General features: G+C 33.7%; 10 protein-coding genes and 3 pseudogenes across 19 annotated transcripts; 3 read left to right on the top strand and 10 right to left on the bottom strand.

Annotated features, from left to right (window-relative positions):
* LOC104747544 (protein RRP6-like 1) lies at positions 1,018–5,520 on the bottom strand. 6 transcript variants are annotated; one of them, XM_010469195.2, is made up of 14 exons: positions 5,175–5,519; positions 4,838–5,065; positions 4,553–4,711; positions 4,153–4,311; positions 3,985–4,068; positions 3,651–3,730; positions 3,510–3,560; positions 3,319–3,427; positions 2,836–2,918; positions 2,588–2,633; positions 2,408–2,495; positions 2,152–2,321; positions 1,560–1,682; positions 1,018–1,490 (listed from the first exon to the last, which is right to left on the bottom strand). In XM_010469195.2, exons 2-14 carry the CDS (start codon positions 5,024–5,026, stop codon positions 1,179–1,181), a joined length of 1,653 nt encoding a protein of 550 aa, XP_010467497.1. In that variant the 5' UTR covers positions 5,027–5,065; positions 5,175–5,519; the 3' UTR covers positions 1,018–1,178. The 6 variants fall into 6 exon arrangements, with proteins under 6 accessions (XP_010467497.1, XP_010467499.1, XP_010467496.1 ...); XM_010469197.2 differs by having other exon boundaries at positions 5,184–5,519; XM_010469194.2 differs by having other exon boundaries at positions 5,241–5,519.
* On the bottom strand, positions 5,753–7,032 carry LOC104747543 (putative F-box/LRR-repeat protein At5g54820). Its single transcript, XM_010469191.2, has 3 exons — positions 6,469–7,032; positions 6,144–6,317; positions 5,753–6,052 (listed from the first exon to the last, which is right to left on the bottom strand). Exons 1-3 carry the CDS (start codon positions 6,979–6,981, stop codon positions 5,753–5,755), a joined length of 987 nt encoding a protein of 328 aa, XP_010467493.2. The 5' UTR covers positions 6,982–7,032.
* LOC104748791 lies at positions 12,128–13,449 on the bottom strand (annotated as a pseudogene).
* Positions 16,794–17,611, top strand: LOC104747542. Its single transcript, XM_010469190.2, has one exon. The coding sequence runs from the start codon at positions 16,961–16,963 to the stop codon at positions 17,381–17,383; it is 423 nt and encodes a 140-aa protein (XP_010467492.1). The 5' UTR covers positions 16,794–16,960; the 3' UTR covers positions 17,384–17,611.
* Positions 30,563–32,084, bottom strand: LOC104747540 (outer envelope protein 61-like). Of its 3 annotated transcripts, none has more exons than XR_002035360.1 (4): positions 31,656–32,082; positions 31,379–31,529; positions 30,739–31,146; positions 30,563–30,620 (listed from the first exon to the last, which is right to left on the bottom strand). XR_002035360.1 is itself a non-coding variant. In XM_010469188.2 (3 exons), exons 1-3 carry the CDS (start codon positions 31,749–31,751, stop codon positions 31,088–31,090), a joined length of 306 nt encoding a protein of 101 aa, XP_010467490.1. In that variant the 5' UTR covers positions 31,752–32,082; the 3' UTR covers positions 30,569–31,087. The 3 variants fall into 3 exon arrangements, 1 of the variants encoding a protein (XP_010467490.1); XR_002035361.1 differs by having other exon boundaries at positions 30,569–31,146; positions 31,656–31,845; positions 31,978–32,084; XM_010469188.2 differs by having other exon boundaries at positions 30,569–31,146.
* On the bottom strand, positions 35,984–39,308 carry LOC104747539 (calcium-dependent protein kinase 6-like). The gene is made up of 8 exons (XM_010469187.1): positions 38,930–39,308; positions 37,822–38,630; positions 37,543–37,686; positions 37,290–37,442; positions 37,093–37,208; positions 36,844–37,011; positions 36,537–36,761; positions 35,984–36,454 (listed from the first exon to the last, which is right to left on the bottom strand). Exons 2-8 carry the CDS (start codon positions 38,564–38,566, stop codon positions 36,344–36,346), a joined length of 1,662 nt encoding a protein of 553 aa, XP_010467489.1. The 5' UTR covers positions 38,567–38,630; positions 38,930–39,308; the 3' UTR covers positions 35,984–36,343.
* On the bottom strand, positions 43,216–45,238 carry LOC104747538 (phosphoglycerate mutase-like protein). Its single transcript, XM_010469186.2, has 9 exons — positions 44,990–45,238; positions 44,789–44,896; positions 44,594–44,673; positions 44,284–44,446; positions 44,127–44,201; positions 43,953–44,041; positions 43,752–43,871; positions 43,601–43,645; positions 43,216–43,509 (listed from the first exon to the last, which is right to left on the bottom strand). Exons 1-9 carry the CDS (start codon positions 45,047–45,049, stop codon positions 43,431–43,433), a joined length of 819 nt encoding a protein of 272 aa, XP_010467488.1. The 5' UTR covers positions 45,050–45,238; the 3' UTR covers positions 43,216–43,430.
* Positions 45,800–48,366, bottom strand: LOC104747536 (mitochondrial phosphate carrier protein 1, mitochondrial-like). The gene is made up of 6 exons (XM_010469184.2): positions 47,539–48,366; positions 47,002–47,351; positions 46,876–46,919; positions 46,432–46,646; positions 46,202–46,326; positions 45,800–46,102 (listed from the first exon to the last, which is right to left on the bottom strand). The coding sequence occupies exons 1-6, from the start codon at positions 47,677–47,679 to the stop codon at positions 46,048–46,050; spliced, it is 930 nt and encodes a 309-aa protein (XP_010467486.1). The 5' UTR covers positions 47,680–48,366; the 3' UTR covers positions 45,800–46,047.
* LOC104747537 (homoserine kinase) lies at positions 48,463–49,842 on the bottom strand. The gene has a single exon (XM_010469185.2). It carries the CDS (start codon positions 49,708–49,710, stop codon positions 48,598–48,600), a length of 1,113 nt encoding a protein of 370 aa, XP_010467487.1. The 5' UTR covers positions 49,711–49,842; the 3' UTR covers positions 48,463–48,597.
* On the bottom strand, positions 50,014–53,840 carry LOC104747535 (glutamate receptor 3.1-like). Of its 2 annotated transcripts, XM_010469183.2 has the most exons (6): positions 53,643–53,840; positions 53,007–53,284; positions 51,279–52,908; positions 51,170–51,201; positions 50,693–51,087; positions 50,014–50,601 (listed from the first exon to the last, which is right to left on the bottom strand). In XM_010469183.2, the coding sequence occupies exons 2-6, from the start codon at positions 53,278–53,280 to the stop codon at positions 50,149–50,151; spliced, it is 2,784 nt and encodes a 927-aa protein (XP_010467485.1). In that variant the 5' UTR covers positions 53,281–53,284; positions 53,643–53,840; the 3' UTR covers positions 50,014–50,148. The 2 variants fall into 2 exon arrangements, with proteins under 2 accessions (XP_010467485.1, XP_010467484.1); XM_010469182.2 differs by having other exon boundaries at positions 53,007–53,840.
* On the bottom strand, positions 55,246–58,857 carry LOC104747534 (nucleolar complex protein 4 homolog B-like). 2 transcript variants are annotated; one of them, XM_019236488.1, is made up of 15 exons: positions 58,410–58,857; positions 58,237–58,329; positions 58,082–58,155; positions 57,895–57,956; positions 57,746–57,797; positions 57,510–57,610; positions 57,349–57,419; positions 57,139–57,240; positions 56,993–57,051; positions 56,731–56,905; positions 56,475–56,645; positions 56,189–56,330; positions 55,867–55,924; positions 55,668–55,773; positions 55,246–55,526 (listed from the first exon to the last, which is right to left on the bottom strand). In XM_019236488.1, exons 1-15 carry the CDS (start codon positions 58,767–58,769, stop codon positions 55,404–55,406), a joined length of 1,749 nt encoding a protein of 582 aa, XP_019092033.1. In that variant the 5' UTR covers positions 58,770–58,857; the 3' UTR covers positions 55,246–55,403. The 2 variants fall into 2 exon arrangements, with proteins under 2 accessions (XP_019092033.1, XP_010467482.1); XM_010469180.1 differs by having other exon boundaries at positions 57,349–57,410.
* On the top strand, positions 65,518–65,909 carry LOC104748790 (annotated as a pseudogene).
* Positions 66,565–68,045, top strand: LOC104747533 (annotated as a pseudogene).

The following is a 69,346-nucleotide window of genomic DNA, read 5'->3' as shown; positions in this document are numbered from 1 at the left end:
CAATTCCATTGAATAAGGTCATTAATTGATAATGATATACCTCCTTTCTTATATATGATTCTTTGAAAACATATTTCTACTCCATTTTAATTTACTTTCTGGCTATTGTTGATACAATATGTTCTTGTTGTTCATGTTTGGATTATGTAAGCATCTAGCTGAAAATTTTCGTTACGTAGTGGTTTATATTCATAATTGAATCCAAACCTTGCTTAATGCTTCTGGTGATATAAAAAATTACAATGGAACAACATAAAAGTTTTAATCTAGCATAGAAAACAGGAGAGGAAGAGGTCAATCAAATTGCGTCCAAGCTGTCAACGAAGACCAAGGTCTACACTTATTGAAACAATATAACTAAAACATTGATCATTCAGGAACAAGGAGAGAGTATTAAGCAAACCCACGCGTATGCCTGGGGGGCACTCATCTAGTAGAAGGTAATAGGTGAAAGAGAATCCGATAAGAAACAATGGTTTAGTTGGTTTAAAAAAAAGAAACAATTGTTGGGTTCCTAAAGTTTTAATTGAAGAGAATTAATTTTTATTTTATCACTTAATTTTTATTTCTTATTTCATTTTTGATTGGGCTTTTGGTAATTTAAACACAATATTGTGTCATTCTAGTTTTTCTTTAAAAGAGGGTGTCAATCGAGCAATATTTTTCCAAATTTGTGTCAATCTGGTCTATATTCACTTAATTGTAATACAAAAAGTCACCTATTCTAATACTGTTTTCGTGAAAACATGCTTAACTACATAGTTCAGATGGGATCTAGTGGTATCCACAAAAACTTAGCAAGTATAAACAATCAAAAAATATTTTCATAACTCTCCGAAAAATATTTGTTAACTCCGTTTACGTTGTGTAATGATGATGTTGTGTAATTTACCATAGTCTCTACTCTTGTTAGTTTCCCCGACGCCCTAAAAATGATGCCTGAATCCACAACTGGCATAACCTGCATAACATACTTTTGCGCCCAATACTTCTTTTTAGTTTATTAAACGCAGTGACAAGTACTATGTTTCGTTTTTGGGTTAATTCAAAATTCAGTTAACATGTAGAAATACATGTCTACTTGTTGTACATACAAGTCAAGATAGATTGTCTACGGTTGGACTAATACACAAAACAGCGACCAAAACATTGCACACTGTACCACAAAAGCTAAAGGGCTAAATGTTAAGAAAGCCCCGTTTTAGACTCATGAATCTCCTATGCTTCTCACTTCTCCTAATCATATCTTCATCTTCTCTACTTTTTGAGTCATTCTCTGACTCATCATCATCTTCTATAACTACAATTTCTGTACTACTTGTCTTTGGCACTTGAGTCATCGATAGTGATCCCTTAGAAGGCATTTCCAAAGCCCTATTCGAAGCATCCCCTCTTTCCCAGCCCTGTTCATCAGTATCATCATCATCATCCAGCACTATGACATTATCTGGCTTCGACTTGGACACTTTGACAACTTCCTTTGCCTGCAACTTGTTTGTCAGTAGATTAATACAATTTTCTACAAATCTCTTTAATTATAACACTATATAAAAACTCACTTTGTAATCACTGTCAAACTTCCTCTTTGACGGCAAAACTCCAACATCACTGCTTTGTTTCTTCAAATAAGCTGTGAATTCTGTGCCCGGTTTCTCAATCATAGGTTTGATAGTTTTCTCAAACTAAAAAAAAAAAGCCATAGAGTAAAAGATCACATTGAATAATTTACCAAGTGCATGCAATAAAACAGTCATGACTCATATGGCTATAAAGAAAAATCACCAAAACTACTAGACATCTGATTAGCAATAAGCCCTTGCAAATAACTCTCCTATAGTTATAGTTTTTTGCAAGTTCACATGCTATTGAAGGGTGCAACATTCCGAACCTAATAAACCTGGTTCTTTGTGACCTAATCAATTAAATCAAGCAAACATCATATATGATCACTGCTAATTGCTTTTCACCAAGCAAATACCCCCAACTAGAACCTTAAAACACATTCTTTTTTAACAAATATACTCGATGACTTCACTCGTTGCCAAAACCACTCCAGGATTAAAAGGCACTCACATTTTTTTCTTAGTCCTTCTGTAAACAGAAAGAGACCCAAAAAGAGTTACAATAACAATTCATAACATAATATCTTACTGTTCCAGGACGCCAATCTTTTAAAGATTGAACAACTGGCTCGAATGCCGCTGCATTTTGCATTGCTCGTCTGATGACACTGATCACAGCGTCAAAATTACGCTCGATGTAAGGATGCTTTGACTTCAACAACCGGCGCAACTGGCCAACATTAATTGGCATATCCTTGGCTATTATATAATAAAACGAATTAGACCAAGTTAGGAACCACCGACAAATATCCAAGGACCTGGAGATGAAATAGTAAAATATCTACCTATATCAATAAGTGTTTTGTTTGGCAATACATAACCGGTGCTCTCATCATCTGCACGTGCAATCTGATCTCGCCATTCACAAAGCCCCTGTAAGTCAGCAACTACTAAGTAACCTTCATATGATGATATGAAAGGCAGATGACGGGTGTCTTGGATTATTGCGCAAGTTGCGAACATACCGCAATAATGGCAAGTTGAACTGCATTGAGATTACCTGTCTGAACCCTAACAAATGCCAAAATGGAAACACAACAACATATTAAATTAAGTTAACAAACCATGCATAAGGATTTGAATCTAATAGGGTACTGCTCTTCCATATAAAAAGCAAGAAAGCAATTGACCAAACAAAAGAACAGGTACACCAGGCAATAAATAAAACTCAAGCAAATATTTTCTTTCATGAAGGGGGCAATAAGCAACAAACCCATGAACGTGAAGATATGAATCCCCAGTCAAAAGCTCTTTCTCATATAGTTGCATGCACACATCGTAACTGCGTTTGTAAACCTGTTAGTATGGGTACCTTCGTCAATATGATTATCCAAAATTTTGAAGAAGACCATGGACACAACAGAAAACGTTAGATTATAGATATAAACGAATTAATGCCTGATCTTCATGCGCCAACTAAGAAGCCATGGGATACACGACAAGGAGACACAGACCGAGAAAGAAGAATAAATTTATGTTTAATAAGCCATGCATATGATTTCTATTAATAAAGAGCTTAACGGTATGTTTAAAGTTATTGGGTGAAAGTAAAGGGAACAAGAGTCACGACTCTTATTTTGGGAGGAATCCTGTATTTTCATGTTTTTAATAAAGTTAGGTGTTTGTTTATAGTATCCTCTCTACTCTATCAGTCACCCTTGAATCAAAATCTAAGAAAAGAAACTTAGATTGTTACCTCTATTAGAGGAGAGTCAGATTGCTCGTTTTCCTTTGCCATTATGTGCAAATCTATTTGCATTACATCATAAATGTACAAAAGATAATGGGTATCTTCTCTAGCATATCTGCCATTATATGCAAATGTGTGAGCTCAACACAACCAATGCAAAACAATAATGAAAGAGACTAGACAGAGAATATACAAACCTTGTCATTACATCCGGAAGGGGTCGTATTCTCCAGTCTGCATTTTGGTATCTGCAGCCAAGTAGCAAAATAGAAATTGAACGAAGAGTGAGAGGATGACAATGCAAGAATAAAAGTTAACGAGATTGGATTGTTATGCACTCTTTGTTTGCAGCAACTCCACAATAATGCTTCAGAAGAAATTCGAGACTCTTTCTCTCCAGCTTTAGCACCCTTGAGGCCTGACATAAAACAAAAAGTGCTTCTTAAGATTTTACGGATACTTTAAACCATGAGAACCATCAAACTAAAACTATCATTTCATAGCCACAAGAATGTTATGAACATCAGTAAAGAAATACATGGACAGAAAAGTTAACTTTTTCACCATTTCTACCATGTCTAGCATACACAAAAACAAAGAAAGAAATATTAAGTTTCATTCTTCTTTACAAGACACACGGCTTTACGAAAACAGAATAACCAGAAATCAAACCTGTCCTGTGTCAAAAAGATTGCAGACATAAATGCCGAAGTCCCGTTGAAGCCAAATAATATCACGATCTGCTCCATGCATTACCTAGTTAAATTAAATGCTTTCATATTGCATTAATCACATTATCCGAATGGTGTAGAAAAGAATTATGCGAGTTGTAGAGAAAACCTTTTTCTTTTTAGGGTCTTTGAAGAGTTCCCTTAGATAAGGACCAATGTGATCCCAAAGCTTGAATGTATCAACAATATAATCCTCGGTTCTGGTGGAGATTTGCATCAAACATGTTAATCCTTGAAAAGATCTATACTGATTATGCTCCAGATCAACCTAAAAGGAATAAAAGACAATAAACTTAGTGAGAAAGATATACCAATTAATATGGAAAGAGACGACACCATAACTAACTCAGAACCTAAGTATTATTTGTCTACTCAATATATAGGGGACAGGAGAGCTTAGTAAAATCAGAAAATTCTCATTCTCATTACAGCCTCCACCAGCATATTGTCACATTCCAAGAACGCATTGCATATTAGACTGAAAAGGAAATCAAAGGAAGGAAAATTACAGCAAACTCTTCAACACTTTGCAATGTGGCAGCTAATTCCTTGAGATCTTTGACTTCTTCAACAATCTTAAAAGGAGTCTCTTCCAATGGGAGAGGCTTAACAGGTTTCTTCTCTATAAGATTATTATTATCCACAAAGTCCATCACCGAAAGTTTCTCCTGCAAAGTATTACAAACATATATGAAACGACCAGGAAGACGCAAACACAAATCACATTCAAAAATCATGAAACAAAACGAAGTATTAGCTTCAAGATACAAAGATCATGTTTCCAAAAGACTAACCAAAGGATGAATGAAGCGAAGACCGTCCTCACTCCTCTCCAAGAAAACATGGTCGAAAGGTTTATTAGCATTGTCCACCAAAATCTTATACTCCTCTTGAGGCTTGTTTATCGTTGCCACATGAAAAGAAACCTTGGCCTTCCCATGATGTCTCGAACTAGCAATTGCTTTCTCTAAATCTTCCTCCATCTTTCGATTCCTCTTGAACTCATCTATGGAGTCCACTAACTGTATAACAAACAAAACGGCAAAGTGTTGAAGAGAGTTAATTCGAAAGCTCAAACCCAAAGCTAAAAGAAGTTTTAGAATTCGAATGGCCCAGACGAAAAAAGACAACATTTTTCACCGCAAAATCGGAAACCCTATAGAACCCTAATCCTTAAAGGAGTTAATTTCACTTCACTGACTTCATGGTGGAAACAACAGAGCCCTTCTTAGATCATCATCATCAAAGGAGAAGAATCCTGTTAACTTTTTTACTAATCCTCAAAATGCAATCAATCGATTTGATTTGGGTATAAAAGCAAAGACCAATTCGGACCAAAAAGGGGAAAACAGCCGATTTCTTTCTTTCTTCTCTTTTTCTGGGTTACCACAATGTGAAGATGACTGAAGAGAGAGAGAGAGAGAGAGAGAGAATCTTAAAAGAGCGTAAACGATGAGTCATAAAGATTGTTTTAAAACCGAACAGAAACGAAGTACAAGCCAAGTCTCTAAACCAAAGTAAACTAGTATATTTCATTTCTTAGTTAACAAATGATTTTTCTAACCAAGCCAAATAAAAGAAAATGATAAACTTAAACAACTGAAGAAGTTGTACCAAATAAAACATTAAAATACAGACCATTAATACGAAATAAAACAAACAAAGTCAGAAAAGATCACTCAATGAGTAATACACTTTTCACGAGAAAATCAAGCATTGTATAGAGTAAGTTTTAAAGGACTGGAAGCTTTCTTGAGATTCTTCTTAAAAACCTCGACTGCAGCCATTATCCACGTCTTCTCTTCATGGTCCAATCCCTTTGCCTCGTAAAGCTCAACTCGTTCCAGCACACGCCCATTACGAAGCAGGTATTGAAGCAAATGTAGCTCGTTCGCGCGTCCACGAAAGTTCTTAAACTTCACAACCTTGAGCGTTTTTTCCAAACACTCGTAAGCTTCGCTAGTAAGCCAATGCGCTAACGGATCCATCACCGATGGCGACCGAACTACCTGCATAATGCGATTTAAGTTAAGCGTCTTACGGAATAGAGAGTTAGTGCGAGAGATTGTTTAAAGATTAAAACAAACAAAAATAACTTACCACGAAACGACTAGTAGTAACCAAATCAATAGTGAGAGATTCCAGTTCCGGACAACTATTGAGAAATATATTAATTCCCCTAAAGTCTTTTGGGTGCATATTTGTCCGCATCACCAAATGTCGAGTTTTCATCGGATCATGCAAAGCCATAGGATCGTCACAATCTTGGATCACCTTTTTCAAAGAAAAAAATATGTTACATTGACACACACACACACACACAAAAAATTAAAAAAAACGTCTGAATATATAGCGATGTAGTGAATGATCTAGTGATGTAGATATTATGAATCTTATTAGATAGATAATAGAAAAACAATTTTACCTGAAGGAAGAAAGAGCAAACGGTTAAAGATCTAACATATAAAAGATTGAAAAGGAGATAAGAAACATCTAGTTCGTTCTTTTGAGGATACTGGCGTCTTAATATACACTCCATTACAAATGATTTTATTAAGTCTTTCTGGGTATGATCTGAGAAATCAAGAACAAAGTTCTTGACTTGTCGGGAGGTGGCGAATTCGGTGAGAGACATTATGTCTCCCTCCAAACCTCTGGGCTGGGAGAGATGAATCTCAAAGTTTTCGATAACTTTGCCAGTAAACTTTGAGACCCAGTCAAGCATAACACCAACCAAGAAAGCGCTATCATGAGGAGTGGGTTTTGCAAATTCAGACTCTTTGAAGACAAGACTTGTTGTCTCACGACAAAGATTTCTCCATCTCTTTGAAAGAACACTCGTTCGTACCGATTCTTTGAATGGTAACAACGAGATTATCGTAACCAAAAGGGAATCATGAAGACTCGATAAGAAATCTGAGGTGTTTGTTGAAACCATTATGAAAGAATGGTGATATCTCAAAAGAAAAGAAAAAAAACAAAGTATAGAGAGAAGATGGTGTTTATGATTAAACCAGTCACCAGTGGCTTTAGCACCTCAGAAGGTTATCTATTTATAAGCTTTTTAAAGTCTTGATTTTTTTTCTTTCTGGTTTGTGATATTTTTTTCAATCATTAAATACTTTGACCAGTATTTAGCTTTTTTAGTTAACTATTTATCTTTGAGTTTTCAACTAAATTAATTGTGATTTGAGAATGCTTATTAATTTTTATTAAAATTAAATTGATTCTTACATGATAGGCGCACTTTTTCAAATTTTTGGTCAATAACGATATATGGTTTTTGAAATTACATTTTAAAATATAGTTTACAGTTAGTTGAACTTTATCTTTCTTTCTTTTTTTTTGACAACATTAGTTGAACTTTATCTTTTACATATTAGTTTGCAATCTTTCTAACATATTATTTTTAAGAAAACATAATTCTTGCTTGTAAGTGCTTTGTTAAAAAAAAAAATTAATATATCTAAATAAATCCATTTCATAATGAGATTTTGGTAAATGAAATTGTGAGATAATATATTTATTATATTATAAAAACTGTTAAAAATAGTAGATACTATGAAGTGAGTAATATTTTATTTTGCTTTTATAGTATTTTTCATTGAAAAATGCTTTTCTATTTAATTTAAAAAGCTGTACCTGGCAAATTTTGATTTGAAACAACACATATATTTTGATGTAAGGGAAAAGTAAATTTTTTCTATTGGTGTATGTAAGGGAAAAAATTAAAATAAAAGATATTTTCTCTTTTCTTTTGCACTAAAAAAAATATTTCTTTTTTTGATGTAAGGGGAAACATTGTAAGGGAAAAGTAAAAATTTTCTATTGGTGTATGTAAGGGAAAAAAATGAAAATAAAAGATATTTTCTCTTTTCTTATATACTAAAAGATATTTTCTTTTTTTTGGGTGATTTGTTACCTTTTGTAACCAGATTTGGTGAAATATAATTTATATTAATCAAAAACCTATTATGTCCTTACTTTTAAATTTTCCACAAATGAGAAACTTCTAATTGATAGAAAGGGTTCAATTGAGAAATTGAGTGATATTTTTGTTTTCACCATTTGATAGACTCCTAGATGTGAATCTATGTCTAATGACACTTTTGAGCCACAACTTCTTGATTCTTGTCCAGTTCCCTAAGTAGTCCATTAATTGCTTGAACTTTTTGGATCTTAATCTTGTTTAAGGACCCGTCGGGACGATCAATGCTTTCTCTAATGCTTCCTCCTGTACAAGCTGCTTCTCTGTTACAAACTCCTCAGTGACTTTGTCTGGTTCATATGGTTGGATTGGGCTGGCCATGATCTCATCAGCATTGTTTTTTTTCGGTAGATTTTTTTTGTCTCGAGATTTTAGTAGATATAAGAGCATCCTTTTTGTTCATATCCAAACATTTTTTCAATTAATTTCATTATTAAATCAATTAAAAGAGAGGTTAGTAGTGTCTATGGGAAGACAGTATAACAAAGAATATGAATGTCTTAAAATCTTAATTTATTGTTATTTTTTTAAAGACACCCACCCCCTCCATTATCTTACCAGCCAAGGTGGTCTAATAATAGGCCCTTGCAAGCTATTCTTTAAGCATTTAGTTTGTTTCTATGACACAACCCAACTGCAATATAATGTATATTTCGTGGGAGAAATATTCTAAACTCTAAAGTATAGTTTTATTTTATATATCGAATAAATATAAAATTATATTATATATTATTCAACCTTTAAAAATCTATTTTAAATCAAGTTTATCCCATGATAGAATGTCAATGTAATTTAGAAAAGTTTCGCGAAATTAAAATACAACTTTATGGTCTTGATGTAAGAAAAACAAAACTTTATATATATGCATGGTCTTGAAGCGAAACCAAAGTCGTAGACTAAAGTATGGTTTTAGTGAACGTTGCATGATATAATTTAGTCAAGTCTTACGTGACGTGGTGAATAAAAAAAAGCCATAATTATATAAGAAAATTGTACTTCTGAGTCAATATTTGTGAGTGGCTTCCCCATAAACTTAAGATCCATCCACACATAATAAGAAATTAAGAACAAACAAAGTCCTAACAAGTATAACAACCGGGAAAAATGTCAATTAAATCATGTGTAAACTTACACAAAAACGCCAATTAAATTCTGAACTTTCTTTAAGGCCATTTAAATCATCTAATTTTGTTGTCAAATCTAATTAAACATCACATTGTATTAAAAACGCCAAAATATACATCATGAAAAATTAGGTAACAGAGCAACTAACTTCCGTTTAACACCCGTTAACATCTGTTAGATTAACCTGTTAAAAAAAAAAAAAAAAGAACTCGAAATCCCCAAATTATTTCGATCTCTAATCCCTAATTTCACAAACCCAAAAAATCCCCAAATCACTTCACTCTCTAATCCCTAATTCTCTAAATAAAGACGAAACTTTATCGAAAAACCATGACAACCCCGTCCTCTGCTCTCACAACTTGATTGTCCAAAGTTGCAACTCATATTTCAAAATCGTGAAGAAGAGAATGTGAAGAGAAGGTGAAGAGAAGATGGTGCGAAATCAATTTTGGGTTTTAGGGATTTTTCCCAATTTGAATTTGGGGATTAGGTATTGTGTTTGAATAAGATTCAAGAACAAAACGACGATCATTTATTCTAACAGGTAAATCTAACAGATGTTAACGGGAGGTTAGTTGCTCTGTTACCCAATTTTTTGCAATGTGTATTTTGACGTTTTAAGTAAAATGTGATGTTTAATTAGATTTGGCACCGAAATTAGATGATTTAAATGGTCTTAGAGAAAGTTCAGGGTTTAATTGGCGTTTTTGTGTAAGTTCATGATTTAATTAACATTTTTTCCGTATAACAACCCTTAGCCAGAAGGATCAAACCGTCAGACTCTATCTCTTAGGTTCCTACTTTTGGTTGTATGATCATTAACCTGCTTTAAGTATGACAAAAATCTCATATGTATGTATGATGTTCCATTAATTAATGCTCTCTCTCTCTCTCTTTGAGAGAGGGTGTGTTTCTATTTGGTATAAATCATGATTGATATTTTTCCATCGTTTAGAAAGAAAACAAAAACACTTTTCTAAACAAATTCTTTGAATGACAACATAGAGATGGCCAAAACTAAAATGCAATCAGGTCAAACCGTTTGATTTTTGTTCAAAAAATACACTTATTTATAAGTAAAATATTTTTCAATAAAACGGATTTTTTTCCTACAGATGAATTAATAACTGGTCCATCGTATATCAGGTCGGAAAGATTCAGTTATGTTCGTTGGGAACCACTACGTAAATCTAAACATTCTACCTATAACTATTCAAACTCATATCTAAATATGATATCAAACTAACTCTTTTGCTATATCTATGACAGTATAATATCATTTAACGGATTCAAAAACTTTCAGAAATATTCCATGCATATTTTCTACAAAAATAAAGTTACATTTATGATCTGCGTTGATCATCCATCCTCCTTTCTTGTGTATTCTCTGTCCTTCTTTAAAAACTTGTAATATGTTTCCGAATATAAAGGAAAAAGCTCTCTTGATCATGAAAAACTTAAATGATTTGACAGAATCCAAACCTTGACTATGCCAATTCCAAAATAGATCATTAGAAGAAGCTACTAATACTTCTACTATACCACATGTAGCCTATACGATTCAAAGTGGTGAAAAGAATCGTACTAGAAGATCTCCTTCTTGGACTAGCCGCATACGTCATACCCATCTTCTCTTACATCATCATCCCTCAAAGCATAGTGAGTCTTTTTCACACGTTGATATAGTGAGTCTTTCTCAGCTTCCTGACAAGGTGTTATATAGAGACACGCCACACGTTGATATAGTGAGTCTTTCTCAGCTTCTCACACATTAAAAGAACTAACAATACGACGTTGATAATTCATAATTTTTAACGGTTTTCAAAGCCATTTTAACATCAAGTTTAAGTCTTTTAATACTTATAAGTAAGAAAAAGATATGCCTTTTAATTAAGTCTTATTAGGTATTGGAGCTGCTAGAATCACCAATCAAGGAAGGAGTTTTAGAAGACAAATGGATCAAACATGCGTCAAGATAAGAAAAGATTGAAGATGACGACCAATCGGTGCTTCAACGTTACCGAATGATGGAAAGGCGCCTCACACCGGTCAATACAATTGCAATATCTGTGGGGCTTTCGAAATTTTACATTTTTTTCTTCCTATGGCTCCGTGCCCTTCTTGTATAAATAAGAGCTCGACCCCATACGAAAAAAACAGAAAACAGAGCCTCTTCTGAGCGATTACGTATTTTTTGAGGTTGTTCTTCATTTTCTAGTTTTAGGTTTATTAGATTTTAAAAAACTTTGGGGGTCAAACTCATGACCCTTCTATCTACAATGATCACAAGTACCTAGCTAGGTCATCTGTGAGTAGATACATTCATACATATTGAGTTTTGGGTTCTCTAGGTCATATTGATTTTTAATATTATTATTGGATGAATTTTATGGTTTTGTATTTTACATTGATGTATAAACTTGATAAGTGTCACTATCAAGGTAATAAGCTTATATAGTAAAATATTTTACTACAAATGCTTACTTGCAAGTGAGGATAGATTCACAAGCTAATACATATCCGAATGGAAGAAAAAAAATCAACCCATTTAGGTACAATATCACATTTAAATCTATATAAAGCAAACAAAACCATAAATGGAATTGAATAAAATCATTAGGCAAAGAAACAAAAACTCAATTTAATTAATTAGAAAACTTAAAAAAATTAAACAAAAATGTATAAAATTTGAGGATTTAATATCATATCATAATTAGTGATTATCAAACAGAAACTTGGAGACTTGTAGTCTACAAGTCTCCAAACCAAGCAAAGTAGTTTTTCATTTCTTAGTTACCAACTATTCTTCTTACCAAGCCATATAAGAAAATGATAAACTTAAACAACTAAAGAAATTGATCCAAATAAAACATTGAAATACATAGCATTAACATGAAATAAAACAAAGTCGAAAAGATCACTCAATGAGTACACTTTTTCACTAGAAATTAAAATCAAGAAAATGCTTCAGTCAAGCACTGTTTAGAGTAATTCTTAAATGAGTCGAAGCTTTCTTCAGATTCTTCTGAACCTCCTTGACTCCAGCCATTATCCACGTCTTCTGATTATGGTCCAATCCCATTGCCTCATAAAGTTCAACTCGTTCCAGCACACGCCCAGTACGAATCAGGTATTGAAGCAAATGTAACTCGTTCGAGCTTCCACGAAAGTTCTTTACCTTCACAACTTTGAGCGTTTTTTCCAAACACTCGTAAGCTTCGCTAGTAAGCCAATGCGTTACCGGATCTATCACGAATGGCGACTGATCGGTCTGCATAATCCAGTTAAAGTTAAGCGTTTTATACCAAATAGCACAATAATGTGAGAGAGATTAAAGATTAAAACAAACAAAAATAACTTACCGCGATAGGACTAGTAGTAACCAAATCAAAAGTGAGAGATTCCAGTTCCGGACAGCTGTTGAGAAATATTTTAATTCCTCCGAAGTCATTTGGGTGCATATTTGTTCGCATCACCAAATGTCGAGTTTTCATCGGACCATGCAAAGCCATAGGATCGTCACAATCTTGGATCACCTTTTTCAAAGAAAAAAGTATGTTAAATCGACACACACAAAAAAAAAAAAAAAAAAAAAAAAAATGTTTGCATAGTGATGTATTGAACGATCTAGTGATGTAGATTTTGTGGAAATGAAATATAACAATAATATCGAATTAATGAATGATCTAAGAGATGTAGATATTATGAATATTAGATAGCTAATAGAGTACGTGAAAAACAATTTACCTGAAGGAAGAAAGATCAAACGGTTAAAGATCTAACATATAAAAGATTAAGAAAGAGATGAGAAACATCTAGTTCGTTCTTCTGAAGATACTGGCATCTGAATATACAAATTAAAAATGAGCTTATTAAGTCTGTCGGGGTACGATCTGAGAGATTAAGAACTATGTTCTTGACTTGTCGGGAGGTGGCGAATTCGAGGAGAGACATTATATCTCTCTCGAAACCCGTGGGCAGGAAGAGATGAATCTCAAAGTTTTCGATAACTTTGCCAGTAAACTTTGAGACCCACTCAAGCAAAACACCAACAAAGAAAACCCTTTCACGAACTGAGGGTTCGACGAACGCTCTATGAAAGTGAAACTCCGGAAGTGTAACAAATTCGGACTCTTTGAAGACAAGACTTGTCGTCTCAAGACAGAGATTTCTCCATCTCTTTGAAAGAACACTCGTTCGTACTGATTCTTTGAACGGTAACAACGAGATTATCGTAACCAAAAGGGAATCATGAAGACTCGATAAGAAATCTGAGGTGTTTGTTGAAACCATTATGAAAGTATGGTGATAAAGAGAGAAGATGGTGTTTATGAGTAAACCAGTGGCTTTAGCACCTTAGAAGATGGTGTTTATGATTAAACCAGTGGCTTTAGCACCTCAGAAGCTTATCTATTTATAAGCTTTTGAAAGTCTTGATTTTTTTTTTCTGCTTTGTGATTTTTTTTATTAAACCACTTTGACCTCTATTTAGCTTTTTTTTTTAATAACTATTTATCTTTGAGTTTCCAACTAATAATAATTGTGATTTGAGAATGCTTAATATTAATTTTTACTGAGCAAGAAACATCAAAAATGTTTTTTGTTTTTACTAAAAATTAAATTAATTCTTACATAATGGGCAAGCTTTTCCAAAATTTTGATCAATAATGTTAGATGCACGCTTTTTGAAAGTATGTTTAAAAAAAAAAAGATTTTTTACAATTAGTTGACTTTACCTCTTTCATAATAGAAATTTTTCTAACATGTTATTTCTAAGAGAAAAAAAAAATTTAATCTTAAAAGGTTTTTTAAATAATAATTAATATATCTTAATAAATCCATTTTTAAATGAAATTTTGGTAAATTAAATTGTGAGTTAATATATATTTTTCTATTATGACAAATATTGTTAAAAATAGTATACACTATGAAGTGAGTAATTTTTATTTTCTTTTGCTTTTTTAAATATTTTTCCTTGAAAGATACTTTTCTCTTTGATTTAAAAAGCTTTACCTAGTAAATTTTGATTTGAAATAACAATAGTGCAAAAAAGTTGTAATTTTCTATTGGTTTAATTGTTTTAAGGGGAAAAATGAAAAATAAAAGATATCTTCTTTATTTGGGTGATTTGTTACCTTTGTTAATCAGATTTGGTGAACTATACTTTATATTAATCAAAAAACCTATTATGCCCTTACTTTTAAATTTTCCACAAATGACAAACCCCTAATGAAGACCAGAGAGGCTTCAATTGAGAAAATGAACAATATTTTTGTTTTCTCAAAAGTTTAATGGATTAATAAGCTTAATCGTAGGCCCAATATTTGCAATCTATTCTTTAGCCATTTCTATTTAGCTCCAGTGAGATGATGCAACTAGTACAATATTATCGGGAAAAGGGTAAATTTTAACTTGTACTATTTGAAAAGTGTAAATTTCTACCCAGACAACTCAACCGTGTGTTTTCCAACCTAAACCCTCACTTAATTCAAATTTACTACCTAGACTTTGAATCATTACCCATATTCGTACATTGACTCAAACAACGTTAGTCAACTGTTAAGTATAGTTGAGTCATATGGCATATATAGACTTTTAGCTGCAGACACAACCAAATTATACGAGATAATTGAGAAATTCACACTTACCCCATCCCTTCCAAACGGATACGCATGAAACAATCTTCCCAGATTTTTAGCAGTTGTCGATGTCTTCATTACAACAGGTGTTCCACAATGGTGACATCTCTTAGGGAGGCCTCTTCTTCGTTTATCCATTTGAGTTTGTCGAAATCTCTATTTGAGGAGCAGAGATAAGAGCTCAGTAAATATAGAGGAAGAAGATGAATGTATGAAACCCTAAATCGAATTATCCCCCAAATAGATTAGAAGACATGCCACATCAGTAGCAAACTTGCCATCGCATCATATGACTCAATCGTATTTAACAGTTGACTAACGATGTTTGAGTCAATGTAGGAATATGGGTAAGGATTTGAAGTCTAGGTAATAAATTTGAATTAAGTGAGGGTTTAGGTTGAAAAAACACACGGTTCTGTTGTTTGGGTAGGAATTTACACTTTTGAAATAATACGGGTTGAAATTTACCATTTTCTCCAATGTTATCAGTAGGAGAAGTCTAAAATATGTTTTTATTTTACTTTTAGAATGAAAATAATATTATATTCAATCCAAAAACAGTTATTATAAACAGAATGTAAAATTATATTCAACCTAGAAACCTTTTTGACATCAAATACATCCCTTAAGGCCTTATTAGAATGTAATTTAGAAAAGTTTCCAGAAATGAAGAAACAACTTTAAGGTCTTGCATGCCAAAACCAAAGTCGTAGCCTAAAGTATGGTTTTAGTGAAGGATGCATGATAGATCCACACATTCTCAAATGTGAGGTTTGATTGTTTGAAGGCACACAATTCGATCCTTCCGTTTCAAAATATATGATGTTTTTAAGTAAAGCACGCAGATTAAGAAGTTTTTACTTTTAACAAGTTTAACCAATCAGAAACAATACTGCATAATATAAAATACTAAACTAATCTAAAGTAGCATAGAAACTTGAAAACATCATATATTATGAAACAAAAACTTCTCTAAAACATCTTACATTTTGAAACGGAAGGAATACAATTTAGTCGAATCTTATATGGTGAACTTTAAAAAGTCTTACATAAGAAATCATAACTATATAGACTTATAATAGGAAAGAGATATTGAGATAATGGATATCCAACTTAAAATCAATTTGTTATGAGTGCATTGGCTCATATGTTATATACAAGTGGGCGCACATGATTCTTTTGTCATGTTTCAATCTACCATATTGTGGCCAATGTATGATTTGATTGTTTCGAACAACCTGAGTTTGGATTCAATACATCATTGTGACTTTCTAGCTCAACATATTCCACATTTACAACACTTATTGCGCTTTCATAATTTACATCATTGTATATGTATATGTGTTAGTTAAGTATACGTTTGCATTGCGTTTGTTTCATAATTTTAATTTGGAATGTAGACGACAAACACAATGCATTCATATTGCTTGCCAAATCGTGATTACAAACGAATTCGAAATATTGTCATTAATATTGACGCTCCCCAAAACAAAACCATTTATGATATTTCGGCAGAGAAATTTTGCTCACCATCTTGCTTTCGTGTACGCCATCTAAAATGTATTTTAGTTACAAATTTTTCCGAAAATTCATGACCTTTAAATTATTTTTGGTCTTGCATATTTATTCTTTTTTTTTTCAAATCAATAATTTTATGTGTTATTGGTTCCATGATTTACAAATATTTATTAAAATCCTATGTTATTCATTTAATTATTTGTTTTTGGATTACAAAATTCACATTATGTGTTAAATAAATTTGAATGGATTTGAAAGTGTAAAATATAAGGATTCAATTCCAAAGATAAAACATGTTATTTCAAAATCAATGTGTTTTAATTTTTAGAATTAACAATTTCATATAGATTTAGAAATCACTTATTTTAACTATATATATATTTTTTAAATTACAACTCGATATAAATGATACACTATACCAACTTTGCGGCAAATCATATGAGAAAGAACTGGCATGTAATTATTGGCAAAGGAAAGGAATAAAAATGAATGAGGTCCACAACATACACGGGAATAAAACCAGTCAGTGTCAAAGCTTTGTTCACAATCTCTCTCTCATACCTTTCTCACTTTTTCTCTCTAAAGCAACCTGATCATCTCTTAACCTCCTGATCTTCATCTTCCTCTCTCTCTGATCTCTCTTGGCCATGAGCTCCTCAATTATGAAAACTCTTCAGATTCGTAAACCCACTTCTCTCCCTGTCTCTTCCACCACCACCAGAGATGAGCCAGGCCTTCTCCGTCGCCGTCTCTCTTCTCTTTCTCTAAATCTTTCACGTAACCAACCTTCCACCGTCTCTAAATCCAAGTCGGTGCCAAACATGGGAGAGCAAGGAGGGAGCTCCGTGAAAGAATGGTGGGAATGGAGTTTGTCATGGATTTTCTTAAAGAAGTTACCAATCTTTTTCACAGATCTTGAAGTTAACAAGAACGGAGCCAAACCATCATTGGGTAATCAACAAACAGGCAGCTTCACTCATGTCTTCTTCATGCTCCGTTCTGAGATTCGCCGCCTCCTCCGTCCTTCCTCTGACTCTCTTCCTCTCTCCTGCAAGCATGGACAGCGATGAGCGCTCTCTCTCTATCTCTTTCGTTGGTGGTTTAAGATTTTTGTGCCTACGCTTATTCTTATTACAAAAGTTGTAATTCTTAATTAAAATGTATAATTTGCTTGATGCTATTTGCTACATAATTCCTAGCTTTCGTCATTCTTAACTTTTCTGTCATATGTATGATTATTTCATTTTGTTTTAGAAGTTGTGTACTTATGTTTCATTTTATTAAGTTACAAACCATTCTTTCATTACTTATTAATTACGAGCCAAATTCTTAGATGGTGATGATAAAAGATCGAATGTTATTACAATACAAGTCAAATTAAACACTTGAAGAACACAATTAAAAGTCAAATATTATAGCTGAATAGAATTTTCCACTTTTGTTCTGTACCTCCTTTGTCTTTGCGTGCAACTAGGCAGAGAAATACTAGTGTAGCTTTTTTACTTGGTTACGTCTTCCAAAAAAAAAGAAAAAAGAGTATCTCCGAAACGTCGGCTACAATCAAGGTGGCCATTGGGGACAGGAATAACCTTAGGTGGCGCATTTTCATATAATCAAACAACACATTCTTTCTCTGAATTACGACTATCGAGATTTTAATTAAAAGGAACTCATACTAATAGAAGCGTGTGGAAACATTTTCTCCGGACTACGATGAAGTTCCACGCAGAACCATCATATATCTTCGGACCATGATTATAAACTCTTCCTGTGGATGGTTAGAGACTCATAAGAACTTTAGTATGATCTAAGATGTAGTGTGGAGCTAAAAATCAAACGTATCATGTAGACAAACAAAAGAAAAAATGCTCATGTACCTTTTTTGGATTTAATGTTATGAAAGAAAGAAAAAAATGATTAAAAATAAACTTTGCTTCTTAATCAATAATGTGAGATATTTTCTTCTGATTTGCAATAATGAAAGATTACTTGCAAGATGAAATAGAGAAAAGATCAATGGGTTTCGATTTATGCCTGCAACGGAACAAGAACAGCATTTGAAATCTCGCTGCTCTGATCTCTCAAAGGCAATTGCTCATAACTATTGAAATAAAAAAAAGGAAATAGGGAAGCCTCAGTAAGCCAGCGTTTTTCACATCAAAGAGTATAAAACTCAGACGGTAATTCCATATTTTAGCAATAATCATCATCGGTAACCTTCCCAATAATCAAAAAATCAAAATTAATTGGTTTAAAAAATCTAAAATGTAATCGCCGAAATGGCTCCGTAGATCGTATAATAATCAAAGATCCACAGGTTCCTATCAGTAAGCGAAACACGAACATTTGTTTATGTCCAATGTAGCATCGAGGATCATAGCCACAAAGAGCTACCGTCGACGTGGCATCGGACAAGTTCATATCATAACTTAAATAAAATAAAATAAAAGCCTCAGCGAACCCGTGTCAAATCACCCACACAGCGGACACAGAACGGTTAGGATGTACGGTAGATAACCCGGCCGAGCAGCTCGAACCCGACCTTAACTAGATCGGGAACACTGACCGGGGGATGGGTGTAACTACCGGATGCAATCCTCGTTCAGTCCACTGTTGTGTAAAGTGTCATACGGCACTTCCTATCTTATGGGATTGCTTCTTCATCGGAGATAAACTTCTAGACAGAAAAAACCAAAGATTACTGGTAAACTTGAAGAAGGACATGGAGAATCAAATAGTAAACATATATCTGTGAAAAACTCAAGCTAAAGGTTAAGTTAGAGAAGTGTATGAAGATGATATTAGAGAGATAAGAGTAGCTGCGTTTATTTATATAGTAGATGTTAGGAGTCTTAGGACTTAGGGAGGCGGCATTACTCAAAACCCTAATCTCCTACGTCCGGTTCATGTATTTTTTTTTTCTACGTCCGGTTCATTGTCTTGTAAACGGCTGCTGTTTTTTTTTTAAAATAACTTTCCTTGTGTTGTTATATGTTTCTAAAATATATTTCAATATTAGTTTTTTTTTCCTCAATATTAGTTATACAATATTTTTTGTAGCAAACTTATAATTTAACTTTTCTCATCAAACGAACAGAATATATATGACATATACATCACATTAATATATTTTGATTCAAACATAAAACATGATTAATGATTTGTCTTTTTTTTTTCTGTAAGCTTACAGGTTCATGTGTCATATCATTTTTGTAAACACAATTGTACTTTTTGCTCATGTTGTAAGTTAAGAGTATAAAAAATGGTTGTTATTAAACTCTCACAGAATAACAAAATGGTTTTTGACCAAAAAAAAAAATGATTACTAATATCAACCATGAATGAATCCATCTATTTCACCATTTTTAAAAAATAATAATAGAAAGTGACATAAATAACGCAATTGCATGTGCATTGTGCTGCGGAGAGTATATGAAGCAAAGAAATAAATAAGTGGGGAGCACATGGTTTCCCTGTCATGTTCCAATCTACCACATTGGGACCAAATGTATGATTGATTGTTTCGAACAACCTTAAGTTTGGTTCCTAGACTTCACTTTTATTAGCTATCCACATTTTACATCATTTTACACTCATATGTGTTATGTGTATCTTATATAATAAAGTAGAGTTCCCTTCTAAAACTTGTTTCTTGACACTTCTAGAGTTGACACTTATTCTTGAAAAAAATTAATCCCTATATATGGTTAAACCAACTTCGACAAAGAAGCCATATCTATACACGTAGTTCACATACATACTTGTTCATTTCATTGTAATTTTAAAGCATATATTGTCCTCTATTTTAAACATAAAAAAAATCAAACAATTAAAATGCATCACCGATCATTACAATGCAATAAACGGGAAAAAAAAAATATGGCTGGCATAAATATTGTTTTTTCCCAACGTTACGGTAAATTGTGTGTATTCCTAATTCTATTAAAAATTCAATAAACATTAATTTCATTTGATAACCTTAAAAACTCGACAATGCTATAAATCAGAAACACAAATGATTTCTGATGTGTCTGCATTTTATAGGGTTTTAACTATAGTTTTTACACTTGTTTTGAGTCTTTTGTTAGGTCAAGTGTGCTTTTAGAGTCCTTTTAGTCTTTTGTGAGTCTTTACAGGTTCTAGGTGATTTTGGAAGGAATCTGAGCATTTTGGAGATGAAAATATGCATCTGGAGCTAAATTGGTTGAAGACTGATCGGGCTAGCAAGCAGATGAAGTGAGAGCAGAAAAAACGTTCCGGATCAACTGATCCTCGCTCGAGATCGACAAATCCCATCCCCGAAGCAACTTTTCCTTTTATGTTTTAAACCGACTTTTAGGGTTTTATTTTATTATTTAAGAATGAGGCTCGACCTCTAGAAAGACAAGTTTTATTCTATGCAGCCCTTGAACACTTGTAAGCTTTGGGAGAAGATCTCTTATCCTTTCTAACCTTCTGGAGAAGAATTTTGAACCCTTTTATTTCTCTTTGCAATTCAAACATGTTTTCTTCATATTTGATTTGTGATTGTTGTTATTCGATGTCTGAGTAGTCTCTCTGTTGGGTTTCGGGTTTCAAAAAGGAGTTTTATGATTCTCTAACTTAGGTTGTTAGATTTTGGATTGATCTATTGTGTTCTTCATCTATTGTTGGTCTCATTGCTTAAACTAGATTAGCTACCTAGTTTATGATCATAGGTTTAATTCATCTAGGCATCAAAAGTGTTGTTGAATTACTTGAAAAGAACTTAGGTGAGCAAGGTGATCCTTAGCCAACGAAGGTTGAAGTTAAGGCACCTTGTGAACATAATCAAACTTGAACTTATTGCTTGCTAGGATTGTTAGATTCAAACGATGGTTTAGAGTTTTATCATTTTCTTGCATAGATAACTAACGCTGCGACAGTAGGTTAGTTTTACATTCGAGATTTGAGTTCAAGAACGGTATTTAATGATATCCTAATCCATCATCTAATTTCGTGATCATGTCCCCTAACTGATTCCCACACCCAATATCTTCTCTTGATTTCACAAACCTTTATTTATTTTGTCTTCAATCGGTTACTTGAAAAATAATCTTTCTCATTGTCTTAGCTTAATTTGATCTATATAATTCCATAGTGCATCATTTGGTCTCTGTGGATTCGACTCTAAAGTGCTACGACGACACCACTAGATCGTGGTTGAGTGTGCTTTGGGTTATTAATTGACCTTTGATCAATTTCTTTCTATGAAAATATTTTTTTTTGAAAAATATTACTCATCTAATATAATCTGTTGGAACATAAATTGAAGCCCTTCCTTCCTCATATCCTGCATAAATATTGACCCCACTCAAATTCTCAAGTTTACCAGATCATTATTTGAAACTAAAAATAGACTCTCCAGTTATGCTCTCATGAAACATGAATAAAAAAAAGAGGAATTTATAGTGGAACTAGATTAATTTTCACACGTTTGGGTGCTAGAGTCATTGAAGCAAAGATCTTAACTGGTACAGCAGTTGGAAACAAGGTTGTCATCCCAACGATATTACTCTCTCATGCTGATTCTAAGTGTCCGTTAAAATTAAGAAGACGTCAATTCCCCCTGCGTTTGAGGTATGTAATGAATATTAATAAAAGCCAAAAACAAATCTTAGAAAAAGTTTGTTTATATTGTATGTCGAGTTATGTAGAGTAACGTCATCAGCAGATTTAGAAGTTTTGAACATGGTGAACATGGACGAGCCGAGATATACAATTATAGAGAGGTATCCAACAACGTCACCAAGTCTACGTAAATTCTCTCAATTAAATATTAAATAGAATCAGATCATAATCTCTACAACTTACTTAGCAGCGATACACAATATAAAAATAAGAATTAGAAACTTCCCATGTGTGTTGCGTTTATATATACTGTGTTGTTAGGATAATAATAATAAAAAGATGCTTCGCCAGGCTTCATAGTCTTCATATATTGTCTAGCTTACAACGTAACGTTTGAATCTTCCCATGTTACGACGATGTGCGTATGCGGCGAAAATAGCACTGAACAATTTCTTTGCAGGAGAACCACGAGGAATGGAAAATAACAACACAAGTTATTTATATAGTCAAATTATATATTATTATTTTGAAAACAAAACCTCTAGATATTCAAGTAAATGAAGGATGGAAGAGTAAGGGACAAGAAGGTAAGAAAAGAAATCAATCGAAAAGGTAAATGACTCAAATATTTGGAAGTCACTCTGTCTTTAAGCTAAATGTCGATAACAGACTAAGACAATCGTTTTGGTTACATATGAGATTACACATTTTGTCAGAACAACTTGGACCAATTTATACATATGCGAGAGAAGACTTAGTAAGAAAGGGAACTATTCATTCTTTAAAAAAAAAAAATCAGTATCTAATCAATTTTGTAATAACCTGTATATCTCCATGTACACATCGTCGGGTGTAATTTCTGATATCAGTTACTGAATGTTGAGAGGTTGGTCTCTCCCCAGAGGTAGCGTCGTAGCGGTGAACTAGTAATAACAAATTTTCGTCTCTGCTTCTTTAAATAGATAGAATTAGGGATCAGAACCAAGTAAAATATTTTAACAAATACTTACACTAGACACTATTACATCTAAAAGAATACAACTACATTAAAATTGATAACCAAGAAAAAACCCAAACACGACAAATTAATAAGTGGGGTAAACCCTGAGTTAATATTTCTAAATTGTCTACATTAACCAAAACATGAATCATCCTAAAATTTCGATGAACACTTTGACTATTTAAAAACAAACTACATAACTTGCTTAGCTTTTATGGAAAATATACGTACACTATAATATACATTTAATAGAATATAACTACCTTTAAATTAGTAACCAAGAAAAACCCCAAACATGCACGACAATATGTGTGTGAGTTAATATTTCCAAATTGATCAAGCATGAATTATCCCATAATCTCGATAAACACTTTGACTATTTAAAAACAAACTATGTAGCTTGCTTAGCTTTTATGGAAATTTATATAGGTTATAAAATTACAAAAGAGACGTTTCAAAAGGTGCTGCTTAAGAAGACCAAACTAATTACACAATAATGACCAATAAATATATACAAATATTTAACAACTCATAAGTGCAACGGCTAAAAGAATAAGCACACAAAAACAATGAATAACAATTTTTCCTTATGCTCCATATTATTAATTGTTTTAGATAATTTTACACAGATTAAGAAAATAATTAAGTTTCCACTTTATCCTTCATTAACACACCATTTTATTTGATAAAATAGAAAAACTTATAGAGCTTCTATTTGATTCATAAATTTGCATCGTAAATATAAAACGAGAAATAATATGAAACAAAATTTAAATCTAAAATGACAACTAAAAAAACCGAACTGTGTAATATTGACAATTAAATGGGAAAAATTTACAAATCACATAACCACATCCCACAACATATGTTCCAATATATACATAGCAATACTAACACCATCAACAGACAATCAATCAAATCCCAAAAAAGTACAATCAATCCAAACAAAAAAAACATGGATTATATTCTTTATGCATTGCACTACTGTAGTATCAAAATTAGCTCAATGGCAACACAGTCCCACAACCAACTCATTTTCCAAATCAAATAATCACATCGACAGGAAAACAATAACAACTACACAATTTCATATTGTCCAACAAGTACATATTTCAGAAAAACAAACTAATCGCAAGTTACTCTAAATAGAAAATAAATAATAATATAAATAAAACCGTACAACGCACGAGACTACTCCTAGTGAATATATATTATCAATATACTCTACAAGTCTCGATTCAAGTCCTAACTAACATTACAACAAGAAGTGTCATATGTAAAATGAGCTCACATCTTCCTTTAACATCACAGACCTAGAGAGGATGTGAGACCCATTAAGAAAAGTGGCGGTCTGTGCGTTACAAAAGTTAATTTGGAATTCTTGTCTGAGACTATCTTTGCAGACACTCCATGGAGCCTCACTATATCTTTCACATATATTTTTTTAGTAAAAACTAGTGTTCTAACGATTTTCTTAATGGCTAGAAAATATGCTAACTTGGTTCGACGGTCCACAATAACCCAAATAATATATTGGGTCCGTGAAGTTGGCAACCTTACTATGAAATCTATTGTAATTATCCCACTTCCACTATAGGATAGCTAAACTCTGCAACAATCCACTTGGAACCTGATTTTCAGCCTTCATTAACTAGCACATATCGCAAGTTGCGACTGAGTTTGCGACATCCTTCTTCATCACGATCCAATGATAGTACCTCTTCAGATCTAGTTACATCTCGGTTTCCCCTAGATGAATTGAAAACATGCTCGCATGAGCCTCACTTATAATCTTCTGCCTCAAACTCTTGTCCTTGGGCACGAAGACCCCCCCCCCCTTAATGCACAAGAATAGTCCTATTAGCGGATACTTGATACATAAAACCTGCATCCTTGGAAGCATTAATCAACCCCTCATCCTTCTCAGTAACCAACCGAACCCTTCTCAAAAGAGATGTCTAATTAGCTGCCTCCAACCCCAATGATTCGTACACTGTAGCACACATTAGTGTTGTGACTGTTATGTTTTATATCTTTTATTAGGATGTTAGTTTATGGAATTATTGTTGTTTAGGGCTGACATTTACGCTGCTGGTCTTGATTCTTTTTTATGACACATGCTGGTTAACTGGATTTTTATGTTATTGGCTTAGTTCATCGCTGGTTTGATTGATGGTTTGATGCATGTTTTAATCGGTAGAATTGATTAGTAATTATGAGGCTATTAAATAACTGATTAAGAAAACCTGGATTGGGTCGTTTTAAAGATGATACTAAAAATATGACACTTAAATGTAGGGGTGAATTACTCAAATGTTACTCATTTTAGGTAATATTACCAGAATCTACAAAAAACTTTTTTATTACTAGAATGTTTCGGGTATTTTCAAAATACCCAGCGTGCCCCTGTTTTATGTTACCGGAAAAAACGTTATTACAAAAATGCCATTGCCACGTCAGACGCCACGTCAGAAATCGCTGACGTGTACCATAACTCAGCCGTAACGCGATACAGAGTATCTTGCGGCTGAATTATAGGTATGTTGCGGCTGAGTTACTCAAAAAAACATTTGAGTAAGAGCGGACGGCTGACTTATGAAAATCTGGCTGAGTTACGCTTATAAGTCAGCCAAGAGTTATGGCTGACTTATTAAATTTGGCTGAGTTATGCGCATAACTCAGCTGTAGTAATGGCTGAGTTTTCACCTGATGGTTGAGTTGTCAAGATTTTGGCTGAGTTATCGCTACGACACGGTTGAGTTGTCAAAATTTTGACTGAGTTATCACAACGACACGGCTGAGTTGCCATTTTCCGACTGGCTGAGTTATGAAAAATGGCTGACTTATGAGATGTAGTTACGGCTGAGTTATGGTAAAAAACTATAACTCAGCCGTAATAGGCTGACTTATCGACAAGTCAGCCGTTTGACGGCTGACTTATTGGCAAAAGATTAATTACTAGAATGTTTTTCAGTTATGGCTGACTTATCAAACGATACGGCTGATTTACATATTTTCAGTTCATGAAGTGGCTGAGTTTGGCAGCAATTTTTTTTGCTTTTTAATTACTGTAATGTTTTTCGTGTTGTGGCTGAGTTACATTGTTAACTAAACTTCTTTGTTACATTGCAAATTAAAAAATTAACTACATGCATGCCATAATATTTAAAATCTTATCATATTTAGGTCTATGTCTATTTTCATTTCAAATGATAATAAAAAATAATAATTTAGGAGAAATAAAATAACTAATTAAAAAAGTTATTAAATAAAAGAAAAACAGTAAAAATTATTTTTCTTGATATATGAATTAAATAAAAACGAAAAAAAAAATTTTTTGTATTATATAACTGAATTTTCGTTTTTTTAATTAAAAAAAAATAGATAACTCAACTTACCACATCTTTAACTCATGAAAATTTCCATGATGTTGAATAATCTTTTGAGTTAACAATTTTACAAAGGATATACCTCAAACTTGTACATCAACCATAACACATGATTATTCAAACTCAACTTCAAAAAAATTAGTTTTGTTAGTGATTGGTAACATTTTTGAATAAAATTTAGGTCTATGTCTATTTTCATTTCAAATGATAATAAAAAATAATAATTTAGGAGAAATAAAATAACTAATTAAAAAAATTATTAAATAAAAGAAAAACAGTAAAAATTATTTTTCTTGATATATGAATTAAATAAAAACGAAAAAATAATTTTTTTTTATTATATAACTGAATTTTCGTTTTTTTTTAATTAAAAAAAAAATAGATAACTCAACTTACCACATCTTTAACTCATGAAAATTTCCATGATGTTGAATAATCTTTTGAGTTAACAATTTTACAAAGGATATACCTCAAACTTGTACATCAACCATAACACATGATTATTCAAACTCAACTTAAAAAAAAATAGTTTTGTTAGTGATTGGTAACATTTTTGAATAAAATTTAGGTCTATGTCTATTTTCATTTCAAATGATAATAAAAAATAATAATTTAGGAGAAATAAAATAACTAATTAAAAAAGTTATTAAATAAAAGAAAAACAGTAAAAATTATTTTTCTTGATATATGAATTAAATAAAAACGAAAAAATAATTTTTTTTTATTACATAACTGAATTTTCATTTTTTTTAATTAAAAAAAATAGATAACTCAACTTACCACATCTTTAACTCATGAAAATTTCCATGATGTTGAATAATCTTTTGAGTTAACAATTTTACAAAGGATATACCTCAAACTTGTACATCAACCATAACACATGATTATTCAAACTCAACTTCAAGAAAATTAGTTTTGTTAGTGATTGGTAACATTTTTGAATAAAATTTAGCTCTATGTCTATTTTCATTTCAAATGATAATAAAAAATAATAATTTAGGAGAAATAAAATAACTAATTAAAAAAGTTATTAAATAAAAGAAAAACAGTAAAAATTATTTTTCTTGATATATGAATTAAATAAAAACGAAAAAATAATTTTTTTTTATTATATAACTGAATTTTCGTTTTTTAATTAAAAAAATAGATAACTCAACTTACCACATCTTTAACTCATGAAAATTTCCATGATGTTGAATAATCTTTTGAGTTAACAATTTTACAAAGGATATATCTCAAACTTGTACATCAACCATAACACATGATTATTCAAACTCAACTTCAAAAAAATTAGTTTTGTTAGTGATTGGTAACATTTTTGAATAAAATTTAGGTCTATGTCTATTTTCATTTCAAATGATAATAAAAAATAATAATTTAGGAGAAATAAATAACTAATTAAAAAAGTTATTAAATAAAGAAAAACAGTAAAAATTATTTTTCTTGATATATGAATTAAATAAAAACGAAAAAAATAATTTTTTGATAACCCAGCCATAACTCACTATAACTCAGCCGTCACATGACTTTTTGTTTTCCCGTAAATATTATAACTCAGCCGTAAAGTCATATATATCATCTATTTACTTTCAGATTTTTCTTGTGATAACTCAGCCATAACTCACTATGACTCAGCCGTCACATGACCTTTTGTTTTCCCGTAAATATTATAACTCAGCCTTAAAGTCATATATATTATCCATTTACTTTTAGATTGTTTCTTGTGATAACTCAGCCATAATTCACTATAACTCAGCCGTCAAATGACCTTTCGTTTTCCCGTTTTTCATAACTCAGCCGTAAAGCGATATTTTGGCGGGAAACCATCAGTTAATCTAATAATAGACATATTTCCATTCTAAATTTAAATTTTGAGTTATAATAATTTTAATATTCAATTGTTGGAGAAATACTTTTAGAAAAATAAATTCTAAATTTTTATAATAATTATTTAATTATTTGCAATAATATCTTGTGATAAAAAGCTCACTTTATGAATTTATTATGCGTGTGGATTTGAGCAGGCACATAATTAGTGATTTTTCGCACTTCCCTAACAACACTTTTTGTAATATCGAGAGACGTTTTAATACTTTTAGAAAAATAAAATTCTAAATTTGAATAATAATTATTTAATTATTTGCAATAATATCTTGTGATAAAAAGCTCACTTTATGAATTTATTATGCGTGTGGATTTGAGCAGGCACAAAATTAGTGATTTTTCGCACTTCCCTAACAACACTTTTTGTAATATCGAGAGACGTTTTAATACTTTTAGAAAAATAAAATTCTAAATTTGAATAATAATTATTTAATTATTTGCAATAATATCTTGTGATAAAAAGCTCACTTTATGAATTTATTATGCGTGTGGATTTGAGCAGGCACAAAATTAGTGATTTTTCGCGCTTCCCTAACAACACTTTTTGTAATATCGAGAGACGTTTTAATATTTATTAGGAATCTGACAGAACAAAAGACCCAGGAAAGAAGAATACGTTTTCATATTATTGAGAAGACCCTAAACGATAACTCAGTCATAACTTTACCATAATTCAGCCAACCCTCAAATTAGAATGACTAAATAACCGACCAAACCAAACCGAACCGGAAACTATTTTTTCCATTATTTTTGGTTAATTATGGTTATATTCGGTTTGCTATCGGTAATATTAAGTTAATCGACCTAATTTGGGTAACATTTGGATTATTTATGGTTATATATTCATCTAATCGACCCATAACCGGAAATAACCGAAAAGTAATTTCAAAAGTTTTTAAATTTTCAAATGGTTATCATATCAGTATATCCAAATTACCACCTTAAACCAAACACAATATAACTAAAACCAAATTGTTATATTAAAACCCATAATGTTGGAAATATGAACCCTACACCTCAAACCCTAACCCCTAACCATAACCCTAACCCCTAAATGTCATGTTTTGAATGTTTTACACATTTTGATCAGACTGTGTAAAAATCAATATTTGTCTATAATTATTACTTTTTATTGCTTATAATGATTGTAATATTCATTTTTTCATTCTATATTTTAATTTTGAGTTATAATAATTCTAATTTACAAATATTTCATAAGTCAGCCGTTTATGTCGATAACTCAGCCATATCAGTCAATTGTTTGAGAATTACTTTTATCTTAAAAAAAAATTAAAAAAAATTCAAATTCAAATTTTGAATTCCTTTTAAATAAAAAATCGCTAAAATCTCATTTATTACGTGTGTGGTTCTTAACAATAAACATAATTATTGTCTGTGTCTCCCCAACAACACTTTTTGTATTTTCGAGAAAGTATATAATAAATTAATATATCCGTTGCATAACTCAGCCATAATTTTAGCATAACTCAGCCAACCCTCAAATTAGAATGACTAAATAACCGAAAAAAATAATTTTTCCAATTTGGTATTTTTGAATTGGTATGTTTGGTTAATTTCGGTTATATTCGGCTTACTTTTGGTTATATTAGGCTAATCTACTTAATTACAATATATTTTGAGTTATTTATAGTTATATTTTAATCTAACCGACCCATAACCGGAAATAACCCAAAAAAAATTTGATTTTTTAAAAATATATTCAAATGGTAATAATATTAGTATATCCATATTACCACCTTAAACCAAACACATTAAAACACATTAGAACAAAAACCAAAAAACAAATAATGTTACTCATCTGAACCCTACATCTCAAACCCTAAACCCCAACCCTAACCTTAACCCCTAAACATCATGTGTTGTATGTTTAACACATTCTGGTGAGAATGTGTAAGAATCAATCTTTTTATATAATTATTACTTTTTATTGGTTATAATAATTGTAATATTCCTATTTCAATTGTATATTTAAATATTGAGTTATAATAATATAAATTTACAAATATTTCATAAATCAGCCGTGTAAGTCAATAACTCAGCCATCACTTAGTCACTTCGTTGAATTTTTTTTTAATTCAAATTTTGAGTTCAATTTTTTAATTATTTTGTATAATGTATTGTGAAAAAACTAATTTTATAAATTTATTACGCGTGTGGATCTGAGCAGGCACAGAATTATTGTTTGGATTTCACCAACAACACTTTTTGTAATATCGAGGCACGGCACAAAAGACCAAACGAAGTCGTACGAAGTACATAACTCAGCCGTACGAAGTACATAACTCAATGTGTATCATATGGCCTCAATTCAATGTGTATCATATGGCCTCAATTCACAGAGATATGTATCATATGACCTCAATTCAATGTTATATAAAATAGTAAAACAGTTGCACTTCCTCTTCCTCACCAACACCAATATACCTTTATTTCATTCACATATTAAAGACTCATATTCATACACACACTTAAGAGTAATTTCCAAACACTTGAGAATTTACATCAATCACATGAGTAAGTAGGAAGAAGAAAAGAACAAAACCCGGTTTCGAGCTCAAAGGGAAGAGGACCATCAAAACCAGGAAGAAGAAGAATCAGTACGCTGACTGTAGAAGAAGATAAAGAGAATAAGCAGAACAGAGGAACAGAGGAACTTATTGACTTCTCTAAAGAAAAGGGGGGCAGGGATTCTCACATTTGTTTTTCGATCTGATATTCCATCCAAATCAAAGAAGAGAGCACCTGGAATATGAGCAACCTGTAGATACGGATTAGCATGGAGCCAATCAACAGACACAACAGGTTCATTGGAAGATACGGATGATGTGGCGTAATTAGCTTTTGGCTCAGTTCCAGTAGAAGCCATAACTCGACTAACGTGAGTAGATGATTTATAAGTCGAATAGGCAGAGTGTAACTGTGAGCTGAATGCTTTCTTCTGCAACAATCACTACAAAAGGTCCAAACTTTGGTTACAACAATTCAATAAAGTGAAAGAAAAACACAAATTCGAGTTATTAAACACAGACATCATCAGATAATCTACACAATTAACTACAACTCTCTATGTGAAACCTTGGTAAACTCGAAAACCCACTACTAGTACTAGTAGCCAATACAAGACTAAACCGATGAAGGAAGGATCAGAGACCAGAAGTGAGAACAACGAACAAAGAACTTACAGCTTCGGATGCATAGGCGTTGGAGAACCGGAGAATTGTACGGACTAAGGCTTGAGTATTTTTCCAACAACTTTCCAGCTGCGGATTCAGCGACCTCGTCGTCTTCTTTGAAATCGAACACTTCCATGTTTTTCTTCATCTCTACACAAATCTGAGGGAAACAAAGCCTCGCCGGTAAACGGAGAATCAATCATGTAATTTATACACTACACAGACTTGGCAAAGATGTTTGAATGAAATTGAATTGGGAAATCAAAGAGAGAGGGAGAAAAAAAACCTGCTGTTGGATCCTAGCGAAATCAGCAGGAGTCATACGGCTCATCTGATCTTGAGCGAGACGAATCAACTCAAGATCCATCAACCCGTTAAACATCGTTTTTCTAGAAGCTTCTATCGCGAGAATCAGATCGGTAAACAAACAAAACTTTCAAATCGAAACTCGCCGGAGAAGGAGGATAGCTCTGAATCTGGGATCGAGATTTTAAATACTAATCGTTAAAAGAGTTTTGAGAATCGGAGGTGAATTGTTTCTGCGGGGTTGAATATAAAAGAAGAATCAAAATAAATTAGAATTTAAGTTAAGTTAATCGGCTCTCAACCTCCTCAATTGACTAACGGAATATGCCGGCGGAACTGGAACTAGGATTTCGGACGAGAGATGAGAGAGATTTTTTTTTTGGTTATGAACATTAGAAACTGTTTGATTTCCCTTTTTTGATATAAACAAAGAAAAATTCAATTATCAAATCTGAAAAAAAAAACTGTTTAGTGAGGTGGAAAATTGAAAATGATGTGTATTTTAATTTGCTGATTTGTTTTTTTTTTGTTTTTTTTACTCAAAATCTAAAAACAAAATCCAAGGAGTAAATTGTAATTCCACCCAAGACACTAAACATTTGAGTAATTTTTAAAAGATTTATAGATATGAGTAATAAACCAACTTTTGGATAACATTTGAGTAATTCTTTCTAAATGTAGTAAATATCACTCATGAAATTGGTGTGCATAAATATTCTTTGATATTTGATTTGTTCGTCATTTGTAGACAAACATGTCTAACAACTTTCTTTTTACTACAAACATGTCTAACAACTATTGTTTTAAGTTGATATTAATTTTGTTGATGCATTTTGGGCAAGAGAGTTCAAGAAAATGATTTACACCAAAGTGAATATGATAAAACACCAAAAAGGGTATAGGAAACAAAGATCTTGAAAGAAATTTTTTTAATGGGAAACATAAGAGTACGTAACTTCTATATTCATCTTAAACAAGTAATAACATGTAAACTTATTTTTAAATGATAATTAATCCAAATAAACAACGAGGAGTAAGAGCTAAATAAAAATTTCTATAACAATATAAGAATGAACAATCTAATAACAATTAATAACTAAATACAAGAGAGAAAAACAAATCATATATATCTTAAACAAGGAAAAAAATCTTTGTGGTCCACAGTCCACATTTTTCACACTGAGATTTATGTACTTTGACTATTTTTAAATTTTTTACTTTAAAATAAGAGTATCTAATGGTAATAAATCTCACATTTAATAATTAAATTTAACCAAAAAGAGGAAAAAATCCAACCAAAAATCTAATTATCATTTAGAAATTTATATAAAAACAAATAGATGTAGAGATGCTTTCTGTCTATTCAGTTGAGTTCTTTATTTTTGCTTGCTCATTTGGTATATCAGAGATATTTGCTTGCTCATGCATGTAAGATATCATGGTAAATCTCTTAAAGATCTAATTATCTACCTACAAACATTTTCTTTTAAATATAAAACTGCTTTCATAAGTTTTTCAACAGATTTTTGCACTCAAACAGTAATGAATCTGGCGCGAAACTGTCTAATTAATTATACTTTGTTTTATTGCAATTATCTTGAATTGACATAATTAGTAAATGATTCCAATTTTTTGTCATTTTAATTTTAGAAGCATCATGTTCTTAGAATCTAGATGAATACTTTTTCAACATGAATTTGTTTTCATAAGTTTTGAGTTTTTTTTTTTTTTTTCATCAAATTTTTGCCACCATATTATATATATTTTTCGAGAAACTATTTTTTTAAAACAAAAATCTATTCATGTTAATTTTTTGCAAAAAAATTGGTGGCCAAACCATTAGCATACTATTACTATTACAGTTTTTTTAAGATTTGGCATGAATTACTTTTTTCTAAGAAGTTTGATGAATTATTTATAAGGTTAATTTAAAGCAAAAAATTATTTTAGAAAAACAATATATATGGATCTTAATGACTTTTGGCTATCCATCTATTTAGTCGTATATATATTTTCTTAAGTTGATTTGAAATTATTTTTCACATTGAAATTTATGAATACCATCTATTCAAATACCTCTCTTTATTTATTTGCATTTATTATCTACATTGAGCTGGATATCTCATTAAAACTTATATTTGGGACATAAACTTTCTTAAAATATATGTCAGGAATTTAAAATAATATTGCAAATTTGTTGAATAAGTTTTTCTATGTTACAGTATTGTTTAATTTGTTTATTAATCAATATTTTGTTTATCTTGTAGAATACAAACTATGAAAATAAATAGACTGTTCCAGAGTGGAAGCATCTCTTACAATGGAAGGATTTTATGAAGAGTTTCCTACACGTGCAGGGATCTAGAATGGAAAGCACCCCTTTCAATGATTTCGTAAACGAAAAATCATGGTGAGTTTTTAAATACAGTTTTGCTCGATAGTTTAAATTAGTTTTACCTTAAACCACAAGAAACTTATGTATATCAACAATCCAATTTGTTGTTAATTCGTCATAAATGTGGTGTACATCAATATAGCAATGAAAATCAATTCTTGGTGAATTTATCAAAATACATCTACATTCGACGTAAATATGACATATCCTTGTCAAAAAGGAACAATACTTGGGTTCACCCCTAGGAGTGAACCTCACCATTCACCCCCTTATAAAATAAGGAAATAAAATCTGTATATATTATTATAAAATTAAAAAATTTAAACCGCTTTTTAATAAACTCAAACCGACATATATAAAATCTAAACCCTAACCATCTCATTTGTGAATCCAAACCGATATATAATTTTGTTCTACTTATAAAATCTAAACCCTTAACATCTCATTTGTGAACCCAAACCGACATATAATTTTGTTCTACTTGTAAAATCTAAACCCTAACCATCTCATTTGTGAACCCAAACCGACATATAATTTCATTCTAATTGTAAAATCTAAACCCTAACCACCTCATTTGTAAACCCAAACCGACATATAATTTCGTTTTAGTTGTAAAATCTAAATCCTAACCACTTCATTTGTAAACCCAAACCGACATATAATTTTATTCTAATTTTAAAAATCTAAACCAATCCAATATTTAAATTTCCTTAATTAAAAGTATACAGAATTTGTTTCCTTAATTTGATTTGCTTTTTAATTTAATTTTGATTTATTTTTTAAATGAAATATTAGATGGAAGATTCTGATTGGCTGAGAGAAGAGGGGGTGAATGGAGAGGTTCACCCCTAGGGGTGAACCTAAGTATTTTTCGTCAAAAAGTCAATTTTTTGTTAATAAACCGATTCTAAAACATTTCTCGTAGTACTTCTTTACAAATAAAAAAATTCAAAAGTAAATGATAAACTAAGTAAAAATCTAAAATAAATGATAACCTATGTTGCATGAAAACTCTTTTTAATGTTTGTTTCCCGTTTCCGAAACGTTTCAGAAACAGAAACTTGTGGAAACATGGAAACAAGCAACGGAAACACGATTCCTAGAAATCTCAGTTTGGAAACAAGATGGATACTTTGTTTCCGTTTTGGAAACACGATGGAAACTTTTTTTTAGCTTAAAAATTTAATAAGTAAAATAATTTGAAAATAAATATTCATAATACATGTAAATATATAATATTATTAGTGTTTTAATTCAACTATTTAATATTTATGTTTTAATTTGTTTTGAATTCAAAACATAATATTAAATATTTGGATTAAAACACTAATAATATTATATATTTACATGTATTATGAATATATATTTGAAATTATTTGACTTGTTAGATTTCTAAGCTAAAAAAAGTTTCCATCGTGTTTCCAAAACGAAAACAGAGTTTCCATCGTTTTTGCAAACTGAGATTTCTAGGAATGTGTTTCCGTTGCTTGTTTCCATATTTCCAAAAGTTTCTGTTTCTGAAACATTTCGGAAACGGAAAACGAACTTTAATAAGAGTTTACATGCTACATAAGTGGTTAGTTTGTGTTGGAATTGGTATGTTTTACGAGTATATATGGTAAATAATTGATTAACTAAAAGAAATGGGTGTCATGTTGCATGTGTTGCCAAACAATTAAGTAAAAAAGTTTCCTCGCGGTTCTGTTATGAGTTATGAGTTATGTTTTAAACTATAAAATTAAGTGTTTAGTATACATTTCAATAACTAATTTGGATTTTAATCTACTATCTCTATATACTTGCTTACAAAGTTACAATCAAATGTAACTAGAGAAAGTAATTGTTAGACGGTGGAAGATTATATTCATATTGTCACACAACTTTTATCATACTTGTACTATATTGGATGATGATTGATCTCTCAAAAACCCAACAAGGGTCAAAGCTTTCAACGATGGAGATGAAACAAAGCTCACCAAACTCTTTAACAATTGTTACAAACAAACAAACAAAACAGAGAGAAAATGGAAATAATCCTCACAGCTACTGATGAAACAGAACGAAACACTTTTGTTCATCCAACCATTTTTTAAAATCATACAGTAGTTTTTAACATTTTAAACTCCAACCTTCAACGATTTAGCTGGTTCGTTGCAGCTAAGAATCTTGTTTCTCTTCCTTCTTCTCTGTGTTTAAAGATTGCAAATATTGGTTCCATGAAAACATTTGCAGTCTCACCGAGCAAACGGTATAAAAACGTTGTGTGTATGTGCCTACACATCTCTCATGCTGATGTTTAGGCTATTTTTCATTGTTCTTCTTCCAACACCAGCATTTCCCTTTTGCATCATGGCAACAAATTCTTCATAATCAATCCGACCATCCTGTAAGAAACAAGAACCAAAACTTAATCAACAAATACCAACGGTGAAGAGCGGAAGGTACATGTCAAGAGGCAAAGCTTACGTTGTCTTGATCTACTTCTTTGATTACGTCTTCAAGAAAAACATCGGTCATCCCATGTTCAATGCATGATTGTTCCAGCTCATCAATGGTGATGTAACCACTTCCATCTTTATCAAAGTACTGAAATGCAGAGACAAGGTGCTCTTCTCTCTCTAGTTTATTCAGATGGATCGTCGCTGCAATAAACTCGCTGTAATCTATTGTACCGCTGTTGTCCACATCAGCCTAAGACACAAGACAGAATAAGGTTACTGACATCTATATAGTGAAATGAAATAGTATATTTCTCAAAAGCATGCATATTTACCGCTTCCATAAGATCTCGGATCTCGGTGTCTTTCAAGGTTGAACCATATCTTCTCAAGCCAGCTTTGAGTTCATCAAAAGTGATTGCGCCACTGTTATCCGTATCCATTGCCTCAAACATTGCTCTTAAACCCGCAATCTCTTCTTCTGAGAGGCTCTCAGCTATCACCTGATCATTTCCATAATAAGTAATATGAGTAAACATATCTCAAACTAACGTGATGCAGAGACATTTAAACTACAAACTGACCTTTAAAGCCATCTTTTTTAATTTATTCATTGCAGAAAACTGTTTTAGACGAGACAAAACAGCCGGATCAAGTGCTCTATCCGGTGCAACTCCGTTCTCACAAATCCATGGATGACCTGAAAAAAGAGATGCAAGAGATATATATAGCCTAATGTCACCAAAAGTAACCATTTATTTAAGTGTAGATAATTACGTACGCAAAACTTCATGAGCAGTCAAGCGGTCAGAAGGACTAGAGCATAACATCTTCCGGATCAGATCTGTAGCACTGTCGGATATGACAGGCCACGGGTCTGAGTCAAAGTCGATATATCCCTTCAACACAGCATCAAATATTCCTTGCTGTGTTTCTGATTCCAAAAAAAAACACAAAACCAAACATCAGCATGCAAACCTTTGTCAATGGCATTAAGCGAACACATCGAAACAGCTATAAGCCATTGCGCATACCTGCCCAAAAAGGCGGGACACCACTTAGTAAAATGTAAAGTATAACACCAGCAGTCCACACATCAGCTTCTGGACCATAATGTTTAAGAAGAACCTCAGGAGCAACGTAGTATGGACTTCCAACAACATCTTTGAATGTTTGGCCTGAGATTAAAGTATAAAAAATACATTAAGCATAACAAATGGAGCACTCTAGAGATCAAATCAAATGTTTGTATATCAAAAGCTCTAAAAATTTAATAAGATGCTTAAACACTCTTAAACTAGATACCACATTACCTGGTTTGAAGAAAACAGAGAGACCAAAATCAATGGCCTTAAGAGAGAAGTCATCATCCTTATTAACCAACAAGAAATTCTCAGGCTTCAAGTCTCTATGCATAACACCAAGCGAATGACACGCCTCAACAACACCGACAATGATCTTGGTCAACTCGGCAGCTTTCCTCTCGCTGTAATGCCCTCTTTGAATAATCCTATCAAACAACTCACCACCAGCACAAAGCTCCATAACAATGTGAACATACAAAGGATCCTCATAAGCTCCTTTAATGGTAACAATGTTCTTGTGACCAGCTAAATGGTGCATTATCTGAATCTCTCTCCTAACATCCTCAACATCTTCTTTAGATATCAACTTTCTCTTGGATATAGACTTACACGCATAATCAACACCCGTGGAAACCTCGGTACACAAATACGTCGTCCCGAATTGTCCTTGTCCTAGCTTACGGCTCAAGGTGTAAAGATCACGGATGTTAGGAGTCTTGTGACCAAGAACATAGTAAGCTTGGTTGTCAACGTTACGCCGCATAATGGGTTCTTTAACAGGAATCACAAGAGCTGGATTGTTGTTGTCTTGTTTCTGAGCTTCTTTGGAGAAATCTTGTTGTTCTGTGGTGGGGGCGGTAGGAGAATGATCAGAGGAAACAGTGGTGGTGGATTTGGAATTCTCCTCGGGCCTAGTATTATGATTGCCCTCGTAGATTTTGTCCTTGAAAGAACCACGGCATGAATTGCCCATGAAACAATCTCTTTATGTTTTCCCCACAAGTTTCTCACTTTCTTCTTCTCCTCATCCAACAATACTTTTATCAAAAGAAAAAAAAAAACATAAACAAACAAAGAAACCAAATCAGAAACAAAAATATTTTTAACTTTGGAACCAAATCAGATCAAGCTTCAAATAACATAATTTTGTAATATAATCAAGATTAAAGAACAAAAAAAANAGACTAGACAAGAGCTCCTGAAAAGTCGTTATTCAGGAGAAGTTTCATTAAATGTTCATCGACCATTTTTACCAATATTATAGATAGATCCCACAAAAAGAAAAAAGAATCAATAGGTAAAATAAAGAAACATCAAGAAACAGAGGATATAGTACCGGAACAGCCAGAAGAGACGATGGTATTGATTAGGATTAGGATTAGGATTAAGATTAAGAAATCTGATTATTTTTCTGGGAGGAGATGATGAAGATGATGAAGAAGAAGAAGAAGACGAAGAAAGATAAATATTATTCGTAGAGTAGTTTTGTTTAAAGTCAATAACAAAAAGAAAAAAAAAATGGTTTCTTTCTAACGTTCTTTTTATAAAAAAGTATATATATCTTTTGTGTGTTGCTGTTTCTGGTTGGGTAAATGGATTCGTTGAATCATCAGCAAGAGTGTAAAAGAATGATTCTTTTTTTTTGTGGATTTGTAAAATGATGAGAGAGGACGATGAGAGGATGGTGCAGAGAAGAAAGGTCTTATTAGTGCTCTCTCTTTACGCGGTTTCGTCTCACCTTCTTCTTCATTCGTTAATTGCTCATTTAATTATTGAATTAATCATCTTTCTTTTACTGGTGTGGTGTGTGTAATGACTATTGATTATTAATGCAACTAGGAAAGTAGTAGTTTAAAATTGTTGTGGTTTTGTTTAGGATAACTTATTTTTAAGAGATTGATTATAAGCCTAACGTTCATAGTAGCTTTATTTTAAGTGTTGGATTTGGATGTGCTTTTGTTGCCCAACTTAGCTAATAATTAACAAACATATTATTATTAGATGCTTATAGTTTGTTAAAGAGTTAATTTATGGCTTTGGTTAACAGAACGAAACACTGGACAACTTATTTGGTCTTCAAAAAAAAAAAACAGTTTGACTGTTCAACATTGGTTCATCATCATCAAGATTGTTCATTCTTTTTTTTTTCTTCTTTTTCTTTTTTTGGCTAGAATCTAGATTGCACATAAGATTTATGAATAAGCATAGCTCAAATTTCATCATCGAAAAATTTGGTTAGAACTAAACTAGTACTGAATCCTAATATAATACAACTTTTTTTACAAATAGCAATAGTTAGAACTTAGAAGAAGAAAATAAAAGGTCATTTTCTTACAAGAACTAAGGCTCGTGAGACATGTCATTGTCGGTTTGTGAGTAAGATCGCAGACTACGTTTGTCTCGCACGTGGTACAAATTTAGTTTTGTACTTTCTTTTTTCCTTTTTCTTTTTGACATCACAATTTAGATTTTTTTGGTACATTTTGCTTTTTCGATAAATCGTGCAGTAACAAATCTCATCATTTTTGTTTTGTCTTTTTTTCTTCTCTTTCTGTTTTTGGTAAAAACAGTCGTCTTTGAGAAAACTAAACGGTAAACCGATAAGAAGCTAGATCTACTTTTAACTCTTCTATATTATTTGAGTGTTCTTTATAAGATCTTATCCATCAATCGAGGAACAACATCATATCATATTTGTTATGTGATCCAACAACGTCCGGACATAACACATTACACATGAAAGAGCTGTCAAAGCGATATGGAGTTGGGAAAAATGTGGTAAACGCTCTATGTAATACTAGGCCTTGAATGGCGGTGGATTTTAAAGCTGTTTGTAGTTTTAGATTTTTCAAAAATCTATTTTAAAGCTGATCAAGATTATGCAAAATTTGGTTTTTCTAAAAATTAGGGAATTCAGATTTTGTTGGTTTTTGTCAATTTTCTAAGAAAAACCAAAATTTATGTTTTACTAGTTTTTCATTTTTAATAATGATATGATTTTTTTTGTATTAACACATAATCTAAAAACCATAAACTAAAATCTAGAATTTAAAAATCAAAAACTAAAATTCAAAAACAAATAAAAAACTCGTAAACATTCATGGCTTAAATATTCCATTCGTTTGAGATTAAGAAGTAATCATTTTTTGCAGTTAATCATAAACAAAACTGTATAATATATAAAAAAATTAATTAATTTAGATTTGTATAAAATTTTGAAAACATCCCCTCTTTAATAAAAGGGAAGTACACAACATAGTTTTTGTAGACTTTATATTTTTAATAAATAGTTACAAATGGTTATAAATATGTTATAAATAGGTTATAGATTAATCCATATATTAATATTAATCGGTTACACCTAAACATTAGAGATATTCCAAATTGATAATTGATATATTAATAGTAACAAATAAAATTATGGAGATTCCAAATTATATTTTCGGAAGATTTTAGTCATATATCACGTTGTTTCCAAAGATCTTTAAACATAATATTACAAATTTATTTTCCATAGATTTTATCGATAGACCACAACGTTAACCAAAGATAGATTACGAAATTGATAGATTGATTGGTTACAAACTTACAAGTTAAACTAGATTATCACCCGCGGTACACCGCGGGATAAGTTTTTATTTTATTTATTTTGTTAACATATTATTTTAATACTAATTTGGCTAATATACTCTTTTGTTAATTATAGTAATTTAGAATATAATCTGTAGTATACCGCACAACAATTTTTGTTTAACACAATCTTAATTAAATCAGTTTGATTCGACATATTTTATATTGGTGTTGTTAAAATAGTAAAATGAGGATTTAACCCGTATTGAAATATCATATGAATGATAGTTTATTTTTTAGTATTATCAGTTCAATCTTGTAATGTCATATAACCCGTCATGTAATATAACTGGTTTATATTATTTTGAAAAACTAATACGTGTAAATATTCATAATTTTAAACTTTTTATTCAGTTTAGATATATCAGTTATAAAATATGAACTTCTTAAAATTTTATAATTTACTATATACGGAAAACTTACTATATATGTATGTTGAACACACACTTTTTATATTAATTGAGTAATATATGTTTGTTTTTAAAAAATTCAAATCACAATATATACAGGAAAAACACACATTTTTTTTATTAACTTTAAGTATTATATGATGATTCACTATATTTAAAATTTAAAATCAAAAAGAGATGATAAGAGACTAATTTTTTGTATCTGGAATAAATCTTCTAAATATCTATATTAATTAATAGAACATTATATATAGATATTTAAAATCTTTTAATTGTGTTTGGTTATAAAGATAATAAAGAAAGTAAAGTAAATTTGTTTGGATATGAATATAAGCATTAAATGACATTAAATGCTAAATATTTTCATAAACATATTTTTGAGCAAAAAGTACTGCAAAAATACTAGTATAGATAGTGGGTTACAAGATAATAAAATTTAATCAGTGTTATAGCACAGATACTTATGTTGAATCATTAACAATAAAAAAACTTACAAAATAGGTGTCTTTTTCAAACCTTCATATTTAGCATATGATTTTATTGCATAATGTTTTATTCAAAAAAAACTTTTAAAAACAATCACATAAATTATATTTTATATAAAAATTATAATATAAATAAAATGAATTTCAACCCGTGCTAGAGCACGGGTGTTAATCTATTCAATATATTATGGAAAAAAAATTCTTCAAAATATCATCTATTACGAAACGGAGAAAGTATAATTATAGTAAAATCCGAATATATATATTAACTTACGAAAAACATGAAATTTGCTCTAATTCAATAGATTATCAGAAAATTACTCAACACCAAAGGATAAACCCAATAGATTAATAAAAAGTGAGTGTAGTTTTTGGAACTTTCTCTTTGTTTTATTGAAATGCTCGGCCATAAGAAAAGTCATTATACAGCTGCCAGCAAAATAGTCCAATATATCTTTCTTCTAAATAACAAAATTCAAAACACAAAATACAAAAGATGAAAATATGAAGACGTCACAAACTGTGGAGTAATTTTTTCTCTGAAAATGGTGGTAAAGATCAAATCCAAGTACTTGGGAGCTTTTGAGCAATCTAAACACAATAAAAATCACTGTCTTTCTCTTCTCAAACAAGATGGCCCACAACATAATAACAACAATAACCACTCGTACCCAACATAACAACCATAAAATCCAACAACTTGGGAGCGGACAATATCATAGTAATGGGTTTGGAGAGCCCAACAGTTTCTATTTACAACAATAACACTCATTAGCATTTAGCACTTACTTTACAATCATAATTTCAGGCAGGGGTTGAACAAATGCAAATTGCAATTGCGCGTGTAACGAAAAGATCATGGCTCTCCTTCCAACACGAATGCTCACAACTCGCAAGACTCGGTATCTACTTGATCTTACATAATACTAATATGTTTTAAATTTCTGGTTCTGATGTTTTGTTAGAGATAAATCTACTCATCTAAGCTTCACACTTCTAATTTAGTTGCATCAACCAGTTTCTCCACTCATCCACTTTTATGGATATTATTTTCACAATTGTATAATCACTGCTTATATACGAAATGGACAGAATGATTAAAGCTACCACTAAATTTTGGGTAATAATCAATATAATTCATGTGGCAGCAGAGTCAACGTACATACCAATATTTCACTAATATTCATCAATAACTGAAAAATGCCAAATTCTAGTCCAATAGAAGCGTCATGTAATTTATTATTTTCAGAAGGAAAAAAAACAATCTCAGAAACCTTGGATATTCATGTGCTCTCTCTTACTCTTCAGCTGTTTAGCCACTTGGATGATCAAGTCCTTGAGGAACCTTCCCAGGATAGTTTGTGGTCTCTACAGGATCAGTCCCCAGGTTCCTACACTCCCAACAACAACATAATAATTAATCCAACACACTCTCAAATCTTATTACTATTCTGTCAGAACTTATTGGCATTTTCTGCTTACCCTTGATCCACGATGACCACTGAGCGAAGCTCACAGTTTTTGAAACTGAAAACAGTTAGAGATTTTTGATTAGTAAGACAGTATACTGCATTCTTAAAGTTACACAAAAGGTTAATGCTTGTAGACAGCAAGTTTGTGTTTAAACTCTTACTGTAAAGACAGCTCTTTCTTTATGTCATCGGCACAATCTTTCCCGAAAGAACTCAAGAGACCATGCAAGAAGCCGCTGTGAGATACAACTGCGATCTCCTTCTCTTTCCTCGTCCATAGCCTTCACAAAAGCAAATGGCAGTAGAGAGATTCAGCTATACATATCTCCATGGAAAAATTAGTAATAAAAAATGAAACTCACCATTTGAAGAACTCTACACCTCTGGCTGCAACTTCTTCAGGGGTCTCTCTTGGACTCGGCTTCCACAAAACATCCTCGTCGCTTTCAATCTAAAACCATAGAGAAAACTAGCGTAAGAACCTTGCCAACATACCCGTATAGTTAGATATTAAACCAAATAAGATGTTTTTGTACAATTGAGAAATCGATTGCGGGAAAGAGAGCCTTGTACTCTGTGACGCTTCTGCGCCTGTCACAAGGATGATCACCCTGCATTCATAAAAAAAAAATCTTTAACAATGTGATTTTCACTCATCTATACTAACAATACCCTCCTTAATTACTTATGTACCATAGTTTCCCTGCATAGCTCAACAGCAAGAAAAGGTGGGACATTTAAGCTAGAAATTGCAGGACGATCGCTGCTCCCAGCGTTGGCCACCATTAGCGGTGTTGCATCCGCTCCATCAGTATCTTCTTCACCTCCAAAAGCACCAACAGCTGTTTGTATAGTTCTACATTTTTTAAAACAATCATAAAAACTGAGTCTTTACTCTTTATAGCTACCTATTTCAGTATGCTGAATAACCAAAAAGCACAATGAGAAACTTATAATCACAAAGTGGTTACTTTGTTTCAAGAGTGTGTGAAAACGTATTTACCTAAGCAAAGGTGAAACAATGACAAGTTCAACCTTGTTTAAGAGTTGAGCTTCTCTAACATGGTTCCTTAGATTATCAACCTGAGCCATAGAGCAGAGATGATGATGATGACGACAAGATCGTTACAAGAGCCAATAAGATCCATACCAGAACAGAACAGAACAAAAGAGAACAGAGATTATAGATATACGGTACCTGTTGCCAACCAAGAGGGGTAAGACGGGCATCAAAGTAATCCTCAGAAGAGTAAGCACTGTGATCTTTTTCACCAGCCACATTATGAATCCCTTGAGCATGTCTCACCTACCAAACAAAACAAAACCCGTCAGAAACATGGGATAGAGAGAGAGAATAAGAACCACACATTTATTTATCTCCAGTTTGTAAGGAACGAACCAGGTGAATGGTTTTGCAACGATGAAGAGGGTAAAGACCTATGCTTTCGTGGTTCACCATGACTAAAACAATATTTTCTTCAAATCAAGATCAGAACTCAGAAGCAAGCAAAAATGGTGTGAACTCAGATGCTTTTGGGAAGTGTCGTTGGAGAAAGAGGAGAGATCCTAAACCGCCGCATGTGCCACGCTCTCTAGTATAATTTATTTATTTCGAAAAATACAAAACAGAGACGTGTGCGATTAAGAAAGGGCCATTGAAACCAGCCCAATAAGGAGTTTGTAACATCACAGCCGACCTAACTCACATGTCGGTATCATTATCGTATATTCTTTTCGTTTGTTTGTTTGACTACCAAACACAAAACACACAAATTAAAATAAAATAAAAAACATTTTTCTATGATGTTCAACAAAACAAACATCCATTGCCAACCTCAAGACTCAAGAGTGTAAATAAGTCAATAAAAAGCTTTGTTCCAAAAACAAAATTGGGGGTATAAAGGCATCCCAGAACAGTGAAAATATTAGTTTGAGGGTTAAACTTGACCCTAATAATTAATATGCATTGAACCTGCTCTGGAGAAATGGTAAAGTTGATTGGTTTTTCACTGTTTTACTTTTAAGAAAGTTATCATGTGAATGTGATAAAGTTATAGTAGAGAGATTCCTTCATGATGTTCAGTCATGATTAGCTAGAATCCAATCTTCTCATCAACAACAAAGTTCCAAAGGTACAAAAAATCAAGCTATATCGACTAAACCTTAAAACAGCAACATCTCAGTCAAAAATGGTCCACAACATGACAAAGATAAAACCAGACACTTGCATTTTTACCTCAATCAGTTAAAAGATTATTGTTTCTGTTTACATCATTAGCACTTTACTTACAATCCAAATTTCAGGCAAGGGTTGAACTAAGCGAAAATATCAAAACGCTTATTCCATCCGTTACACAACGCTTGGTTAACTACTTGCAAGAGAATCTTACATGATAGTATGTTTTTTGAGTTTCAGGTTCTGATGTTGACAGAGATAGATCTATACTCTTCTACGCTTCACAATGATAACTTTGTTGCATCCACTGGTTTCCTCACTCCTCCACTTGTAGGGCTATATTTTTCACAATTATGTAAACAAGCTAGTTAGATGAGAATAGGAGCAGAGATATTAGAGCTTCTGATATGGAAAATTGAAGAGATGGCTACTTACAATCCACTTAAGACTTTGATGGCGTCATAAAAGAACCATTGCAAGGTAATGACAGGTCCAACAATCGTTATCCGAACAGGAAGACTTCTAGTGAAAAGACCAACAAACCCAATGTTCCTCACAGCCTGTAGCTCAAGCAAAATAAACCAACATCAATCAAGAATACTCTGCTCCATGGTATGCACAACTGCGAACATGGAATATTAAAATAGTGATGGTTAAGAGTCTACCTGCAGCACATTCTTGGCTTTGTTGTTGTAGAGAGACGAAAGAACAACATCTGCGGGGTTAGATATGACTGTACCTACAGCTCCAGCAGTATAGCCAGCAAGACATGTGACACCTAGTTGTTGAGCTTTAGAGCAATCTTGCTTCCTCTTCTGGATAATCTTTTGATATATAAACTCAACTGACTGCTCAAACGTCGAGAACATCACCATAGAAACTGAAACAACGCATAAACATTGAAATCAACAAGATATGGTTTTTGGTAGAGAACACAACCAAGTCTACGAAAAGGCTAGTGTGCATCTATATAGCTCAAGTACTTGTTTCATATTCCCAAAGCTAATGCCTAAAATTGAACATAACTGAAGGTTTTAGATGATGCAGAGAGATGTTGAAGTTCAAATTGATCTAGTGAAAACAAAGCATTGTCGAAGCAGTAACATTACAAGGAAGATTGCGACACCAGAGCGGAAAAAGTCCCCTGTGGAAGCTGCATATGGAGAGATAAAGACTTAAAGAACAAATACTAAGTGAGACAGCCACGCAGAATGATTCCAAGACAAAGGGCTTACCCAGCAAGACCTTCACTTCTATATACTCTTGGAAATCCATCAAGTAAACCTTTTGCGAAAAGAGGCTGCGTCTGAACTCTAACTTTTATAGCTTCAAAAGGACACAAAGCCATATCGGCAAATACCTGAGCAGAAGCACTGCTGAGAAAATATATGGAAGTTCTGTTATGATTAGGCAACACATTGCTGTAGAGTGTCTTGAAGTACTCATAGAGTCCAAATCTGCATCCACCTTGAACACCATAGCCTAATAGCTTCCCTGACCAACCTCTCCAAAGATAGGAACGGCCATGCTCTCTTAAGAGAGTTGAGAAACCGGAAGGAATGCTATGATACTTCAGTGGATTCACCTACAAGAGACAGAATGATCGATCCTCATTGACTGATCAATCATAATGATACCAATTCGAGAACACAGGGAAGAGCAAAAAGATCCTAAATTTAGCAGTTCTATCCATCATTATACATCCTAACAAGACAAGTACCTTAAAGAATATACAAAGATGAAATCAAGAAACAGAGAAAGGATTCACAAACCTGCATATTGACTTTGAGGACATCAAGAGGGGTTATAGCCAAATGGGTAGTTCCGGCACTAAGCATTCCTCCCATGGTACAAACAGTATAAAACCAAGGAGACGACAGATCATCGTCTAGTTTAGTCTTGACTCTTGTCATCTTCTAACTAAATCGTTTCGAATCCCGATAAAACCCTAATCCCTCTCAGAAGAAGAAAAAGTTGTTCTTTGGCGTTTTGTCTGGTAAACCCCAAAACTCAGAAAACGAAGAAGAAACACGTCAGATGAAAGAAATAGAAGAAGAGGCAAAGAGTGTGTACGTGGAAGAAAGGGTTCTCATTTTTTCTGATGGAGATCTCTCGTCCACGTCTCACGGACAAAGACAAGGCTCAGAACTAAACACAAGGCTCTCTCTCTCTCTCTTTTACTTTTTCCTCTAATAAAGTTCCAAGCTTTCTGGAGAACGGGTTGGCGGAAAAATCGAATCTTGTGGTAAGAAGGTAATTTTTCAGTTTAGGTTTCATGCCGGCGGATTACCGTTACCGGAATATTTATGAGTCCTCTCTTCTTTTCCTAATTGGGCTTTCATGGGCCTTGTCGTTTTGGTTTTCTACTGTTTTCACTTCACACAAATGACCAACCAAAATTCTACTGATTCTTGATAGATTCATTGACTTTGGTTTGCCACAGTTTGAAGTCAATAAGATTTGGTTCATCTTGCTTAACCAGAGCTTGCCTATACATGTCTCAGGTAGGTTTGCTCTACACTAATCAATTACTCTATTGTTATTAGCTTGCTTCAGGTCTTCTACTAACAAAAACCGAATATGAGTGGATGGATACCAAACATTTGCTAGATTCTGATGGCCATTTGTTACGTTTTTAATTGTGTTGAAACTTAAGAGAGTGATCCTTCAATTCAAAATCAGAGAAACAAAAGACATGCAAACAAGAGAAAACAAAACTTCAAAATACATTGTCCTTTATTTGTGTAGAAACAAGCAACTTTTATTATTATCAACTAGAAATTACAGTACAGAGCAAGATTTGGTTCCAAAACTCAAACATCATGAAAAACTCACCTGGAAACGCTGTTGACAAGCCTAGCACCAATCTTATCAAGCTTCTTCACAGACGCAACAGATTTCAAATGTCCAACTTTCCAAAACGCTTCCACCATCTTCTCTCCGATCACTTGACCCATCTCCTCCGAATCAATCACAGCAACCGCTGTTGGTCCAGCTCCACTTATCGTACATCCAAACGCTCCAGCTTCCAAAGCTGCCTTCTTCACAGCTTCCATTCCAGGAATCAAAGGCGCTCTCGTTGGCTCCACGATCTTATCAGACGACAATGCCTTCCCAAGCATCACTGCATCTCCTTCTAACACGGCAGCGACTAAAGCAGCAGCTTGACTACTGTTCCAAACATGGTGAACCATTGGAATCTCAGTAGGCAATGCAGCTCTCATTTTCTTAGTTGGAGCTTCAAAGTCAGGGCTCACTAGAACAAAGAAGAGATCTTTCTCAGATGGGAACCTCAATGGTTTCAAATCAAGAGGCTCGTAGTTTCTAATCAAAACGAATCCACCCATGATCGCTGGAGCGATGTTGTCAGCGTGATAACCGGAAACTTTAGCTTCCGATTCTAAACCGGCTAAAACCAATTCCTCACTCCCTAATTTCCGGCCAAAGATCTCATTAACCGCCACAGCTGCTGCGGCGGCGCTAGCTGCACTAGAGCCTAAACCACTACCTAAAGGTAAGCCTTTGTGCAAATCTAACGACAAACCAACCGATCTAATCCCTAACATCTTCATCGTAGCAATGGCGGCGATTCCAGCACAGTTCCGGAGAGGATTCGTGCTGAGCTTTGTTGTGGTTCCGGTGATCTCCGAGATTGAGATCTCACCGGCTCTTACCGAAGGATCTACACGGAGAGTCACGTGGTCACCGAGACCGTCGACGGCGCATCCTAGGAAATCGAACCCTGGTCCCAAATTAGCGACGGTGGCTGGCGCAAAAGTCTTGACGGAGACGAAAACTGGCTCCGGCTCGACGGCGACGAGGGTTTGTACGGAAGCTTTACATCGAAAGACGGAGACTTTCGTGAACAACGGGGGCGATGGATTGGATTTGGGTTGGAAATATGAAATGGGTTTGGAAGGAGACTGGAAACAGAGACTCGCCATTAGAGAAACTGTGATGAGATCACAAAAGCAAATGAACAAAGACGAACACTTTAATACAAATAAATAAGAGAGAGAGAGAGAGAGAGAGAGAGAGAGAGAGATGAACAAACGTGACCACCTAACCTAATACTTTCTCCAGTAAAGCTGATTACTTTTTTAAGAGTGGAGTGAGTGAGATCAGATTCAGATTGGCTCGTGACCAGTGGAATTAACGATTTAACTACAAACCGAACTGAACCGGACCGGGAAGCTTGTTCAATGTTCACTTTGAGAGGTTTAAGTTTATGCTTCAGTTACTTAAGATGATTGTAAATGTATATATATAACTTATCTCATATCTGCATCTAAACAAAATCTCATTTTGGTTGCAAATGAGGTGTGTGAGTTAAAATGTACATATTAACATACAAAACCATAAGTTTATAGTCTTCTGTTTCATCATATAGATCTTCTAGATGCACTCCTTGAGATACTATTCGCATTCATCGAAAGATTGTTGTGTCTTTTGCGCTTTTTTAACCTTCGCTGTGTTTCTTCTTCCTTTTCATCAACAAATGCTAGAAACGTCTGCAGTTTTGTTAAACGTGAACGTTTTGGTGAAGGTATAGCTTCTTCTTCTACTACTTCAGGTGTGTATTTGCAGAAGTCGTGGATTATTTTAAAGAAATGGATAAAGAGAGCGACGAGACAGACGATCCCAACCACAAGGAACATGCCCCAGAAGCTATGCACGTTGAGCTGTTCTGAGTCCCCTGACTGAGACCCGTGCGGGCTGCTGCAGTTGGATTTGGATAGCCATCGGTCATGGATCTTCTGAAGCTCGCCTGTTTCGGATAGTCCAAGAATTGCGGTTGACATGTCAACTGCTAAAGGAGAGTCTCTTGGGAAAGCCTTTTGAACAGAAAAATGCAAAAATGTGATCAGAATTATGTTTGAACATGCTGGTAAAGAGCCTTTTGAAGAAATTCAGAAGATGACTTACAAATCCCCAACCGCATCTAGTGAATTCTTGGCCTCTGATGGCAAACTTACAGTAATCTGAGAGGAAGAGATCAACATAAGGACGTTCATCAACAATTGCAGCAACAGTGCCATTTTGAAGCGCATTAGCATATTCTTCAGGTGAGGCGAGAGGCACAAGCCTTGATCTGGCAATGTTAAGCTCCTCGGTCATGTAGTTTTCAGCAAATGAACCAACCTGGAAGCCAATTCGACCACTGCTACTGATGAGTGTATCTACTCCTTTTATAGGTGAATTAAGCTGTTGCACTGTAAGTATCGATGTGAGACTCGCTGTGTAGCTAGATGTAATGATCAGAACCACAAAAAGCCATATCAGAAGCACCATACGACCAAGCGTGCTCACTGTAGTCTCTCCTGAGAGTTTGATTTCATAAAAGATGTTAAGAACTTCAAACTTGAATTGCAATAACTAGCTTGAGGGGCTTTCGAGACTTACTGTGGGAGAAAAACATTGTAGAAAAGGTGAACCTGCATCGTAATAAGAGATTAGAGCTATAGCAATCTTCATTTTAGGCAGACATATTAGATGACTCTAGTGTACTAACCAGAGAATGGTAATGATTTGTCTCTTTGGCGGACCACGAAACTCATCATTTATACGGTGTTCAAGAATCCATATTGCAGCTCCAACAATAACGAAAAAAGATGCTGTTACTCCCCACATAGGAAGAGTAAACGGGCGTAAAAAGGCCCAAGGATTTTCGTTAAGTCTTGTGACAGGAGCAACAACGACAAGGCCTGACTCAATGTATGGCTGGGTGTAATCCACAATCTTGGTCCGTCTAGTGACAATGGCTATGTCACCTACAACAGCATCAAAGTCAACCCCAGTGGTGACCTTTTTGACCAGCTCATTGTAGTTTGGATTCGTTATACCATCTCCGAAAAAGATGAACTCATGAGGAACCGGATAAGAAAGCAGTTTTACCGCAGCTTCAAACACATCAATGCAATATCCTTGTACTTCGTTGCTACTTCCATTGACCCTTGAGACAAAGTCCTTGAAGCTTGCTCTATCAGGAACACCGATTCTCAACCGCCTTCCATTGTTACGAAAAACCCATCCACGAGGTGTAGTTGCAGTCCCACCAGGCCAAGTTACAGAGTTCAGATGTTGGTTTGAGCTAGAACGGTTAGGAGATTTGCTGTAAAATGATTCAGGCGGTACAATAGAAAGACCAGAATAGTTAGACCAGTAACCTATTTGGTGAACACCGTCATCAACCAAATTGATAATATCATATGAAGGATGTAGCATTGATCTGTCTAGATGAAACTGAACCGGGCCAGTTAGACCAGACATCTTTGTATGCACAATATAATCAAGAAGTAGTGATCCTTGATCAAATTTGCTTAGTGCACTTAGATTCAATGCTTCACCTTTCAAGCTGCCTAAATTTGCATGATTGGAGAAGGTAAGATTACCTCCAGCTTCCAGAAGTGCCTTAACAGCTCGAGCAATGATCCAGACAGTATCATAAGCATACAGACCATAGACATTTAACCCAATAGTCTTATTATTATCACTCAACTTGTTCTTCCACCGTGCTGCAAAGTCCCTTTTCTTTCTCGAATCTGGCGTGTGAAGACGCAGTGTTAGAACTCCATTGAATAATTTATTATCCAAACGATAATTTGAATCTAGCAGAGAAGACAACCAAGTTGTAGCTATCCAAACATAACCTTTCTCCATCATCCCTAACCTCTCTGCTTCCTTAAAGATCATATTGCCTGTATTTGGGAAAGTGTTCACAACAATGACCCGAGATTCCATTCCCCTGATCTTAATCAACTCCTCTATAATCTCAACTGGACTAGAAATCACAACATCCAGGGGAAGCACTGCCTTGTAAGAAATCCTGCAACGCCTCTCTTCAAGCTCATCGCCTAACGCTGTAACACCATTTCTGCTGTTATCATCATCGTTATATAACGCCACCACATCCGACCATCCATAGTATGTGATCATATCTGCAACGGCTCGCATCAGAAACAGATCGCTAGGTGCTGTCTGGACAAAATATGGGAATTGGAGTGGAGAGAGGCTAGGGTCAAGAGCTGTAAATGACAACATGGGAACAGTAAGCTCATTGGCAAGATGAGACAACACATGAGCCATGATTGATGTCTGTGGACCAATGATAGCCACTGCATCAGTCTCCATGAATTGCAACGCTGCAACAACAAAATAGCAAGTGTAAGTATAAAGTATATCCATCCAAACACAATCAAGAAAATGGAAACAAGATTGGATTTTTAAAGTCTTGTTGAACCTCCCATGATGCTGAGGAAACCACTGCGTTTAGCATCATTCATCATAATCTGCAATTTCGTTCCACCGAGGAAGCTAGGATCGGAATTTACATCTTCCTCAGCAGCTTTGAAAGCGAGATTAGCAGTTTCACCGTACATGGTGTTTAAACCAAATATAGCACCAACTTTAATAACAGGAGGAGGCTTAGAACTAGAACTAGAAGCTCCCTCTGAAAGTAACAACCCACCACCACCAAGAACAATGATGATGAAACTCAATAGAACCCAATTCATTGAGCTTAACATTGAACAACAAAATGAAACCTTTGAGTTAAAACCTAAACAAGATTTCACAAGCAGAGAGAGAATTAAAGCAAGTAGCTTTCAGTTTTCACCAGTGTCAGGGGAAATTAAAACCCTTTTACCTAAAAAAGGAGATGAATTTAGAGGCAGAGATTATACCAAACCCAAAAAACAAATCATCCTAAAAGAAGTAGGGAAAGGTTAGATTAATGGACTGAAAAGGGAAGACATGAGGGACAAGCAAGAGAAAGGGGGCAGGGGAATAAATATATATAAATCGTGGGTATGCTTGAAGATTTGAGAAAGGTACAAACTTTACTTTTGATGGGTTTTGAATTTTTCTGATTACTTACAAACAGTATCCATGGTGATGGAGGAGACGACTCAGCTAGCTTCAGCCTTCACGAGAGAACAGAGGAAAGCTTTTGATGAAGGGAAAGAAAACGTGGGGAATGACATGGACGACAACGACAGTAGTGATCAGTGGTCACCGAAACAACAAAGATCTCCATTTGGAGAAATTTGTCAAACCACTGAAACCATAATTTCTGAAAGTGTGCTTATATTTGGCAATGAGCTTTTTCGGCTCCATATAAATATTTTGCACAAAAAAAAAAGGCACTATATTTTTTTTTGCATTTTAACTATAAAAAAAAGGTATATATAATAAGAAAATTAAATATAATCAAATACCATTAAACGAGAAAAGATATATAAAATTTTGTGAGTTATCTGAAAAACCTATTCATATTACCACCAAAAAAATTAAAAAATCAACAGTAAATTTATATAAACTCAAAGAGTATTTATCAAAAAATATGAAAGTGGTAATTACTAATTAGGTCAAACATACTTTTTTTTGTCAACGAATGCACTTCTATTACTCAGAAAGGTTGTGGCAAAATAGACTTTTTCTTAATAACATTTGACATTACCGACTGAGGTAATGCCACTACCAAGTCTACCATTAATTATTTTGAGTGTAACGTTTGATGAAAGTGAACTTGTTAAAGTTTCAACAAATTTTGTAAATGGATACAAATAATGTAGAAAAGAAAAATTATAATGCAAAGTGGTGCTGTGTGCGTGCCTAGTGAAGTGTTGACTGCACAACCAATATCGTGCTTTGTGCACGATGAAAAGATTGAAATGATGAACGAAAGGAACCTGGGAATAATATAACAAAATTAGGGAGAAACAAAGTGTAATGGCTACTGGCTAAGTCCCATTACAAGGATATAGTTGGGACTTGTGTGGAATCTCCACTGAAATTGGACCATATTAAAAAAAATTCTTCATTTTCCCTATGATGGAACAAAATATCCCGTTGTGATTATTAGATGTAGGTAATATTATTTATTTATTTACATTTTTGACTACGGGAGTTTGTAAATGTTTGGCTTGTTATCATACTGTGTGTAAACTCTTTTGTATTAGTGTTTTAGTTAATGAACAAATCTTTTTATAAATCTGTTATGGTATTATAAACTTTATCTCACTCAAGTTTTTATTTATTAACTTCTTTTCTTTACTCGAACTAAATTCAAAGCTATATTATTTCGTCGAATCATTAAAGTAATGCTTAGAGACTTATAGTGAACACAAAAAGTCTTGTAATGAATAATATCTCATCAGTTAACTGTAATCTACATAGGTAAAAGCATTTGGACTGAAAAAAAGACCAAATGGTACACAAGATGACAAGAAGTGTTTGCACACGGTGGGTTGTATAACCTGAGGTTGCAAATTTACGCCTTTTTGTAGCAAAAACCAAGACTTTAGTACGACCACGCTTGGATTAGATTTTGCTCACCCACTTTGAATTAAACATTTACTTTAGATACTTTATCAGTGTATGGACTCACCAAAAGGAGTGTGCTCAAGAGCAAGCAGGAAGGAGTATCTGAACTTATAAACTATTTTCCTAATCGACGTTCTTATGAGAGTGAACCACAATACTCGAATAAAGAATTTCTCGTAAATTTATGGGTAAACATTCAGATTCAGTATCACAAAACCAAAACTGTTTCTGATCGATCAAAACTACAAAATTTGTTAACACAAAGTCTTCGAATAACCCGCAGATTAGCTCATGGGTTGGCGAAGCTTTCAAATCAGCATTTGCCTTCCTCTGGCGGAATGTTGAATGTCCACCCCGGAAAATCTGAATCCTCAAACAGAGATGTCGGAATCGCTTTGTAGAACGCTATAGGAACTTGCTTAACCCTTCTCCGAATCTGCCAATTTTAAGATCTCCTCAATTAGTTTCATCTAATGGTTATCGGTTTTGCAACTATAAATAAATAGAAGCCCAAAAAGTCGAGTGATCTTATATTAACAAAAGAGTTGATATCATATGAACCAGAGAGCTGCATTACCTCGTCCCCAAATATGGTGGCATATGAACCAGAGCTAAAATCTTCAATTTTCATTTCAGTGGTTTTCGCTCTGATGGTTAGATCAGTTTCTAGAGATGAGACAAACCTATTGAAAAGTGAAAAGAGGAATCAAGGAAATGACCAAATGTAGAAAAAATTTCAAGTTTCCGGATGTAATCGTTTGGTGAGCAAAATATACCTTGAAACTGGTGGGCAGTAATGATGGCGCAAAGTGTCAATCTCCCAGAGAGAACTTTCTGTAACAAGTAAGTTTCGTTTCCAGTAAAGCGAATATCAATAGTTCTCTTACAAAATGACTTAACAAGATAACAACTTACAGAAAGCAAAACGACATATTGTTCTCGACATTTCAAAACGGTCAAAACTTAACTTTGATCTATGGAACCCGGGGAATCATCGTTTTTTACTGGACAAATCATGATTCTATATGTGGGTGTAATTCTATGCTAGGGGGTGGAAAGTAAAAGTAAAAAATAAAGACTAGAATGATAACGACTTACTTAAGGCACCGGATTTCTTGGGATCACTCTCCTGGTTGTTGAAATAGTCAATACCAAGCTTTCGCTTTTTGCTGGTCTTTGGTTGGCTCTCGTTGTGTTCATCAGCCTCTGCGTTTGATTCATTGGCATTTTCAACGGTTTCCTGAACAAGATTGAACCTATCATTATAAGTCCATGCTTTTTATACATTTTTTTGTTCACTTGTGAGCGAAATTAAACAGAAGTCATTTTCCTATCTGGTAATATGTACTTGGCATTTTCAAGCACAAACAATGATAGGTCGTACCTGCACAAGATGGTTGATTGTAGGATTTCTTCGTAAAAGGTTGTAGATCAAAGCCGTTATGACCAACGATCCCGCGGGAGGAATGGAAAGTGACAACCTGCTTAGTTTCTTTGTGAATGAAGCTGCCAGATATGCTGGAAGCATTGATGATTTCAGGCAAGCATCAAGAAGCTGCAGAAAGCGTTTCAGTTACAGTGGGAAGAAGAACAGATTATAAAGTAATCCGTATTTCATTGGTACTACAATATGGCAATACCTGAAGAAATTTTGCTCGGTGCTTTGCAACAAAGACAGAAGGAACCAGTAACGCATACAGTTTTTCATAAAAGTTCGGATACTCCAAACCATGTTGGGTCATGAGGATGAAGAGACTGCTAAGAGCCATCACACTGACAACTCCCCCAATGTCATATGATTTTGTTAAGAAGTCGCTGCGAAGTATGATGAAACATATGTAAGCGTTTATTGAAGGACAATGACATATATTGAATGAAAGAAGCTTTGGTAAGTATGCCCACCATAACATTGTAGGATTAGATAGATGGGGAATGACTGTCTGGTGAATACTAGCGAGAACCTGGTTATCACAAGATAGCATATTGGTAAGTCTTCGTCCATGTCGTATTTTAGACAAATGGCTGGTTATGAAAGTAAATTGGCTTACCTCCTTGTAAACATCAAGGGGGAGAGGCAGTCTGAGAAATGAAATCCATGCTTTAGTGAACTTCAACTTCATCCTCTTGCTAATTGTCGTCGGAGAAAGGAGCTGGAGTTTTAACAGAATGAAATTACGAGGCAAAAGTGAGCAATTGCATGCCAAGAAGAAAACTTATTCACGGATTCAGTGTATATTTAGCAAACTTGCAAAACTCACAGTGCTGTCTTGTTCCTCAGTTTTTTTCTTTTTCTTTTTCGGTTTCTCACTACTACTTTCATCTGCAAATACTAATAACTCTTTTAGCAAATTTAAACACATATTGGAGTCATCTCCACTGAAATGGAAAACATATAGTCAAAAAGCTCGGAAACAATCACCTGACCCACTCCACATCTCGTGATGAGACTTTTCAGCTTGTTTCTCAGGAGGTGGAATTTGGGACAAAACTTGATAGAGCTTGCGAACAGAGAGTTCTAGGCTACAATTCAATAATTTTCCAGATCATCCATAACACAATAACAAAAAAAACAGCTTAAAGATAACATTCAAACAGTCCGAAAGGAAGGAAGAACAACAAATATAAGATATACAACAAACACATACTGATACTAACCTTTCTTTTGGATCATTCTCAGCCTCACTATTCTCGGTCGCCATTCTATCACCTAAGAGAAACCCACCAAAATAAAAACTTACATTATGCATCAAGACGATAAAAAACGAAAGGATATCAAGTAATGAAAAAGAACAAAAAAAACCCACCAGACAAGACTGATGCTTCCAATGTTTTCACAAACTTCTCCATGCTGATGTAGGTAAAATAGCTGGGCATAAATCGACATTAAGAGTCAAAACAAAATCCCAAATGAGCAAATAAGAGCAAAGCTAAAGCAGACGAAAGAACATGGAGTATATACATAATTTATGAAGCAAAGGGTTATCAACATACCGGACATCAATGTATTTGAAGTACTTTGAAGTAAGTATATCCAAGAATATCTCAACATCAACTTCAGAGTGAATCTACAGAGACAATACTAAAAACATCAAGCACTGCAAAAACAGTTACTATTTCAATACCAAGTGATAAGATTAACAACTTACAATAGCATGAAGTACTCTCTGGTAGATTGAAGAATGAAACCTTCCAACATTCAAAAGCTTTACAAACTCCATCAATGTTCCCAACACAATTCCCTAAATCAACCACCAAAAACATTTTAGATAACAAAACAAACAACGCTATGATAAGTAAAGTAATGCAGAGAAGAAGATACCCTTAGATCATCTTCTGACTGTTGAGAGACGAGAACATCGAGTAAAAGCTTGACGAATTCGTCAAATTTTGATCTGAGCCAAGCTTTGAAAACAACTTCAGGGTCATCTTTGGTTTTGGTTGAAGGAGTAGACGATGAAGTCGAAGGAAGCTGAGAGAGGAGAGGAGTGAAAAACGATTGGAGTGAGAGGAGCGACTCTACGACGAACTGCGGCGGAGACTCAGGTGTGACGAAGGTGAGAAGGAGAGGAAGGTTATTGATGTGGGAGCGAGAAATGAGTAAGTCGTTTCCTAGTGATTTGAGCTCTTTCAAAGTGTATTTATCTTTCTTCTTCTGCTTATTCGAGAGGATTGACGCCATTGTTTGGTAAGCTTTCTCTGGTTCGTGGCGCGGAGACGGTTGAAGAAGAAGAAGATGAAGAGAGGCACCACAACACTAAAAAAAACCTAACGATGTAATTGCAAACAAGACGGCGTCGTATTTAGTACTCAGGAAATACTAAATTATATTTATGTCCCCAAATTATATAACATATCAAGATTTGGCCCGGATATTTTTTTTTCTCTCAATTATAACGCTATACTGTACAAAGAAGGATCGAAGTTTGGAAAGGATAGCTTCTGAAGCAGTGGCATTACACAAATATAATACACGAACATGAACACGAGTATGAGAATAAAATATAGCAACTAAATTGTGAAAAAATATTTGATTTTGTTACTCCTCCAAAACACTACAAAAGTTGGAAAAAAAAAGGCTCTTCTTCGATCGGTATCTCGATCGATGTTTCCATCTCTGTCTTTTCTCCAATGCTGTTTCTCGGGTTGTTCCTCTTCTTCTTGGTCCGAGTTTTCTTCCTCCTCTTCTTTCTTCTCTTCCTCTTTTTCATCTTCTTTCGGTGGATCATAAGGCATTGGCGGTGGTAATGGTGTCTTCATAAGACTTAACTTGGGGAAAATGTCAGGCCTCCTCCCAGGTTTAGGTCTCTCCCACTCCTAAACAGTATATCACAGCAAAAAGTAAAACCAGGAATTATAAAAAAAACATTACCATGGAACAAGCTTTTTCTATTCAACATGAGGTGCTTGCTTCTATAAAGAATATTGCAAGCCATCTGATGCCAATGTATTGAACCTAAGTAGTGAAGATGCAGTCGCTGCAGCAGATCATTGTGCGGAGCAAGGAGCAAGGAGCTGCGAGGGAACATGAGTCATGACTCTACATCTGATCATAGACATATGATGCTCGACAAGGAAGCAGAGCTGACGCGTCATAGTTGGAGTGGCTAAGATGAACTGAAGTTAGAATGCGATGAGCTGGATACGAAGATAAAGCAGGATTGGGAGAGAAGATATTTGGAGAATATTCTTCTTGACATTTAAGGAAAAATAAGGCTTGGGGCGCAAGCAATTGCCGTAAGAGGAAGCTTCGAAGATATTTTTGTTAGGGTTTTGAGAGGCTGAGTTTAAATAGCCTAGGGGTAGCCGCAGAACGTCTTCGAACACTTAGAAACTATTGTGTAAGATTATAAACTTCAAGGCTATCAAAAAAAGCTTAGAAAGTGAGTGTTGTTCTTCATTTAGATCTACACTAGGGGTGTTTAGATAGAAGAGAGAAGAGAGCTGGATCCATAGCACTATGGACATTGGAAGGTGTCCGTCAAACAAGTCATTCATAGCTTTGATATGGAAGCCTGGTTTGCTGTGGAGGATGGTTGGACATAGCCAATGGTGAAAGATGACAAAGGAGAATTGAAGCCAAAAACTAGGAAGCAGTGGAGCGAAGGATAGAAAGCTGAGGCAAAGCACAACTCACAAGTCCTGTCTGTTATCTTTAATGCCTTGCCGTTAACTCAGCTCAACAGTGTTCAAGGATGTGTATCAGCTAAGGAAGCTTGGGATATCCTCCAAGTCACTTTTATGGTGAAACCGTTGCTGATTACAAAAGTTGTCTGAGCTCTATAGCACAAGAAGCTATAGTCTTAGGAAAACGATACAAAGACAAGAAACTGGTGAAGAAATTTCTCAGGAGTTTGCCTGATAAGTTTCAACCACATAGATCTGCTATCGATGTCTCATTAAACTCAGATGAGCTGAACTTCAATCAAGTGGTCGGGATGATGCAGGCATATGAGCTGCAGTTGAAAAAAAGAAGGAACAGTGCGTTGAACGGTCATTTGCATTGAAAGCTGTTGAAATGCAGAAGGTTGAAGACAGATAGGGTGTTACAGATGAAGAAAAAGTAGGATTGTTGGTGAGAAAATACTTTCCAAAAATGGAGCGAAGTCAGCGCAGAGGAACCTCATCTTTTTCTAAACCTGAATCAGAGAAGGATTCTAAAAAGATTGATAAACAAGAGAGGCAATGTACGGAGTGTGAGGGATATGGACACCTCAGGATGGAGTGTGCCAACTATAAATGGTGAGGGTCGTTGCAATGCTATGAGTGCAAAGTATACGGACACACCAAGGCTGAGTGTCCTACGAAAGAAAGCAGATCCAAGTTGTTTGTCATCTGGAGCGACAGTGAGTTGTACGGCGAGGAAAAGGATGATGAAATACTTAATAATTATGTTGCCTTACTAGGTGTTATTTAAGAAGATGAAGAGGATGATGGCATTGAGACAACTAATAAGATCAAACACACTTTTGTGTTTGATTCAGAAGATGATGAAGCAGATCTATTTGTTGATGAACAAGTCGCTTTGCTTACTTCAAGTCTAATTCAAAAGAAACAGGAGAATGTTGATTTGATAGATGAAAAAGAAGCTCTAACCATAAGGTTGGAAATCTAACTACAGAACTTGAAGAAGAAAAGACTAAGTCACAGAGACTTGAGAAGCAACTGGAAGAACAACTGAGTAACATCAGGATGCTAAACAAAGGAACAAAGGACCTTGACACAATTCTTAGCAGTGGAAGATCTAGTACTGTGAAGTGGAATCTCGACTACCAAGGTAAAGATGGCTCGACATCCACTAGGTTTGTTAGAGGTCTGACATCATAAGACGAGGCTGCTGAAGTCCAAGAATTGTCACACACGACACCTAGACCTTCTAAGGATAACTATAGGAGGAACAAAGGTGTGTTTTCTCAGAAACAATCTTTTTCCTCTTACAGAGCTCCGTTCAGAGTCACTACTAGAACTCAGCCACTTGCTGCATACGGGCTAGCTGGTAATCCCTATTCGTCACAATATGCTTATGGACTAGTTTTCAATATATGTTGCAGTCGGAAGAGCGGATGTTGGTACTATGAAAGTCTTAACCACTACAAGGCTCAATGTTATGAGTTATGCAGCAAAAGACACACCACAAAGTCATGAGACAGAGCAAGCCGCTGTATGTCAAGAAGAGAGATCTATCCTGCAATGTTGCATATGCAGCCAAAAAGATTGGTTTTGATCAGAAGAAATGGTACTTCGACAGTGGATGTTCCAAACACATGATTGGGTCCCACACCAGTCTGTCCTATTTCGAGAATGTTACAGCAGGAAAAGTTACCTTTGGAGATGGTGCTAAAGGCAGTATCAAGGGTAAAGGTGCTATAGGTGGAGGAACACAGCCTAGTCTCAAAGATGTGTTTCTTGTTGATGGGTTGAAAGTTAATCTTATTAGTGTCAGTCAGCTGTGTGATGAAGGTTTAGATGTTACATTTACTAAACGAGACTGCAAAGCTGTTGATCAACAAGGTTCTGTAAAACTTGAAGGCAAGCGATCAGGTAATAATTGCTATATGTAGAAGGCAACAAGCCATTGCTACCATGTGTCTACAGGAACAGACACAGAGCTCTGTCACCAAAAGCTGGGACACCTAAATATACGCCCAATGCTTAAGCTGGAACATCGGGAAGTTGTGAGAGGGATACCGAAGCTTAAGACTGATCAGCACTTTGTGCGTGGACCATGCAACTAAGAGAAGCAAGTCAAGGTTCTCACAAGCCTATTTCTGACATTCGCACTAGTCATGTATTCGAGTTGGTTCATATGGACCTCATGGGTCCCATTCGTGTTCATAGTATGACTGAGAAACGGTTTATTTTTGTTATGGTAGATGACTTATCTCGCTACACATGGGTCAGATTTCTTCGGGAGAAGTCTGATACACTCGAGTGTTTTCATATTCTTTCATTGCAGATCAAGGGTGGAGAATGGGCAAATTAAGACTATTCGCAGTGATCATGGTGGAAAATTCCAGAATGACATGTTTGATCATTTATGCACAACACAGGGAATTGCTCATCAATTTTCAGCACCTCGAACACCATAGCAGAATGGTGTGGTTGAACGTAAGAACAGAACCTTGCAGGAGATGGCCCGAGCAATGCTCCATCGAAACCAGATCTCTCAACACTTATCGGATGAGGCTGTCAACACTGCATGTTAAATTATTAATCGTGTGTATGTTCGACCTAGCACTTCTAAGACACCCTACAAACTGTGGAAAGCCAAAACTCCCTCGGTTAGTTACTTTCATGTTTTCGGTTGTGTTTACTACATATTGAACGACAAAGATCAGCTAGGGAAGTAACCGTAAGGGCTCTAATACCAAACTGAAACAACCCGACCCGTACTACTTAATTAACCCCACCAAAACACAATTCATCATTAAACCAGCAACAACCAATAACATGCACAACAAAAAATGATAATATTAATCAACTGAAATACACAACATCAATACAATAACTTTATTAACCAGTCTATCCAACGATCTAACATAATTCTATCCAAGGTTCCATTAACATAACCATACATAACCATCAACACACAAACGAGATCCTAGATCATCCTCCTCCTCATCGCCATGATTCCACGTCACAAACCTACACACCACAAACAACAATTGAGATGCGTAAGTATTATCACAAATACTTAGTGAGGCAATCCTCTCATCTACTGGGCTATACACACAAGCAACTGAGAAACCAATGTTTAATAAGTAACACCGAACACAATCAAACCAGGAAAAACAAGCATCAGCCGCTGCTGAAAAGATTGGTGTCGACCGACACTGCCTCAGTGTCGATCGACACTCCTCCTTGGTGTCGATTGACACTGACTCCGCAGATCGTTCTTCTCGAAGCCGAAAGTCGCATAACCGCTTCCGAAATCCTTCTAATCGTCTAAAACTCACCCAAAACTCCTGTAAACTCATGAAAACCAACAACCAACCACAAGAACACAAGAAAACAACACAAACAGCAATAAAACAAGCAAAACAAAGGATTCTCAGGCTTAGATCAGCCATGTTCATGCACTCACCTCTTTTGCAGGAAGTTTCTGACCCAAACAGACGAATCCAACACCTTAGAAATCTTCTCCTTCGTTCCTAGCTCTAGATCTCCACTCCACAGGAACAGATCTCTCCAAACCAGCCAAGAATCTCTCTAAAAAACCTCCAAACTCTCAAGAATACTTTTCTCCCTCTCTCTAAACATCGACAAAACAACTTCGCAAAACCCTTTCCGTCGACCTCCCACTTAAATAACCCGGTTATAAGGTTTTCTTTAAACCAAACCAACCCAATTCGATAATTAAATCAATTTAGACAAACCAAAAAAATACTGGTGTCGATCGACACCCATCCCCAAAATCCCCAATTTGCTTCACATGTTACATATAGAATCAAACCGAAGCATATATATGAAGATATTATAATATCAGTAAGATATATAGTTGTATTGTTTTAACATATAAGGTTGTTTTATTTGGTAGAGGCAAAACTGATTGCTTTACTTGTTTTCCATAATGCTTCAAGATATCAAATGACGTATACTTTCATGTAGACCGGTTTATTACCGTAGAGTACATGTTTTTGTAGCGAAAAATAAAAAGGTTAGTTTCTAATATTGGACCTTGGACCTCTTGAGAGTTGTGATTTCTTATAAGCTACTGTAGTGTAAAGTAAATGTGTAAATACTCATCAAAGAGATATACTAACATGGCATATTTTCTCTTCTATTTGGATTGAAACATCGTTAGAAACTGAAAATTTGGAACTAATTGTAATGACTGAAAAATCATTAGCGACTTAAAAATATCAGATTCGATTCAATTGTGGGGACAGGCTATGACGTTTATTGGCGGTCAAGATTATGATTTAATGGAAAATAGATTATATTGAAGATTATGTATGCCAAATGTCACTTTCTAGTTCAAAGTTAATAGTGAATCTTACTTATATTTTAAATGTAGATTATATAATTTTTGTTATTTAATTTTAGTTTAATGGAAAATAGATTATATTAAAGATTATAATTTAATGGAAAATAGATTATATTGAAGATTATTATGTTTGCCAAATGTCACTTTCTAGTGAAAAGTTAAGACTGAACCTTACTTATATTATAAAAAATACATTATATACTTTTTGTAATTTAATTTTAATTTAATAAAAATATATTATATTGAAGATTATAATTTAATAGAAAATATATCATATTGAAGATTATGTTTGCCAAATGTCACTTTCTAGTGCAAAGTTAAGAGTGAACCTTACTTTATTATATAAGATTTTACTTTTTTTTTTAATGTTGAAAGTAACATAACATAATATAGTCTTATTTGCTTTTTACTTGAAATGATGAAAAAGAAAACAAAGAAAGATGTGTCTTTAAGATAAATAGTATTACTTTTATATCTTAAAATTATTTCAGCATTATCTAATTTAGTATTCATTTCTAACTTTAAATGGTGAAATAATTAACAAAAAAATGTACCCTAAAATTATTTTACCATTATGTAAAATTTGAAATCTATTTTATTTAGTATGATGATATTATTAAATTCAATTATAAAATATTATAACCATGTATTTAGAACTAAGAGAAAAGACACATGTCAAAAAAAAGGGTAAGACATGTCAACTCTACAATGCTTCTTTAAAAAAAACCTTATTTGCTATACTAATACACAAAAATTACAACTCTTATTATCATAATTGATATGTTCTATGATGATTTGATACATTAATTATAATTAGCAAACTTATATTAATTGGAAAACATTAAACAAATATAAATATGGGAACGTAGATGTTGTTTATTAATACACAAAAAAATATCAAGTCTACACAACAAAAAGAAATCTAAACATTTAAAAACAAAATATGAAAAATCTCACTATTTTCCTATATTTTTTAAATCTTTGTATTTTTGGTCATGTATCCAGCTCCGGAATTAGGATCTTTAACGAACTCGAAAATAACAAAACCATGTGGATGAGATGTAATTGTAAAGATGATGTTCTAGGTCCAGCAATAATACCAAACGGATGGAATTATACAACTTATTTCACACCTAATTTGTTCGGTACGACGCGTTTTATATGTATTTTAAAACAAGGACCTGAATTTAAACTATATCAGAACTTCAGAGCATTTAAAGGCCATGGCTTATGGGATTGGAGAGCACGAGAAGATGGAATTTATTTAAGAAGAAAATTCTATGGGAGATTTTTAGAACAGATAATCTGCATAAAGAGCTTGATTGGATAAATTAATCATGAAAGAATTACTAGAATGTTATCCAAAAGTTGATTTATTACTCATATCTATAAATCTTCTAAATATTACTCAAATTTTTAGTGCCCTGAGTGTAATTACAATTTATCCCTTGAGTTTAGTTTTTCGATTTTAAGTAAAAAAAATATAAAATAAAAATACACATCAACAAATTAAAATACACATCATATCCGATTTTCCACGTGACTAAACAGTTTTTTTTTCAGAAAAACAATTGTTTTTTTCTTGTTTATGTCAAAGAGAAAACAAACAGTTTCTACTATTCACAGCCAAAAAAAAACACCTCTCTCTCTCTCGTCATCTCTCGTCATCTCTCGTCGTCTCATCGATGCCTGTGAAGAAGATTCTCTGGGCGATTCTATGGTGTGTGATCCTAATTCTAGACTCGTCTCTACTGGTTTCACAAAACCTAATTGCTCAGGTTCGAATCCTCTCACTCTCGATTTCAATTTCAAATATACTATTTTCCCCAATTACTTGTCAAAATTTGTTCAATTTGGCTTTTGATTTAGCAGATGAGACTATAAAGTTCATAAACGCTGGGGAGGCGGAGGCGTCTTTTTGTTCGTCGGCGGCGTTTTTCTATTAGCCTGACTCCCTGCTTCTGTCAACACCATCGCCGGCAAAGTTTGAGCCATTTTCTATTATAACAAAGTCGCCACCAAGAAAAGCGGCGGCGGAGCACCAGCCGGAGATGGAGAAGAAGCGGTTAAAGGAAAAGGAAGGATCTCCGATGAGAAACAAAAGCTTTATGAGCAATGCTTAAACGCTCCTTGTCCTGTTCGCTACTTGACCCCCAAGGAGGTTGAGCGTGAGGCGCAGCGTGAGAAGCTAGGGTTGATTAGTAAAGAGAAGCAACGAGATATAGAGATCCAGAAGAAAGGAGGAGCTGCTTCAATGGGAGTCACAGATGAACCGATCCGGATTGGTACCGCTGGTTTGGATTACGTTTCGTTAGGGATCTTTGAGGCTGATGACTTGCCTTAGTATAATGTGACTGAAGAAGATGGGGAGAGACTTGCGAAGGAGTATAGTAAAGTGTTGATGAGAGAGCATAGAGAGCGTCGTGCAGCTGAGACTGCATTTTTGAATTTGAAGAAAGCTGCGATTGAGGCGTTGCCGGAGAATCTGAAGAAGGCTGCGTTAGAGCTTGAGTTGACTCCGTTTCCGGCGAATCGTGGTATGGCTACTCTTACTCCGCCTATTGAAGGGTATCTTGAGAAGGTTATGGATGCAGCTAAGAAGAGCTCAAGTAAAGAGAAGCTGAGATGATTTCGTTTTTAAAGGTTAGAGATTTTTGTCTTGATCTTGCTGTTGCTTTAGAGATGAGCTTTTACCGTTTGTTTTTATTCCGATCAATGCACCATTCAGGATTAAAATGGTTAGTACTTAGTAGTATTGATCTTTGAGTGTTGGATTCACTTTGTTGTGGCAAATGGCTCCGAATTGATAGTAGTAGTCTGGTGTCTTAGGTTTATGATGTTGTAGAAAATGGCTCAAACTTTGCCGGTTAGTTAAGACCTTCTTCTCCGTAATTGTTAAGACTTGTAAGTATCTCTTCCTCTCCATGGTCTTCTTTTGGCAACTCATTCATTTTCTGTTTGCAGTTGTGTTCATTTTCATACAAAATGTAAAACTCATTTTCATAGGTTCTCATACTGTACTCAAGGCTTGTTTGAAGTGACCTGCTAATGTCTATGTCTTTAGTGAAATTCATAACTTAGTTCATGTTGAGTTAGTTTCTGTATAGCATGACTAATGTATGTTTTATTCTTATGCTTAGTTTCTACATTCTCAGCAAAGAAAAGCAAGAAGAAGAAGGCAAAGGGTGAAGAAGAAGAAGAAGAGGTGGTGGCAATGGAAGAGGACAAGTCAGAGAAAAAGAAGAAGAAAGAAAAGAGGAAGATGGAGACAGCAGAGGAGAATGAAAAATCAGAGAAGAAGAAAAAGAAGAGTAAAGCTGGAGGATAAAAGGAACATGCTATAAATTAATTAAGAAACACAGCTTATACAAATTGCCATCTTTCTATATAACATTGAATTGAGGCTATATGATACATATTTATGTGAATTGAGGTCATATGATACACATTGAATTGAGGCCATATGATACATATCTCTGTGTATTTAATATTGATAAATATTAAATAAAGGAAAAAGATGGCTAGCTACACAAAGTATTGGTGAATACATGGTCACACATGCCAAATATACTATTGTATATTCAACTACACAGAGTATATGTATTACATGACCACATGCATGGACTATATGACATTATGCGGTCAACATCATAGACATATAATCTAGTACACTGGTCAATTGACTCCGGCAAAGACCAGCGTTGACCACCACTTAAAAAGAAAATTCTAAATTAAAAAAAAAATTATTATAGTAAATTATTTATGGGTTTTCATGATTAAAAGACATTTTCTATTCAATATCCAAATATTTTTTATATATCTCTAATATATTCATCTTATAATTAATTACTTTTTATTTTTCAAGCTAAAGTAAATAATTAAATAAAAATCATTTATAATTATTTTCAAGATATAAAAATTCATTTATAATAATCTTCAAGATATAAAATCATTTATAATTATGTTCAAGATATAAAAATTTCTAATTATTTTCAAGATATATATATATATATATATATCTCATTATCAGATTATTTAATTACTACAAAATCAATAAAATCAAATTCAACTACTTTCATTAGAAAATAATATGCAAAAGATTGAGTATATGACTCTTTACTCTAAATTTTGCATGGTAATTGTTATAAAAAAATTTAGACACTCTTTTCTTTAAAATTTACATACTCAAAATAACATATAAACAACAAAAAGTTAACAATATTTACTTTTAACATATGAACATTTTCATTTTTACTCTCTTTTACACAATTACAATATGTTAAATTAATTTTTAGAAATTTTTTTTCAAGTTTGGGTTCTCTATATTACATTTAGGATATATTTAGGAAATATATTAAAAATATCTTTAGATATTGAATTAACATATAAACAACAACAAAAAATTCACAATATCTATTTTTAACATATGAACATTTTCATTTTTACCCTCTTTTACACAATTACAATATGTTAAATTAATTTTTAGAAATTTTTTTAAGGTTTGGGTTCTCTATTTTACATTTAAGATATATTTAGGAAATATATAAAAAATATTTAGATATTGAATAGAATATTTTTTAATTAATAAAAACCATAAATGATTTAATATAATAACTTCTTATTTTTTATTTTTTATTTTTAATTTTAGAAATTTTTTTTTGGTCAATTCCGGAGTCAACACTGGTTTTCACCGGAATTAATCAATCAGTGTACCAGATTGTATGTCTATGGTGTTGAACATATTACGTCATATAGCTCATGCATGTGGCCAT

The sequence above is a fragment of the Camelina sativa genome, chromosome 15, assembly GCF_000633955.1.
Source record: "Camelina sativa cultivar DH55 chromosome 15, Cs, whole genome shotgun sequence".
In the NCBI taxonomy this organism is placed as follows: Eukaryota; Viridiplantae; Streptophyta; class Magnoliopsida; order Brassicales; family Brassicaceae; genus Camelina; species Camelina sativa.
The sequence above is the reverse complement of the archived record's forward strand: the minus strand, read 5'-3'. Positions and strand labels throughout refer to the sequence as shown.

Coding starts and splice junctions, on each gene's coding strand:
- LOC104747538 (XM_010469186.2), bottom strand. CDS start 45,049: ATGGTGAACCACGAAAGCATAGGTCTTTACCCTCTTCATCGTTGCAAA. Junction 44,674..44,788: donor CCCCTCTTGGTTGGCAACAG/GTACCGTATATC, acceptor TCTATGGCTCAG/GTTGATAATCTAAGGAACCA. Junction 44,202..44,283: donor AGCTATGCAGGGAAACTATG/GTACATAAGTAA, acceptor TTATGAATGCAG/GGTGATCATCCTTGTGACAG.
- LOC104747542 (XM_010469190.2), top strand. CDS start 16,961: ATGAGCTCCTCAATTATGAAAACTCTTCAGATTCGTAAACCCACTTCT.
- LOC104747535 (XM_010469182.2), bottom strand. CDS start 53,292: ATGTTAAGCTCAATGAATTGGGTTCTATTGAGTTTCATCATCATTGTT. Junction 52,909..53,006: donor TTTCCTCAGCATCATGGGAG/GTTCAACAAGAC, acceptor TTGTTGTTGCAG/CGTTGCAATTCATGGAGACT. Junction 51,202..51,278: donor CAAATCATTACCATTCTCTG/GTTAGTACACTA, acceptor ATTACGATGCAG/GTTCACCTTTTCTACAATGT.
- LOC104747537 (XM_010469185.2), bottom strand. CDS start 49,710: ATGGCGAGTCTCTGTTTCCAGTCTCCTTCCAAACCCATTTCATATTTC.
- LOC104747536 (XM_010469184.2), bottom strand. CDS start 47,679: ATGACAAGAGTCAAGACTAAACTAGACGATGATCTGTCGTCTCCTTGG. Junction 46,647..46,875: donor CTGGTGTCGCAATCTTCCTT/GTAATGTTACTG, acceptor GCGTTGTTTCAG/TTTCTATGGTGATGTTCTCG. Junction 46,327..46,431: donor AAGCCAAGAATGTGCTGCAG/GTAGACTCTTAA, acceptor CTTGAGCTACAG/GCTGTGAGGAACATTGGGTT.
- LOC104747544 (XM_010469192.2), bottom strand. CDS start 5,176: ATGTTGTCTTTTTTCGTCTGGGCCATTCGAATTCTAAAACTTCTTTTA. Junction 4,069..4,152: donor AAGACCCTAAAAAGAAAAAG/GTTTTCTCTACA, acceptor TAATTTAACTAG/GTAATGCATGGAGCAGATCG. Junction 2,634..2,835: donor TCATATCTTCACGTTCATGG/GTTTGTTGCTTA, acceptor GGCATTTGTTAG/GGTTCAGACAGGTAATCTCA.
- LOC104747540 (XM_010469188.2), bottom strand. CDS start 31,751: ATGTTTAACGGGTTGATGGATCTTGAGTTGATTCGTCTCGCTCAAGAT. Junction 31,530..31,655: donor TCGCTAGGATCCAACAGCAG/GTTTTTTTTCTC, acceptor TGTTTCCCTCAG/ATTTGTGTAGAGATGAAGAA. Junction 31,147..31,378: donor ACGCCTATGCATCCGAAGCT/GTAAGTTCTTTG, acceptor GACCTTTTGTAG/TGATTGTTGCAGAAGAAAGC.
- LOC104747543 (XM_010469191.2), bottom strand. CDS start 6,981: ATGGTTTCAACAAACACCTCAGATTTCTTATCGAGTCTTCATGATTCC. Junction 6,318..6,468: donor TTTGCTCTTTCTTCCTTCAG/GTAAAATTGTTT, acceptor TCTTTGAAAAAG/GTGATCCAAGATTGTGACGA. Junction 6,053..6,143: donor TTACTACTAGTCGTTTCGTG/GTAAGTTATTTT, acceptor CGCATTATGCAG/GTAGTTCGGTCGCCATCGGT.
- LOC104747534 (XM_019236488.1), bottom strand. CDS start 58,769: ATGGCGTCAATCCTCTCGAATAAGCAGAAGAAGAAAGATAAATACACT. Junction 58,330..58,409: donor AGTCAGAAGATGATCTAAGG/GTATCTTCTTCT, acceptor TGGTTGATTTAG/GGAATTGTGTTGGGAACATT. Junction 58,156..58,236: donor AGAGAGTACTTCATGCTATT/GTAAGTTGTTAA, acceptor TTGTCTCTGTAG/ATTCACTCTGAAGTTGATGT.
- LOC104747539 (XM_010469187.1), bottom strand. CDS start 38,566: ATGGGCAATTCATGCCGTGGTTCTTTCAAGGACAAAATCTACGAGGGC. Junction 37,443..37,542: donor TGTCCCGCCTTTTTGGGCAG/GTATGCGCAATG, acceptor TTTTGGAATCAG/AAACACAGCAAGGAATATTT. Junction 37,209..37,289: donor GACTGCTCATGAAGTTTTGC/GTACGTAATTAT, acceptor CTCTTTTTTCAG/GTCATCCATGGATTTGTGAG.